The 72,089-nt window shown below is 39.5% G+C and overlaps 2 protein-coding genes across 3 annotated transcripts; both read left to right on the top strand.

The window, feature by feature from the left end:
- Positions 1-16,011: 16,011 nt before the first annotated feature.
- LOC130467815 (uncharacterized) lies at positions 16,012-35,754 on the top strand. 2 transcript variants are annotated; one of them, XM_056836683.1, is made up of 5 exons: positions 16,012-22,505; positions 22,592-22,903; positions 22,988-23,134; positions 23,240-23,351; positions 35,141-35,754. In XM_056836683.1, exons 1-5 carry the CDS (start codon positions 22,479-22,481, stop codon positions 35,176-35,178), a joined length of 636 nt encoding a protein of 211 aa, XP_056692661.1. In that variant the 5' UTR covers positions 16,012-22,478; the 3' UTR covers positions 35,179-35,754. The 2 variants fall into 2 exon arrangements, with proteins under 2 accessions (XP_056692661.1, XP_056692662.1); XM_056836684.1 differs by lacking the exon at positions 35,141-35,754 and adding an exon at positions 23,427-23,806 and having other exon boundaries at positions 16,015-22,505.
- An 11,901-nt stretch (positions 35,755-47,655) lies between these two features.
- Positions 47,656-48,975, top strand: LOC110796765 (glycine-rich cell wall structural protein-like). Its single transcript, XM_022001850.2, has 2 exons — positions 47,656-47,848; positions 48,342-48,975. The coding sequence occupies exons 1-2, from the start codon at positions 47,728-47,730 to the stop codon at positions 48,794-48,796; spliced, it is 576 nt and encodes a 191-aa protein (XP_021857542.1). The 5' UTR covers positions 47,656-47,727; the 3' UTR covers positions 48,797-48,975.
- Positions 48,976-72,089: the final 23,114 nt, after the last annotated feature.

The following is a 72,089-nucleotide window of genomic DNA, read 5'->3' on the forward strand; positions in this document are numbered from 1 at the left end:
ATATAAATTTATAATTGAATCCTTTTAATTTATTTTCAGTTGAATTAAATGAATGAATTTAAATTAATTCAAGATTTTAATTTTAGTAAAATAATTAGAATAAATTAGAATTTATAATAATTAGATTATTCAAAATTAAATTCCGAGAAAACAATTTAAATTACGAATTTTAAAATTAATTAAAATCGTTTCCGAACTGAAAATTCAAAATTAAATTCAAAACGCATCAATCGTAACACGACAAGTCACTTGGGCTTGCGCCCAAGCCCCATCGAGTCATGAGGCATGCGCGCCCCATCGACTGATCGCTAGGCACGTATGGGCAGGCCACACGCATCGCAGCCATGCGAGGCCACGCTGCGCGCAGCCCGCATTGCACAACGCCACTGCCTTGCTCGCTGGGCGAAGCAGCGCGCCCTGTGGCGCAGCACGCTCGTTGCCCACACGCGACTGCTCGCGTGGCACCCGCATTGCCCTTCGCCCCATCGCCCATCGAGCCACACACGCCCAGCTCCCTTGCTTCGCGTGCGCGCCCCTTAAGGGTAACACGTAGCGTCCTTTGCTTTGTGCGTGCAACAATCATGAGCGAATTTCATAAAAATTATAACTTTTAAATTCAAAATTAATGACAGATTAATAAATCATATTAATTTCATAATTTTAGAGCGAAAAATCAAAAATTTATTAATCAATTAATTTCCGATTATCATGGATTTAAATCTAGGTCATAAAAATTTAAAATTTATCATAAATTAACAATTTTTATGGTGGTTTTTAAGCATGGATACCTAATTAAATCGTTAATTAATTATGAAAATCAAATCAATTCTAAATTATTCGAGTTTCAACAAATTAATTACAATTACAAATTAGGTTGTATAATTAACAAGCTTAGGCATTCAAATTTGTTAAACATATACAGTAGGTCAATCAAAAATTCAAGATTTAACAACAAGAATTGCAAATATTTAAATTTAACATCTTAAAATTACAAACTTTGCATTCGAAAAACAAAAACCGCCGAAAAGTCATAGTTAGGCTTCGAATTTGGGAATTCTGGGTTCGGCCGAAAAATACGCATTTTTGCCAAAATTTTAGAATGTCTTTTATATGCGGAATTGACACAAAAATCACTCGATTTCGTTGAGTAACGAAGAAACTGCCGAAAAACTGCGTACATATAATTAAATAAACGCAAATTTGCAATTAATTACAATTACGAAAATTAATCACCCCTTTCAATTCCTTGCAAATTTATAAAATTTAACCATGTTAAGAAATTATTATTGAATTAATTAGAGGCTCGTGATACCACTGTTAGGTTATGATACATATAACTGAATATAAATCATGCGGAAAAACCATTAAAGCCAGGAATCCAAATTAATTGCCACATAACAATTAGCATAATTAGGATGCATACTCTTTGTAGCGTGCCCTCCCTTGCTGCGCCCGAACCGAACAATAACAAGTCTTTAGGACTCCAAGTGTCGTCCCTCCGTAGAAAGTCCACAGCACGTCTGGATCCGCCTTAAGTTTGACTAACTAGAATCGCCCTTAAGGTACTATAAATTTCGACTGATTTAAGGCCAATAGGTTATTGAATTTTTGCTTAAAAATTCTCTCTTTTTTGAATACTTAAAACTCGTTATAAACTGTGAGCATTAACCACATATTTATAGGCTATGGAAAACGTGTTGGAATCCTACTAGGAAGAATTAATTAACTAGAATCTAATTAAAACTCTATTAATTAATTTATCCATTAGGAATAGGAATTTAATCATTATACGAATCCTACACGATTTAGGTTTCGTACGGAAGCACAAACACTCATACGAGCATGACCCGCATGCGCAGGCCATGCCCGCGCAAAACCCACGGAGCCACGAAGCCCACGCGAGCGCGCTGTAGCCTAGGCGCGCGCTGGGCCTGCCTTGCGGTGGGCCTGGCGCAGCCTTGGGCTGTTTGTGTGGCGTGCCTTGCTTGCTGGACGTGGGCCTGGCTTCGTGCTGGGCCTTCGTCTAGCAAGCTCGTCCGATGCTAATTCGTACGACGCGCTTCTGATTAATTTCCCGATTCCGAAATTCATTTCCGATACGAACAATATTTAACATTTTCGATTCCGGAATTAATTTCCGTTTCGAACGAATATTTAATATTTCCGTTTCCGGAATTATTTTCCGATTCCGATAATATTTCCGATTCCGACAATATTTCCGTTTCTTGCAATATTGATTCCGGCAATATTTTCATTTCCAATAATATTTTCCGATTCGCACCATGTTTCCGTTTCCGGCAACATCTACGACTTGGATAATATTTATATTTCCGATACGATCCATATTTCCGTTTCCGGCAATATCATCAGTTCCGGAGTATTCATTTATTTGCCTTTGACGATCTCAGCTCCCACTGAAACCAAGATCCGTCGATTCCGAATATTCAAAGATGGAGTATTTAATGCTATTAAATACTTGATCCGTTTACGTACTATTTGTGTGACCCTACGGGTTTAGTCAAGAGTAAGCTGTGGATTAATATCATTAATCCACTTGAACTGAAGCGGCCTCTAGCTTGGCATAGAGTTCACTTGATCTCACTGAATCATTAACTTGTATAATTAATACTGAACCGCATTTATTAGACTTATCATTAAATGCATACTTGGACCAAGGTCATTATTTCCTTCACATAATACATGATTAAATAAATAAACCAATAATACGAGATGCAAATATAAGCTGTTCCACAACTACGTTAACCGTTATAATTTTCCTAGATTCTCTCTACTTTTGTTTTTATTCAGTTATTGTTATCTATCTTTTAAATTTTTAATTTTTCTTTTCTCGAATTTTTATTTTCTTCTCGAATTTTTTTTTTCTTGATTACTCGCTTATTATTATTTATCAATCCCCTTACATAAACCTCTCCAAATCATTCTTTAATCCTCAAACTCTTCTTGTTCCCAACAACTATGAAACTAATAGAAACAATCCCAATGGATCTCAACTACTCAAACACCACACCCACAAATACACGTTTATCCCCACCTCCTTGTACCTCTCTCATAATCTATTCCCCGCCTCTCCATACTCCTTCACCAACAATGGTGAGAACAAGTATCAACACAAATCTGACAAAGAAAAGAAAAAGAAACTCTACCTCACCAATCCCCATGGAAACTCACCACTCCAAACCCCTGAAAAAACCCAAATCCACTCACCACCAAAAACCCACCTGTTCGGAACCATACCCGACCTAATACCGACGAGGAGTCGATTCTCACCGGCATTACACTGGCCGACCTCCTCGCCGACATCAACCTAACAACAACCGACAATGGCTGCTGCTGGGCCTCGACCAAAAAGGCCACAATTAGCAAGCAAAAACAACCCGACCCGCGATCGAACAACCGGATTCGGAGGAGGGCCAGGCGGTTACGGTTCAAAGGGGGCCAGCGAAGAAGGTGTAAACCATAGATCTACTCGCCCCAACCAACAGCCGCGGCCACCGACGCCGATGAGATCGAAGGAGGCGCTGCGGGTTCCGATTCGAAGGGGAGGAGGGTTCTGGTTCGCAGGGTTCGGGTGCCGGCGCTACACCGGTTTGTGGACATCAAACCAACTGCCTACAGCAACGACGTCGAGGGGGCGACGCTGCTGCGATCCACGGGGTCGGGCGGCATCGAATCTTTATGGGTTAGGTGCTTGAGGAAGAAGAAGGGGACAGGGAAAGTGGATAGACGCAGGGGGAAGGGGACGACGGCGAGTCGCCGGAGGTGGTGTCCGGTGGCCGGAGCATGAGGGAAAAGGTGATTTCAGTCAAGGATGCAAATTTAGTTGAGGGTTTTGCAATTAATAAGGTATGGTGTGAATCCAAGTAATTTAATGATTTAATTGATTTAATAGAACACCAAGATTGGGTAAATTTATTCTGTGTAATTGCAAAAAACCCCATTATTCCTATGGCAATGATTGAATTAAGGGATAATTTTGAGTTTGAGGATGGAGTGTGCAAAAGTGTTGTGAATGGGATTATAGGGATGTCAATGAGCCGATACGCTCGTGAACAACTCGTGAACAAGCTCGGTCAAAGCTCGGTCAAAGCTCGTTCAATAAGTAAATAAACGAGCTTGAACAAAAAATTTAAGCTCGTTTAATAAATGATACTAGCTCGAACAGCCTAGTGTTCGGCTCGTTTAGGCTCGCGAACAACTCTTTCATGTTCGTTTCTAAGCTCGTTCGTGTTCATTTATAAGCTCGTTTAAAATCTTGTTCAAGCTCGTTTATATTAAATTTCTAAAAATAAATATGACAAATTTTTATTTATAAGTAAATATAAGTTGCAATTATTTTGTTAGATTTTGATTTTTAGGAGATTATAATTTATAAAATAGTATTAGTTAGTATACTGTGCTAACTTTTTATTTGGGCATGGTTATGTTTTTATAATTTTTTAAAATAATATTTCATTTATTAATATGATCATTTAAATTCGATCTTGCTTGTTTATTAAGGCTTGTTTGTTAAAAGCTCGTTTATTAAGGCTCGTTTGTTAATAGCTCGGCTCGGCTCGAGCTTGAACTTAAACAAGCTACTCGTGAGCTAAGCTCGAACAACGAAAAACTTAAATGAGCCAAGCTCGAACAGGGAAAATGAAAGCTCGGTTAAGCTCGGCTCGAGCTCGAGCTCGAGCTCGGAAATTTCTTATCAAGCCTAGCTCGAACATCCAAATACTCGGCTCGGCTTGGCTCGTTGACATCCCTATGGGACTACCATAAATTTTAATGCCGACTATCTAGAAAAATTATTTGTTGTTCCTAATGAGGGATATGATAAGTATGTTAAAGGGAAATCGTTAAAATTCAAATTGGGGCAGTTACAAATGATGTACTTGTTGAAATGATTGGTGGTGATTATATAATTAGTTCTATTACATATCAAAGCTTGTTTATTTCCCCAACTCAAAAAATTCTGTTTAACATTGTTAGAAGAGGAATTCTACCTCGGACACACAAAAGAACCCTAGCCAACTTATATGATGCCTCCCTAATGTACTGCCTAGCTCACAAAATTCCTATCAACTTCCCTGTCCTTATGATTAAACACATGACCCATTGTATTGAAACTGACTGCAAACTTGGTTATGCATCTTTGATGACTGAGGTTATTAAAAGCTTTTTGTTGACCTCAGAGAGTATGTTGAAATAAAAGTAAAGTCAGAACAAATTTTACAGTATGATTTGTTGCTTTATTTGAAATTGGAGGTTGTGGATGGAAAATTAAACTGGAGGTCATCGCATAGTGATGAGGAAGAGGAGAAGTCTAGAGTGATTACAAAGGTGAAAAAGGTAGTGAAGCATGCAAAAGAAAAGAAGGTGGTAAAGGGTGCTTCTAAACCTCCTCCAGGAGCGAGAAAGAGTATGAGAATTGCTACTAATGAACCAAAACTAATTCATTCTCCTACATATGTTGAAATTTCTTGTGATGATGAGGATGAAGAGGGGGAACAAGGTGAGGAGGATATTGAAATAAAGGATAAGGAACAAGCATCCAAAGTCCCTCAACCCAAGGATGTTGTTCCTAATCCTAGATTAGTACATGTACCTCCCCCTACAGTTGTTCCTATTGGTTCTTCTGGTTTTGGTGGATTTAGTTCTTTTGTTAGCTCCTCTAGTTCCTTCGGATCACAGAAGGATCCCTCCATGGCGGAACTAAAGGAGAAGGTTGGTCAGCTTAAAGAGAGGATGGCTAGGATGTTAGAAATACAGGAAGGTACGGACGCTAGACTTGGTGAGTTGCTGGCACAGGTGGGTGCCTTGGTGTCAGTGATTCAGGAGATGGGATCCGGTCTGCAGCAACTCAACACTCAAGTGACTACAAGATCCTCAACCATCCTTCAGAATCTTGAGCACTAATCCTTTCACCCATAAGCCCGAAACTCTACTTTGATGGTTTCCTTGGCTTTTTTATTTGTTTGGAACTTTTTCTTATTTTTTTTTGGTATGTAACCCTCAGTTGGGTAACATCATTTTTTATTTTTCATTTCTTAGAACCTGGTTGGTTTTTTAATTATATGTTATGCTTACAATTAATTATACATGTTGAAACTTGACTTTGAGGCTAACTTAGTTTGCCAAACGTTGATCGTGGGGCGCTATGAATATTATATTATTGCCTTGTATTTTTTCTTTTTGTTAATCCCAACAGGGGGAAAAGAATACAAACTTTTCTTAAAATGATCTTACTTGTCTCCACGTCCCTCATTAAATCACTTCTAACTGTAAGTTCTATTTATCTTTTTCACGTTCATTATTTTTTTTCTAAATTTAATTTTCTCCTTTCCAACTTCAAAATTTTTCAATTAAATATCTTTCTTTCTTGCATGCTTGTTTAGGACTGCAAATAAGTTTGATTTCTTTTGGTAAAAGTTTGCTTATGTTGTCATCACCAAAATGGGGGAATATTGTTGATTCTCAGTTTTGATGATGACAACGCAAACTTCCTAATTATTGTTTAAGTGTGTTATTGTAATGCTAAGTTAGGGAGTGCCTGAGTTAGACAAACTAAGCATGTGTAACAAACACAAGCAGTATAAGGAGCTCCTAAATAATCGACCAGTTTGCAAATAATATCAACGGTTGATCCTCAAGATGGTTGATCCTCAAGATGGTTGATCCTCAAAGTGGTTGATCCTCAAAGTGGTTTATCCTCGAAGTGGTTGATCCTCCAGATGGTTGATCATCAACGGTTGATCCTCAACGGCTGGTCCTAAACATGTTATTAAGCGTGCTCCTCATATATTATGAGGATCATCAAAGTTCCGCAGAAGGAACAATGCATGAAGCGTTCAAGCAAAGCTTCAAAAGGTGCCAACATGAAAGCTACAACATATGAGTTTATGTTTAGATTTTGTGATATAAGTATTTTAATATCGTTTATGCATAATATGGAACAAACGGAACACGTGTGTTTTAATATATTTTGAGAAAATAGTATTTTGTAAATAAAATAAAGTTTTATAAAGGAAAAATCTTTGGAAAATAAATAAAACGATTTTAATAAAATCAACATTGGATTCTGATTCAGAATTCCTTGTTTTCCAAGAAAAGGTTTTTACTTGTTCCTAAAACTTCTCCCACTATTTTCTCTAAATTGAACTTGTTAAAAGTGATTTGAAGGAGTCTCCCTGTTTCTCTCAATTAACGTGCACGTTACTGCTCCCAGTAACTGTTAGTGACAATTGAGGGGAACATGGGAAACTGACCAAGGAAGTTCCTCTATAAAATGAAAATAATTTTCATTTCTCTAATCACAACTGACAACGTGCAATATTTCTAAAGAGCTTAAGAGTTTTTATCAAAAGTCAGTTTACAAAAGAGCGTGTTCCTAAAGTTCCTTTATTATTCATTAGCTTTATTAATTACTAGAAGTTTCTATACATCGAGTTGTAATTTGGGGTACAAGGGTTGAGTGATCCTTAAAGTGACTTAGAGTCAAGTCAGTAAGAGAGTGTGAAAGGATCAAGCACTGTAATCAACGGGGATTACTGTGGGAAACTCGTGTTCAAGTGGAACTCGATTTATTGAGTGTGTTGTATTCGAGCAATTAAAATATATAAAAGAGTTTGAGGTTTTCCTTCTTGATTAGGATCAAGAAGTTTCCTCAGTTTTCACATTCTTCGCATTACTTTGATAGTTGTTCCTTGATATTCTAAATTCCGCAAAGGAACACCCTAAGTTCAACAAGACAATTCACCCCCCCCCCCCTCTTGTCAGTGTTCCTACTGAAATATCACTTACCATCTTTGCTTCTGGTAGCTCAGGTTGAACTTCACGAGCAGAGGCATTCTACCTATAGTAATATTCTTTAAGACACTCATCCTTCTCTTGGTGCAAGGCCGGTGCATGCTTGACAGAAGTGCTATTGTAGCTAGAACCCTTGGGTGTGAGACAGGCAGGACCATCTAACATCTCCTCGAACCAAGGTGCCCCGAATAGGAGGTCGAAGTTGGCCGGTATATCGATGACCAGGAATTCAGCATTGTTGTAGTAAGTCTCAAAAGAGAAAATCAGATCGAGGACCCCCAGGATCTTGTATGTGATGCCATGGAATTTGACGGTCCGCTCTGTAGTTAGCATCAGGTCGTACTCAGAGAAGCCCAAAGCTTTCAGGGTTGCTAGGGGATATATGTTTTCTTGGGTGTCAGTGGTTACCATGGGTTCGGGGATCACCCAATCTTGAGTCTGCGGAATGAGATGGTAGAAGCTTGGAATCATCAGCTCGAAGCTTGGCTTGTACATTATGGAGATTAAGTTGCATGGGAAGTCCTCCTCTTCATCCTCATAATCATAGGAGATAGCTCGCACTGAAGGAGATTGTTTGGCTCCTAGAGGTAAGGGTCAAGTCTTGTTGTCGACCATATTCTGGATTAGATGCTTGAGCTTAAAGCAGTTTTCGATGTCATGCCCGTTCTCCTGGTGGAACTTGCAATAGGCCTTGGGGTCCCAGCTATTGGAGCTCTTGTCAGCTGGAGGATCCTCGGTGGGACCAATGGGAGTGATGACTTGCTTCTCGGCCAATCGGTCAAAGGCATGACATCGAGGCCTGCTCTGTAAATTAAGCTGATTATTATTGTTCTTGAAGTTGCTTGGCTTCGGACCATGAGGAGCTTCTAAGGCGTTGACCTTATGGACCTTATGTGTTGCTTTATCCTTCTTACCCTTCCAATTCTCAACTTGTGGAGTTGGTGCCACAAGTGCTTTCATGAGGTCATCTTCTATGTCAACCCCGATATCACATGTTCTCTTGAAGCTTTCCAGGCCAGATATTTCATATGGGTGTTGTACTTTGGAAGGAGCCCAACAATAAAAATCTTGACCAGTTCTCTCTCGGAGGGCCGAGTAACCATTTGAGATGCCATTTCCCTCCACCGGTTGAGGTAGTTGGTGAAACCTTCCTGGGGTCCTTGCCTGAGAACCTCCAATTCTCGAAAGAGTGGTTTGAAGTTGAATGTTGGCCGGGTTGGTATTATTCTATGAACGCTTGAGCTACCTCATCCAAAGTGCTAGTTTGATGGTCCTTGAGGGAGTAGTACCACTTCTGACAGACTGGTTCTAAGGACATTGGGAGCACCACGGGGTACAACTCGGGATCAACCCCCTTAATGGCCATAGTGGCTCTGAAATTCTACTTGGGATTGTCGGTTGACTTGAATTTTGGAATATCATTGGCAGAGAATTTGTCCGGCAAATTAGCCCTCCTCTTGAGACTATCCTCCATTAAAGTGTCGAAATAGTTTTCTTGATTGGTTAACTTGTTAACCATGCTCTCGATCTTCTTGATCAGATTGACCGGGGGTGCAGCCTTCTTTACTACACCCAAGCCGTTTCTCACATTCTCCAGATTGGTATTTGAGACTGGCTACGTCGGCCATGAGCTGGGCAATTTGATCGGTGGTGGCCATTTGAACTAGTTCTTGAAAGGGACTGGAAGTTTGACTTGTTGATTGTTCGATGCCGGCTATAAGGGAGGCTAGGGCTAACGGAGCTCTCTTCAACCTTTCTCCTCTTCGGCGAACTCACATGATCTTTTGACTCCTATTTTGGGCACATGACATGACTTTAGAACTTGGACTTCCCGACACATGGTATAATATGCATGCAATGAATGAGACCTAGACTTGACTCTAAGTGCCACTCCGAAGATTCGGGATTTTGGATTTTGTGTTTGTGTCCGGTTTTTGCAACCCGTTGGAAATATTATCGAGGAATTACAACCTTTTAGGATTTTCACAAGCATTTGTACTTGTATCGGGACTTATAACCCATTGGAAGTATTTTTGGAAGGAGTTTCATCCTTTTGTGGAGGCTTCCTCCTTGTATCATTTCTAGAGGTTTTCGACCTAGAATTAGAACTCGGAATATCGAAAGGGAATTTTGACCCATTGGATTTTGTATATTTGTTCCGGGATTTGCAACCCATTGGAACTATTTAGGGGGGAATTTCAACCTAAAGTCGAGTTTGGAATATTTTAGGGGAATTTCAACCCAATAGAGTGTGGAGATTGGATTTGTATTATTTCAAGGGATTTCGACCCGTCAATAGAGTTTCGAGTATTTTAGGGGAGTTTCAACCCATTGGAATAACGTTTAAGTATTTTAGGGGAGTTTCAACCCATTGGATTTTCTATTAGGAAATCGAATTTGTATTATTTCAGGGGAGTTTCAACCCGTTGGAATTGAATTTGTGTAATTTTCTAGGGATTTTTAACCCGATAGAAATTTGTATGGGGTTTGCATTATTTCAAGGGATTTTCAACCCGTTGGAAATCTTTTTGGAGGTCGAATTTGTATTATTTCTAGGGATTTTCAATCCGTTGGAATTGCGTTTGAATTTTGTATTTGGAATAATGGAAAGCAAGAATTTTTGTAATTTGAAAGTGAATTGGAAATTTGAATTTGATTTGGAGTTTGAATTTGGAATTTGAAAAGAAGAGTCTTGTATAGAAGATGAGGCTTTGAATTTGGAATTTTGAAGGACTTAGAATTTTTGGACTTGAGAATTCGGCATTACGCCGCCATAGGTTTTAGGCATTTGAAATTGGACTTGGAATTTTGATTTTTGAAAGGGTTTTGAATAGAAATTAGAGACTTGAAAATCCGGCATTACGCCGCCATGGATTTGAAGATTTGAGGCCTTGAATGTAGAATTTTGAAATTCAAAAGATTGAATTGAAAGTCTGGCATTAAGCCATTGGATTTGAAACTTGAGGTTTTGAACATAGAACTTGAAATTTGAATTGAAGAATCCGGCATTACGCCATCGTGGATTTGAAAGCATAGAACTTGGAATTTGAAAGATTGAATTAAGGAACATGGATTTGGAAATTCGAACTTGAAGTTTGAAAGGTTGAATTGAAAATTTGGCATTACACCATCATGAGTTTGGAAACTTGGACTTGAGGTTTTGATCATGGAATTGGGGATTTGAACTTGAGGTTTGGAAGATTGAATTGAAAAGTCGGCATTACGCCATCATGAGTTTGGACATTTGAACTTGAGGTATTGAGGATTGAATGGACAATTATGGATTTAGGAATTTGAACTTGAGTTTTTGAACATGGAATTGGAGGTTTGAAGATACAGTCCCATTTCCAACTCGGAATTTCTAAGGGTTGGACCTTTCCTTGAGGTCTCCTATGCTTAATCTTAACCTTTTGACAAGTCAAGCATCTTGCGACGAATTCAGCCACTTCATTCTTCATTCTTGGCCACCAATAGACCTTCTCCAGATCCTTATACAACTTGTCACCACCCGGGTGAGCAGAATATAGCGTATTGTGACCTTCTCTCATCACTTTTTCCTTTTGTTCACCCCACCTTTGAGGCACGCACCACCGTCCTTTGTACCTCAAACTTCCATCATCGTAAATCTTAAAATCCTTCTCTTTTCCTTGCGAAATCTTTTCCTTTATTCTCTCTAGCTTAACATCTCCATCCTGGTTCTCCTTGATCTCATCAAACACTGACGGTTGGATAGTTAAGGAATTCTTCATTCCTTCTAGACATTCTCCTTTCACTATCTCTAGATTCAATCGATGCATGTCCTTGCACACCTCGTTAGCAACTACTAACGCATTCATACTATGACTTGATTTCCTGCTCAAGGCATCTTCAACTACATTGGCTTTTCCCTCATGGTATTGAATGTACAAATCATAATCCTTGATCAATTCTAACCACCTTCTTTGACGCATATTCAAATCCTTCTATGTGAAAATGTACTTTAAACTCTTATGATCCGTGAATATCTTACATTTCACACAATACAGATAGTGTCTCCATATCTTTAATGCAAACACTATGGCAGCTAGTTCTATGTCATGGATATGGTAATTGGATTCATACGGTTTCAATTGCCTTGATGCATACACAATCACTTTCCCATTCTGCATCCAAACACACCCTAAGTCATTCTTAGATGTATCACTGTACACATCATAGGTACCACTCTCATCAAGAAAAGCCAACACCGGCTCGGTTGTCAATCGTCTTCAAAGCATGGAATGACTCTTCACACTGCTCATTCAACTCAAACTTTTCTTCCTTCTTCATCAAAGTTGTAATTGGTTTGGCGATTCTAGAAAAGTCTTGCACAAAGCGTCTATAGTAACCCGCTAAACCAAGAAAACTCCAAATATCGGTGACACTCTTAGGTGTAGGCCACTCACTAATAGCTTTTATCTTTGCAGGGTCCACTACAACTCCTTCCTTAGACACAAAATGTCCCAAAAATGAAACCTTCTCCAGCCAGAATTCACACTTCGAGAATTTGGCGTACAACTGGTTATCTCTCAAGGTACTCAACACTGACCTTAAGTGTTCGACATGATTTTCCTCACTTTTGGAATATACCAGAATATCATCTATGAAAACCACTACAAAAACTTGTCCAAGAATGCATGGAATACTCGGTTCATTAAGTCCATAAAAATTGCAGGTGCATTGGTTAACCCAAAAGGCATAACAGTGAACTCATAATGACCGTATCTAGTCCTGAACGCAGTCTTTGGTATATCGTGCTCAGCAATTCTCAACTGATGATAACATGATCTCAAGTCAATCGTTGAAAAGATTCCTGCTCCTTTCAGTTGGTCAAATAGATCATCTATCCTAGGCAAAGGATACTTATTCTTGATTGTGACCTTGTTGACCTCCCTGTAATCTATACAGAATCTCATACTTATGTCCTTCTTCTTCACAAACAAGTCTGGCGCTCCCCAAAGCGATGCACTTGGTCTAATATAACCTTTCTCCAGTAAATCCTCCAGTTGACCTTTCAATTCACTCATCTCTTCCGGAGCCATCCGGTATGGGGATTTTGAAAAAGGTGAAGTTCCGGGTATTAGGTCTACGGTAAAGTCAATAGGTCAGTTGGGCGGCATTCCCGGGATCTCTTCCGGAAACACGTCCATGAATTCATTTACCACTGCAATGTCCTCTGGATGCTCCTTCATCAGAGATTTGAGAGTGGGCTATGGTCAAAGGCACGTCTCTATGGATCTTGGTACACTTCACTATCTCACCGGTTGGTATCACTATGGGTACTTCAATTCTTTCAGGTTCTTTCAACCCTAACTTCTCTAAGATACCCTTTGATATAAACAAATAAGTCGCACCAGAATCAAATAGTAATTTAACTAAAATGGAGTTAATAGAAAAAGTACCGGCTATGACGTCGGACGAGGTTTCAGCTTCTTGCATATTGATTACATTCAGCTTTCCTTGAGAAACTCCCTTGCTATAGCCACCTCCATTGGCATTTCCATTGGTATTTCGGTTCCCATTTTGCTGATAGTTTCCCCCCCAGACTTCCCATTACTTTGGCCATTGTTGCTGTTGTTACCGTTTTGATAACCCTTTTGGTTTCCACCATTAGTTCCATTGTTTCCTCCATTTCGGTTTTGGTTATTCCGGTTGTTGTTCTGGCGGTTGACCTGGTTGGGTTTCCCATTCTTGGCCCAACACTCAAATTCTCTATGGCCTAGTTTCTCACAGAACCTACTAACAACTGGGTTCCCATTACAGTCCTATCCTGGGTTATTACCATGGCAACGTCTACACTCATAGACTCTCGTTCCATTCCCTGCAGACTGGTTTCTATTCCCATTACTGGTGTGCAAGTTGTTTCTATTTCCACTATGGTTTCCCTTAAACTGGAAGTGATTGTTTCCTTTATTTTTCTTAAAATTTCCCTGATTCTGTTGGCCACCTCCCTGATTTTGGTTACCAACATCCTTTCTCTTTTCACCAACTCTATTCCTCCTTTGCTGCAGGCCATATAGATGGGAAGCTTTTCCGTACAGGGTGTCGAGAGAGGTAAAGGTCTCTACAGCAAGTCTCATTTGCAAATCCACTCTCAAATCTCTGAGCTCTGAGCTCCTTCGATGCCACCACTTCAGGTGCAAACGTAGACATCTCTATGAACTTGGAATAGTATATATTTACAGACATCCCTTCCAACCTTAGCTCGATGAACTCTTGGGCTTTCTGCTTTTTCAGGTATGGCGGATAGAACTTGTTTCTTAAGGCAACCTTAAACGATTCCCATCCAAATCCAGGTGTAGCTCTCAAAGAATTCTCACACCTTTTCCACCATAGGCCAGTTTCTCACCTAAGGTAATACACAACACTATTAACCCTAAGGTCTTCCTGATAATTCATAGCTATTTTGAGCTTATCGAACTCTCTTAACCAGTTCTCGAGTGCATTTGGGTCAATTTCCCCTTGGTACAAAGGAGGCTTACCTTCTTAAACATTTCACCAGCTGGATTAAGTCCTTGGTTATTTCTATTCTGTGCTAAGTTCTGCACTACTTGAGCTAATTGCCTAACCACATCCGCAATCCCTTGGGTAGTCATGTCCCTTCTCCTGAATATAACAAAAGTCTAACTTTAACAACTGGGTTGGACACGAACTTACTAAACTATTGCACTAACAAAACAAGTCAGATAATAGTAAAATCGAGCACCAAAATTTCGGACTGTAGGGGAAAATGGCGCCTACTTTTGGCCCAATTCCTTATTTCGTTTGAATCATGAAATTTAAGTGGTGAAGAATTGAACCACCTTACAAGTACAATTTCATTGAAGACATACATGAAATTCCTTTGCGATAACCACTAAACTTAAACTTAAAACTTAGAATTAAGGGTAACGAAAATAATCTAAAGCCTTTATTACTTCAATGAGAGAATACTACATCCTTTGGATAGTACCTTTATTTGCGAAACCACCAAAACGAATTACTAAAACCATAAATAGTAGCTTGCTACTTTATTATTCAACTAAAATAAGCACTAGATATTACATTTGAATAAGCACTAGATATTACATTTGAAAGTTTGTAACTAGTCTACTAGCCAACCTCCCCTGCAGATTTGAGGAGAACGGTCTTGGTCTTCAAAATCATCTATGTCTTCTTCAGGATCAGAATCATATTCCATGTCTCTAGTATTTTGTTGTAGCGCACTGTTCACTTCATCATCGGCTTCAGGATCATCCTCAAAATCGCTAGAGATCTCAATAATGGGTTCGGGAATGATAGGGTTAGGATTCTCGATCTCAACCACATCATCATCACTATCCTCATTCATAGGAGTTTCCACATCACTATGACTCTCCATGTGGTTGACACTTTCCACCATCTTACCATCCTCAAAACATTGCTCTGCAAGCTCTAGAATAGTGGTCATGATCTCCATGTCATACCTCCATCTACCATCTGGAGTACCATATTTAAAGTAGTTAGGAATGCCACTGTCAGAATGCATATCATGGAATCAGTTCTTAAGCTCTATGTATGGGTTCTTATGGGGCAAGCAATGAATAACCATCTCGGCCATGACATCCTTTTTCCTTAGTTGAGGCAAATTCTGAACCGTAGCAAAATAGTTGCAAGCGAACTCAATCTTCTGCACGTAAATGTGCGGGGTCTCACAGTCTAACTTCTCTAGGTGTCCTAAGTTAGAGAACTTTGAAATCAACATCTTAAGTCCTGAAAGCAAACAACTAAAAAGTCTCACTAATGCGTTCCAAAACAAAGTAAGTTCGTGGAGCCATACAATTTCAATGCACAAATACATGCTTAATCATGAATCGTGATGCAATTAATCACATAAAGCAACACAGAACATGATCAAACTTAAATACATAAGCATACAATCAATACTTAACACAGAGCACTTAATTGAATGCATATTGTATCTTAAATGTATACTTAACCTAAATATGCCCTTCTTAATCTACCCTTTCTCACATAGGAATAAATAATAATTTTCGAAATTAATTTAATAAATAACTTCAAATTTAAACAAAATTATTAAAAATTAAAATGGAAAATTAAAATAGTTAATCGAATAATTTAATTAATTACTTCGATTATTTTCCGAAAATAAATAATTAAATAATTAAATAAATAAATAATTCGATTTTTTTTTCCGAATATATATTTTTTTCTTTATTTTTTTTAAAAAAATTCGAAAATATTTTGAAAATCAAAATGCGGACCAATTTATATTAAATAGGTAAAGTTCGAAAATATTCTCAAGTGGTTTTAAAATAATTGGTACTTTTCAAAATATTGAGTACTCAAAAATAACGGTTTGACTTTAGGAAAAAAAATTCGAAAATCCTAAAGTTCCGCAAATCCTACTCAAATAGTATGAATTACTATCAAGTAATTTTTAAAATCGTAGTTAAAGGATTTACTAGTTTGCACTATTAATTAATGCAAAGCAGCTCTCAAACTAGAGCTCTGCAAATACCACTTTGTAACACCCTGATAATTCCTTATATTTATAATTCCTTTTTCCAACTAATATAAAATAATTACCAAGATATTACCGCCACCGTGATAACGGCTAAGGCTATTTACCAGAATTACGCAGCGGAAATAACTAACTTTCAAAACATAATAAATAGTTAATGCTCAATCAACAACTTGGAACCATTAAGCCCAAAAACTAAAGCATTAAATAGTTTAAACCCCATTAACTAAAGTTTACATAAATATAGTAGTCATGACTAAAAATAAAAGTAGAGTTTATAAATACGGAAGAATAAATAATCTCTCAACACTTCCCATGATAACTTCTCCCGCAAGTTATCTCTACCAACCTGCTTATTGAAAACTACTCCCCGACAACGCAAATGCAATGATGGATCATCATAGATTAAGGCGAAGGCCATGACCGAGAGACATGCATCGCGAAGTCAGCAAAAGCTGAGTACGAACACCTAGAATGAAATCCTCGTCTAACATGCTTCACTCAACAATATAATAATACACATGAAAAAGCTATTTAATAAACAATTAATCATGGAGACAGACTCGATACTCGACACGACTCTTGACGCACAGATTAAAAAGAATTAGCTTCGAACGGGTAAAATATAATCACCACATAGGGAACGATAAGGGTGTTGGGAGCCAACCAAGCACCAAATAATAAGGGTCGGACTTTCTACCGACAGTCGGGCCATACCGACGGAATTCCAGCACATGAAAGCGATAAAACAAAAGAATGAAACAACGTCTCGTATCATTCAAGGAGTACGAGTTTCCAACAAGACTCCCCCCATTGTGCATACTCAAGGATATATACGTTCCAAGAGTTTTGAAGCTCATTCGGGTTATACTTTACGTTAAATAATATGTTATGTTCAAGATGACTCAAGACTCAACATAAAACATAACATGCAAGCAATTAAACAATGACGCTTTATTTTAATCCTTTAGGACTTGTGATCAAACATAGGACTCAAGTGAAATTACTCCTATTGTTCCTTCTCAAACATTGTTGAGATAACCCGACATTGCCAGTTAACGAGAGTGGTGTTCCCATAGCACGAATAGTCCTTAGTTCAATTCACATAAACTTCCCAAACATATTCTACTCGGCGGTAGAATAAATAATGCACTGAGGCATATCTACTAGGATCAAAGTATGCTAGACATCCCGTACAATAGCATAATCATAAAACTTACATGCGAAACACTCATACATGCATATAACTTGATCAACATGCTTGACATAATTCAATGATTATAAAAGTCCATAACATGATTGTCCACATAGAATTCATAGATTCAATAATAATTCACAACATGCTTGTTCACACATCAAACATGAATTCTCAACACTTTAAGTTCACATTTTCAAAACCAATACACATCACATAATCCTCATGAAATAGGTGGTCACCCTAGTCATGTACGTACCTGAAATACCTAAGTACGGGGGCCACTGTGCGAATCACGACTCAAAGCTAGAAATCACCTCATATAAATGCAATAGAGAAACTTAATTATTATCCATGTTTACTAAATTTCCAGCAACTATTTTAGATTCTAAAACCTTTTTTTTATTAGAAATTAATCGTTCTGTACCAAATTAATAGTCTCAATTGGTCAATAAAAGTTCTAGTACAAAAACATTGACTTTTGGTCTTTAAAATCAATAAAAATCAACACTTTACGGCCTTATATTAAATCAGAAAATTAAGTTTGATTCCCATAATTTAAATCATCATTAAATTTTGTAAATCAATTGAGAAAAAGTTAGGATTAAAACCCTATCAATAAAGCATCATAAAAATCATGTTTTGATCATAAAAATTGACACTTTAATCATTTATTAAATCTGAAAATCATAGTTCGTATAATTAAAATCAATCTCATGAATTCAAATATGAAAACATTATAATACGGTATTCATAACCGTTACAAGCAGTTTAAATAATCCGATACAATAATAATAATTTAATAATTTAAAATGGAATTAGAAAAGGGCCAAAAAGTATACGGAGTATTTGGAAAAACAACAACAACAACAACAACACACACCCTTGGGTGTTGCGTGCGGGCAGCGAACACAAGCCGCAGCCGAAGGCGGGACGCGGGCAAGGCTCGCAAGGAGCAGCGACCACGCAGCAGCAGCACGCGCGGGAGAAGCAGGCAGGGCAGCGCGCACGGCACGGGTGAGGAGCGAGGACGTTGGGCTTCTTCGATCACACTACACGGTACACAGCAGCAGCTCGTCGCTGTGCGTTTGCGAGGGTAAGCGAGAGCGCGAACGAAAGAGAGGGACGGTGCGCGTGAGGCGCGAGAGGAAGAGGGAGACGAGGGCGAGGGTGCACGAGGGCACGACACTCGACAAAAGGCAGCGACGTACGAGGAGTGTGCGGGCTGGGAAAGCAACGAGCAAGGCACGAGTTCGTGCTTGCTTGCGGCCGAAGGAACCGGGCTATGGGAGAGAGATAGAGCCGAAAAAAAAAGAGAAGATGAGAGAATTTTCATAATTTTGTGGGGGATCAATTGAAGGGTTGGGTTGTATTTATAGGTTTTCCTCCCCTAGAGGGCTAGGTTTTAGGGTTTTGAGTTGGGCTTGATATGGGGTTTAATTATAATTAATTTCTTGCAACCCTTGTTGGGTTTACCAACAGAATTGGATTGGTCTTGGATTATAATTAAAATAGCTTTTCAAATACGACCCAATAATTCCCGGATAAATAAATTCATTTAATTTATTTAATAAAAATCCAGTTTTCGTAAGTAATTAATAATTAAATTATTTAAAAATAAAATACATTTAAATCACATTAAATGTAATTAAATTCATAAAAATATTTATAAATACAATAAAATATATTTATATATTACGAAAAATACGAGGTATTACAGTTACCCTCTTTTTTTACTAGTTTGTAGGAGTCGCCATTCAGTTTAAGAAAACTGACAAAACCCGGTTATCGTGATATGCCTGGAATGCAAACATATTTGACTCACAACGGCCATAGGTTCCCTTGTGATCCATGGTGTGGAGATCCCTCAACGTACATCCAGCGGAGTAGAGATTGAGAGTTGGGGGATATTTACTAATACGGGGAGTGCCCAACATTAGCCTACGCGACGGTCCTTACTAGTTCAATGCTACGACGAACGGGGCATGCGTTATGCTACATTACTAATCAGAGTTGGTTTTAATGCACAGATATTCAAGATACCTAGCAATAAACCGGGTTGTCCAGAAATTATTTGATTTAGGCGTGAGTAATATAGCAGATTATATGAACAGATTTATAGAGGTGATGAAAGTTGTAAAAATGTAAAGTCCAGGTTACAATATATCGTAGGCTATACTGCGGTTCTCAGGAACACCTACCACTTGATTTTGCTAGCTTTCCTTTTAACTTTTGAACTCTCCGGTAATAGACTCACTACGGGGTGGGATTCTTCCAGTGTTTTTGTGTGTTTAGGCTAGATATTGGGTCAGAACTTCGGCAACATCTGGACTGAACTGGGAGATCGTGCGGGCTGAGTCCGCTGAATAGTGTGTTAATACGGCAGACGGATGAGAATGCGGGACAGAGAAAAGCTTCGGTCAATACTCAAGTTTAGGTTTTAAGGTTGGGATTCTGTGTTATTTTCCGTATTTCAGAGGCTTGATTTATATTGTAACAGGTCAGAATAAGATAAGTTCAAGAAAATGAGAGTTTTCTGAAAAGAAAGTTGTAGCGCTAGAATATTCCAGCGCTCTGATCAGGAGCGCTATTATTTCTAGCGCACAACAAGTCAGCCCAGATTTGTTATTGACGGTTGGATTAAAAATTTATCTTTGCGTGATTGTTAGTCAGTCATAGATTGTTCGTTGCATACTTAGGAAAGCTTACTCAAGCAGTGTTTGGCTTAATCATCGAACACATCGTATTGGGCCTAGGGACAAATGTAGGCATCTACAGTTATCCCCCACTTTGATTGAGTCTGGGCAAGACGATAATCAAAGTATTGGTAGACGGAGTGCGTCTAGAACTTAGTCCAGTTATGAAAAAATTCAAACGAGGGTCTCGCGATCCCCCTAGTGATAATATTTGACTGAAGGGTCATCACTTGGAATGCCAACAGTTCCCTCACGAGTCATCGGGAATCTACTGACTTAAACTGACTTCTCACAGGGTCATTGAAGCCGTTCAAACGGTGGATGGAGATTTTTGAAAACAGATACTTAACATGATTTTTTTTTAAACGGAATACAGGATATGGAATGACAATGGAATACATAATACATAGTACTCCCGCAGTCCCTTAATACTCGCACCGCTTTCATTTTCGTGTCATCACTTAATACTTGCATCGCTTCTATAAATGGAAATTATTTACTAATATTATATTATTTCTGACACTTGCCTATTAACCCACCTATGCCCCTACTCCCTACAAACAATATTCTAAAATTCAAACCCTCACTCACCACTCTCCACCATTACACGTTTCCCACTAACTATATTAAAAAATACCCCACTATCAACTAACACCCATTAAATTAATAAGTCAATTCAAGTGTCCTAAACTCCGCACCGGTCAAACCGGTGAGAGTAGTAAGGGACGGATGAAGTATAGAATACGAAATGACAACAAAATACGGGATACGAGATATGGAATGACAACGGAATACAGAATACAGAATACGGAATATGGAATACTGGATATAGAATGACAACGGAATACGGATTACAAAATACAAAATACAGAATACGGAATAAGGAATACGAAATAATGACATTTTTATTAACGAGGAATGAATAAACCTCTAAACAGAATATAGAGAATAATGACATTTTTATTAACGAGGGATGAATAAACCTCGAAGCGGAATACGAAATACGGAATCATGACATTTTTATTAACGAGGAATGAATAAACCTCGAAACGGAATACGGAATGGTGACGTTATTTTACTGCCGAGGAATGAATGAACTCAAAACTGCAAACTTTTAGATTTTATTTTTTGGAAAAAATCAGTAATTACTTATAAGAAATGATTTTTAAAGAACCGCTACCTGAATGGGTTGTGATTTCTCGTCATGTCGCTTCCTGTTGGTGGGCTAACGGAATAACTTACTATTCTTTTTTTGAAAATAATAATATATATATATATATATTTGAAATACTGTTATTTTCCCGCGGGGAGGAAAATGGAAATAGTTAAGCGTTTATTTGGCGAGAAATGGGGCAAAGTGGCCCGTCATTTTATTTGAAAAGAATATTGGTGCGCTGGAAAATTCCAGCGCGTACATGGTTGCGCTGAAAATGCTTGCTTTCGAGTCATCTCCCCCCTTGTTCCCGATCGTGTACGTTTTCAGGGAGGTGGTGAGCTCTAATGCATCTAGGCGACTCTTGCGTTTGATTTTGGAGAAGTGGTGGGATACCACCAACACTTTTCACTTCCCTGGGGGGAGATGACGATTACTCCCGAAAATACATTGCCCTTACGAATTTGTCCTTCACGGGCACTTCGATTTTCAGTATTAGGGACTGAGAGATGCCATTAGATAAGATGGTCAGATAGTGTATCGTGAGGAGTTGGCTGTGGAGGTTGCCAAGTATTGACGAAAGGGGATGCCTTACTCCTTGCTGGTGTCTGTTTTGCGGAGGGTCGCCCTTCTCGTACTTCTGCGAGGCTATATGCTCGCATATTCTACTTGATGTTCTTGAGTTCGACGATCTTGTCGAGCCGTTCTGAGAGGGTGCATCCTTAGCTGATTCCGTTGGTGCGGAATCTATCTGAACTGGATTCGTTCTGCTAGGGTAAGCTTATGAGAACCTGATTAGCCACATGAGTGTGGTTGTATGGGTTCTGGATGGCCCGGATAAGCCTGTGAGGGCTATTCCTCTGTGGGTCGTACCGCGACTCATTGAGTTACGTGCCTTATTATTATCATTTAGAAATGCTAAATGAGTTAGGTATTTATTCTAACTGATTTTTATTGTTATTGTTTTCTGCAACTGTGGGCTTTCGAGTGCTTACCTTTCTTTACCCCGCGGTCCGGTAAAGTAGACAAGGGCTACCTCGTGGCCAACTGTTTGGGTGGTGCCGGAAAGCTGAAGAGGCGGTCCACTATGGCGCAGTTCAGGGAATGATCTTGACTACGCACCCTGGCGTGGTAAGTATACTTAGTTTTTCTTTTCATCTTGTCTCGTTTTATGCGAGTTACTTGACCTGTCTGTTTTTTGTTGGTTTTGCAAACAGGAGGGTTGGTCTTGTTGGGCCAAACTAGGTGAGACAGAGGAGTTGACGGAGGCTCGGCGCCAGTCTCGGTGCCGAATTCTGTATCAAGGTCCTAGGGGTCCTTCTTGGTTCTTAGGAGAGCGAGTCCTTCGGCAGACGTTGGAGCTCTTAGTGCCTCGGTCGTCACCTACTAGCATGCTGCACCCCACGGGTATTCTTCCTAGTTGTCGGGCAGTGTTGCGACAAGGTGTGTTTGCGGGACAACTGGTCAGGGATGAGGACAACCACCCTGATTTTATGTGCGCCCGAATCTTGCTTCCCCCGTTTGTCGAGGTACGTGTAATCATGGGTTTTGTGGATATGCACATGTTTGCTTTTTCTTGTTGTGTTTGAATTAATCGTTTGTCTGTGTTTCAGCCTGAGCCTACTGATCACGACGGTTGGGTTCCGCCTGACTGCGTGATTCGTTATACCACGGCGAGTGGTTCTAGGATTACGGAGGAGGTTCCCGTCATCCCTGGCGAGGAGGGACTTCACTCGTTAGTCCCTGCGAATGCTCGCGCGGTATGATATTTTGTTTGTCTGGCAACCAAAACCATTAGGAATTCCACCAATTTTCCGTTACATATTTATTATATGCATGATTGCTGACATTTTTGTTCCTATCAGGTACCTGTTAGGATGGTCATCCAGGTAGTCAGGGTGGTCAATCGGTTGATGAGTGCGTTGTCTCAGGCTTGGGCGGCTCTTTCTTGCACCAACCCGAGTTCGACGTACTCAGGTAGTGTATCTGGTCATTTTATTTTGGTTTTTTAGTAGATTGTACGTATGCCGACTTGCTATCTGTGTTTTGCAGACTGGGGCTCTGCAGGCTCTTGCACATAAATCATGCGGAAACAACCATTAACCCAGGAATACATATTATTTACACATAATCATATAGCATAATTTAGATGCATACTCTTTGTTGTGTGCCCTCCCTAGCTGCGCCCGAACCGAGCAAGAACAAGTCTTTAGGACTCCAAGTGTCGTCCCTCCGTAGATAGTCCACAGCACGTCCGGATCCGCCTTAAGATTGACCAACTAGAATCGCCCTTAAGGTACTAGAATTTTCGGCACTTTTGAGCAAGATGTGTGACTGAATTTTTCTCTCAAAAACTCACTTTGAATACTTGAAAACTCGTTGTAAATTGTGAACCCAGGCCACATATTTATAGGGGTATGGAAAGAGAATTGGAATCCTATTAGGATACGAATTAATTAAACTTAGAATCCTACAAGAACTCTAATTAATTAATTTATCAAATAGAATTAGGAATTTAATCATTAACCGAACTCTGCACGTTTTAGGAATCGTGCATGAGCACAAACTCACACACACACACACGGCAGCCACGATGGGCCGCCCATGCGCGTGCGTGCGAGCAGCAGCCCACGCAGCGAGGCCCACGCAGCCGCGGCCTTGGCGCGCGCTGGGCCTGCCTTGCGGTAGGCCTGGGCGCTGCCTTGGATGGGCTTGTGGCGCGCGTTTGGCTTGCTGGGCGATGGCCTGGCTTCGAGCTGGGCCCTCGTCCGGCAAGCCCCGTCCGATGCTTATTCGTACGATACGCTCCCGATTAAATTTCCGATTCCGGAATTCATTTCCGATACGAACAATATTTAACATTTCCGATTCCGGAATTAATTTCCGTTTCGAACAAATATTTAATATTTCCGTTTCCGGAATTATTTTCCGATTCCGATAATATTTCCGATTCTGACAATATTTTCGTTTCCGCCAATATTTCCTATTCTGGCAATATTTCCATTTCCGATAATATTTTCCGATACGTACCATGTTTCCGTTTCCGGCAATATCTACGACTTGGATAATATTTATATTTCCGATACGATCCATATTTCCGTTTCCGGCAATATCATCGTTTCCGGAGTATTCATTTCTTGCCTGTGACGATCTCAGCTCCCACTGAAACCAAGATCCGTCGATTCCGAATATTCATAGATGGAGTATTTAATGCCATTAAATACTTGATCCGTTTACGAACTATTTGTGTGACCCTACGGGTTCAGTCAAGAGTAAGCTGTGGATTAATATCATTAATTCCACTTGAACTGAAGCGGCCTCTAGCTAGGCATTCAGCTCACTTGATCTCACTGAATTATTAACTTGTTAATTAATACTGAACCGCATTTATTAGACTTATCATAGAATGCATACTTGGACCAAGGGCATTATTTCCTTCAGTCTCCAACTTGTCCTTAGGGACAAGTGTGCATTTCCTAATTCCTTTGTCGCTCGATGCTTGCTCTTGAACATAAGGTAAGAGTTGTCATGCTTATTATGTCCAGAGGTGTTCCTCGGTTTCAGAGTTCAACTGATCAAATAAACAGATTATCATAGCCTATGATTCATCCGAGCACGGCCATGCAATTCACAGTTTCTAGCTCTCCGAGTGGCCTTGTACAACTTTTAAGCATCTCATCCCGATTTATGGGAGGACAATCCCAATCTTGCGATCTTGAGATTAGACTTCGTTTGATAGGTGATTACCTGAGCGTTGCCTTTATAGCCTCCTTTTACGGTGCGACGGTTGGTCAACGTCAAAGCAACCAGTTCTCAAACAAGTAATCTCAAATCACTCAGGTATTGAGGATTTAGTGTCTAATAATTTAATAAAATTTACTTATGACAGATTTTCATCTCTTACAGTAAAGTTTCATAGGTCTTGTCCGATACTAATCTTCCCAAAGTAAGTATCTATGCAAATGATTATGACATTGCCATGTCCACATAGTTCAAGAAACAGAACTACTAGTCATCTTGCATTCTAATCGTCTAACGTTTTCTATGCGTCCAATTTTATAGAAAACTCCGATTAGGGACCATTTTCAACCTTTGACATTCAAGTTCACTTGATAGACATTTCTTAGTCACAGGACTGGTCCTGACAGTCTATCTTGAATATATCGTCAAATTGAAGGGACTCATCATTTAATAAACCACAAATTAAATGGAAAAATGAATTCTTTTCATTTATTGTGAATGATTAACCAATAATGTTTTACAAAGATTTAAACTCTAAAACTTTAAAACATTAAATAGAGACATCAAAGCCATTCTCCAATATGCTTGATTCCCATAGCTGCAGTGTGCGAGTTGTGCTTCGCTTGCGGCAGAGGTTTAGTTAATGGATCTGAAATGTTGTCATCAGTTCCAATCTTGCTTATCTCGACTTCTTTTCTTTCAACGAACTCTCGTAGAAGGTGAAATCTACGAAGTACATGCTTGACTCTCTGGTGGTGTCTAGGCTCTTTTGCCTGTGCAATAGCTCCGTTATTGTCACAATACAGGGCTATTGGTCCTTTAATGGAGGGGACTACACCAAGTTCACCTATGAACTTCCTTAGCCATATAGCTTCCTTTGCTGCTTCATGTGCAGCAATGTACTCCGCTTCAGTTGTAGAATCCGCAATGGTGCTTTGCTTAGCACTTTTCCAGCTTACTGCTCCTCCGTTGAGGCAGAAGACAAACCCAGACTGTGATCTGAAATCATCTTTGTCGGTTTGGAAACTTGCGTCCGTATAGCCTTTAACAATTAATTCATCATCTCCACCATAGACCAGGAAGTCATCTTTGTGCCTTTTTTAGGTACTTCAGAATGTTCTTGGCAGCAGTCCAATGCGCCTCTCCTGGGTCTGACTGGTATCTGCTCGTAGCACTGAGTGCGTACGCAACATCCGGGCGTGTACATATCATAGCATACATTATTGAACCAATCAATGATGCATATGGAATCCCATTCATTCGTCTACGCTCATCAAGTGTTTTTGGGCACTGAGTCTTGCTTAGAGTCATTCCATGAGACATGGGTAGGTAGCCTCGCTTGGAGTCCGCCATCTTGAACCTATCAAGCACCTTATTGATATAAGTGCTTTGACTAAGTCCAATCATCTTTTTAGATCTATCTCTGTAAATCTTGATGCCCAATATGTACTGTGCTTCTCCTAGATCCTTCATCGAAAAACATTTCCCAAGCCAAATCTTGACAGAGTTCAACATAGGAATGTCATTTCCGATAAGTAATATGTCGTCGACATATAATACTAGGAAAGCAATTTTGCTCCCACTGACCTTCTTGTATACACAAGATTCGTCTGCGTTCTTGATGAAACCAAAGTCACTGACTGCTTCATCAAAACGTATATTCCAGCTCCTGGATGCCTACTTCAATCCGTAGATTGACTTCTTTAGCTTGCATACCTTTTTAGCATTCTTTGGATCCTCAAAACCTTCAGGCTGTGTCATAAACACAGTTTCTGTTAAAACGCCGTTTAAGAAAGTAGTTTTGACATCCATCTGCCATATTTCGTAATCGTAATATGCAGCGATTGCTAACATTATCCGAAGACTTCAGCATTGCAACTGGTGAAAAGGTTTCATCGTAGTCCACACCGTGGACTTGCCTGTAGCCTTTTGCAACCAATCTAGCTTTGAAAACTTCAAGTTTCCCATCCTTGTCCTTTTTCAGTTTGAAAACCCATTTGCTTCCAATGGCTTGGTAGCCATCTGGCAAATCGACCAAATCCCATACTTGGTTTTCAGACATGGAGTCCAATTCAGATTGCATGGCTTCTTGCCATTGCTTGGAGCTAGGGCTCGTCATAGCTTGTTTGTAAGTCGCAGGTTCATCACTTTCAAGTAATAGAACGTCATAGCTCTCGTTCGTCAAAATACCTAAGTACCTTTCCGGTTGAGATCTATATCTTTGCGATCTACGCGGGGTAACATTTCTAGATTGACCATGATTCTCACCAGATTCTTCTAAAGATCTCTGAGTTTCATCCTGAATGTCATCTTGAGCATTCTCTAGAGTTTGTTGTTCGACTCGAATTTCTTCGAGGTCTACTTTTCTCCCACTTGTCATTTTGGAAATGTGATCTTTCTCCAAAAAGACACCATCTCGAGCAACAAACACCTTGTTCTCAGATGTATTGTAGAAGTAATACCCCTTTGTTTCCTTTGGATAGCCCACAAGGATACATTTGTCAGATTTTGGATGAAGTTTGTCTGAAATTAATCGTTTGACGTATACTTCACATCCCCAAATCTTAAGAAAAGACACATTTGGAGGCTTTCCAAACCATAATTCGTATGGAGTCTTTTCGACAGCTTTAGACGGAGCTCTATTTATAGTGAGTGCAGCTGTATTTAGTGCATGTCCCCAAAATTCTAATGGAAGTTCGGCCTGACCCATCATTGACCTGACCATGTCTAGCAAGGTTCTGTTCCTCCGTTCCGACACACCATTCCATTGTGGTGTTCCAGGAGGAGTCAATTCTGATATAATTCCACATTCTTTCAGATGGTCATCAAATTCATAGCTCAGATATTCACCGCCTCTATCAGACCGCAGTGCCTTAATCTTCTTGCCTAATTGATTCTCTACTTCACTCTGAAATTCCTTGAATTTGTCAAAGGATTCAGACTTATGCTTCATTAGGTAGACATAACCATACCTACTGAAGTCATCAGTGAAAGTGATAAAGTAGCTGAAACCACCTCTAGCATTTGTACTCATTGGTCCACATACATCTGTATGGATTAAACCCAATAGTTCATTTGCTCTTTCTCCAACTTTAGAGAAAGGTTGCTTTGTCATTTTGCCAAGTAAACATGATTCGCATTTACCATAATCCTCTAAGTCAAATGGTTCTAGAATTCCTTCCTTTTGAAGTCTTTCTAAGCGTTTCAAGTTTATATGGCCTAATCGACAATGCCACAGATAGGTGAGATCTGAATCATCCTTTTTGGCCTTTTTGGTATTTATGTTATATACTTGTTTGTCGTGATCTAATAAATAAAGTCCATTGACTAATCTAGCAGATCCATAAAACATCTCTTTAAAATAAAACGAACAACTATTGTCTTTTATTAAAAAGGATAATCCCTTAGCATCTAAGCAAGAAACTGAAATGATGTTTTTAGTAAGACTTGGAACATGGAAACATTCTTCCAGTTCCAAAACTAGCCCGGAGGGCAACGACAAATAGTAAGTTCCTACAGCTAATGCAGCAATCCGTGCTCCATTTCCCACTCGTAGGTCGACTTCACCCTTGCTTAACTTTCTACTTCTTCTTAGTCCCTGTGGATTGGAACATAAGTGTGAGCCACAACCTGTATCTAATACCCAAGAAGTTGAATTAGCAAGTATACAGTCTATAACGAAAATACCTGAAGATGGAACGACTGTTCCGTTCTTCTGATCTTCCTTTAGCTTTGGACATTCTCTTTTGTAATGGCCTATTCCATCACAATAAAGACAGCTTGATGTGGACTTGTCCTGCTTTGATTTAGCATTGCCCTTGGACTTTCCACCTTTCTTGAACGGTCTCTTTCTAGCCTTGAGTAAATCTTTGGCTTCACAGTCCAGTATTATTTCAGCCTTTCTGACAAGGTGAACAAATTCTGCAACTGTTTCTTCTCTTGGTTCACTTAGGTATAGTTGCTTGAAGCGACCAAACCCACTGTGTAGTGAATTGAGCAAGACAGAGACTGCCATCCTTTCGCTTATTGGTGTTCCTAGTATACTTAGGCGATCAAAGTATGAACACATAAGATCCACATGGAACCTCAGTGGGACGCCTACCCTCTGTTTAGTGCGAAGGAGCTGAACATGTGTTTCTTGGACCTCCATCCTATAACACCTGTTGGGAGAACCAACCTTTAGACCAGACGTTGATTCAATCAACTCATGGACGTTCAGGTCCCTGTCCTCCGCACTTCCACGACAGATATCCCTCAGATTCTTGATGAGCGTAAAAGGTTCATAGGCTACAAACCTTTTAGCCCAATCATCAGGGATATTGTTCAGCATGAGACTCATAACCTTTTTGAGATCCGCATCCCAGGCGTAAAATCTCTCAGGGGTCATGTCTCTGGCATAGTAGCTTGGCATGGGATGTGACAGTACATACTCAAGTCCATTGAGTTTGACTATTTCAACTAGCTTAGCTTCCCATTCAAGAAAATTTGTCAGGTTCAGCTTGACCATAAGCTCAGAACCCATGATGATGTTTTGATTGTTGTTTGCCATATTAAAACTACAATTGAAAAGAATAAACAAATAAATAACCATTCACAGTTTCTCTTAATAAACTTAAATTCTAGCATACATGCATAATTCAAGGTTTATTAAGCATTTTATTCAAGTTATGTGTTCCGGCAGGTGTGAATAAAATGATTCCAAGATCCTAAAATCATTGAAGAACTAAGCACAGTTTGTCGACTTAATCCTAGAACATCTTAGGTAAGCAAAAGCCTTTTGCTAATAGTCTAGAAACTATTCTTGGTTGATAGGTACGTCTAAGAACTTATTAGGTAAACCTATCGATTTTGCCACGACATAAAAGGACTCCTTACTTATATCGTTGAGTTTCACCAAAACTAACATGTACTCACAATTGTTTGTGTACCTTGCCCCTTTAGGACCAATAAGTAACACCTCGCTGAGCGAAAACTATTACTAGATTGATGTAAAGGATATCCAAGCAAGTGTATATTTTGGCATGGCACCTTTTAACTCAATTTTTAAGTTTGGAACTTAAGGCTCTTATATGTTGGTTAGATTTTAAGTGAACTAAAATCCTTAATCATGCAACATAATCAAGCTTTTGATCTCATGCATTTTAAGACATATTTAAAAGCAATAAATAACTTAAAACATGCATAAGATAAATGTGATCTAGTATGGCCCGACTTCATCTTGAAGCTTTGACTTCAAAGTCCGTCTTGAAAATCTCCGTGGGAGGCACCATTTTCTTCAAATAGGATAAGCTATAACTAATTACAACTATTTGATGGTTCGCAGACCATATTTGAATTGAAAAATAACTTTGGTACTTTAGACCAATTACATTCAAATTAATGGTACGCAGACCATATTTTCTATCCTATTTGGGCCATACTAGTCACTTCATAACCTGCAAAACAGTACATATACAATATATATACCATTCACCCATTCATTATCATGAATGGCCCACATAGCTGGTTAGTAAAACACATTATGCATCACGTAAACATTTGCAGCAATTAATCAAGGGCACCAATAATCTACCAATTATTCAGTCCTTATTAATTCTAATCAAGTTGTTTTAACCTTAAGGATTTGTAGACCTAATCAAGAGTTTATGGCTAAAAAGCGCTCCCACTTAAACCAATAAATTCATATGCTTTACTAATTTTAAACATAAAAATGTATTTCTAGTCTAACCGGAAACATACAAATTTAATTAAAATTTAAAGCTCATAAAAATTTATAATTGAATCCAAAAAGTTTAATTTAATTTCAGTCGTTATTTAAATTAATTCATGATTTTAATTTTAGTAAAATAATTAGAATAAATAAAATTTATTATAATTACAATATTCAAAATTAAAATCCAAGAAAATAATTTAAATTATTAATTTTAAAATTAATTAAAATTACGTGAACTGAAATTTTCAAATTAAACATTCAAAAACGATCTAATCGTAACGCAAACACCCTACGCATTGCACGCCCATGGGCCGCACGCACACAGCCATTGTTGGCCATGTGCGCGCAGCCCATGCGCTCGTCGCATAGCTGCTGCATCTCCCATCGCAAGCCATCGCACGCTGTGGTGCTCGCTGCGCGCGCGCCAGCGCTCGTCGCATGCGAGCCATCGCTCGCAGTGCGCGCTCGCCAGCGCTCGCTGCGCGCGCTCCATAGCTCGCTGTGCGCGCGAGCCATTGCTCGCTGTGCGCGCGAGCCATCGCTCGCTGTGCGCGCGACATCGCTCGCTGGGCGCGCGACATCGCTCGCTGTGCGCGCGAGCAACGCTGGGCGCAGCGCTCGTGGCACGCGAGCTTGCGCTCGCTGCGCGCGAGGCTGCGCGCTCTTGCGCGAGGCAGTGCGCGTTGTGGCGCAGCTCGCTTGCTGCCCACACGCGACTGCCTTGGCTTGCCTTTCGCCCATGCCCATTTGTTCATAGCTCGTGGCCCACGACACAAGGCAGGGCTGCTGCCTTGTGCTCGTGCACCATGCCTTGCTCATTGCATTGGTGCCGCACGGGCGACGAGCTCCCTTGCTCGTCGTCGCATGCCCGCACTATACAACACCCCTTAAGGGTAACACGAAGCGTCCATTGCTTTGTGCGTGCAAGTTATATGAACGAATCGCATAAAAATTTAAAATTTATATTTAAAATTAATGACAAATTAATAAAAAATATTAATTTCATAATTTTAGGGGGAAAAATCGAAAATTTATTATTCAATTGATTTCCGATTGTTATGGATTCAAGTCTAGGTCATAAAAATTTTAAATTTATGATAAATTTACAATTTTTATGGTGGTTTTTAATCATAGGTTTCTAATTAAATTATAATTAATTATGAAAATCAAATTAATTCTAAATTATTCTAATTTTCAACAAATTAATCATAATTACAAATTAGATTGCATAATTAACAAGGCTAGGCATTCAAACTTGTTAAACATATACAGTAGGTCAATCAAAAATTCAAGATTTATCAACAAGAATCGCAAATATTTAATTTCACATCTTAAATTTACGAAATTTTGCATTCGAAAAACTAAAACCTTCGAAAGGTCATAGTTAGGCTTCAAATTTGAGAATTCTGGGTTCGGCAGAAAAATACTATTTTTGTCAAAATTTTAGAATGCCTTTTACATGCGGAATTGACACAAAAATCACTCGATTTGGATGAGTAACGAAGAAACTGCCGAAAAACTGCGTACGTATAATTAAATAAACGCAATTTGCAATTAATTAACAATTACGAAAATTAATCACCCCTTTTAATTCTTGCAAATTTGTAATATTTAACCATGTTCATGCAATTTAGATTATGAAAATAATAAGGGGCTCGTGATACCACTGTTAGGTTATGATACATATGATATTACATAAATCATGCGGAAACAACCATTAACCCAGGAATACATATTATTTACACATAATCATATAGCATAATTTAGATGCATACTCTTTGTTGCGTGCCCTCCCTAGCTGCGCCCGAACCGAGCAAGAACAAGTCTTTAGGACTCCAAGTGTCGTCCCTCCGTAGATAGTCCACAGCACGTCCGGATCCGCCTTAAGATTGACCAACTAGAATCGCCCTTAAGGTACTAGAATTTTCGGCACTTTTGAGCAAGATGTGTGACTGAATTTTTCTCTCAAAAACTCACTTTGAATACTTGAAAACTCGTTGTAAATTGTGAACCCAGGCCACATATTTATAGGGGTATGGAAAGAGAATTGGAATCCTATTAGGATACGAATTAATTAAACTTAGAATCCTACAAGAACTCTAATTAATTAATTTATCAAATAGAATTAGGAATTTAATCATTAACAAAACTCTGCACGTTTTAGGAATCGTGCATGAGCACAAACTCACACACACACACACGGCAGCCACGATGGGCCGCCCATGCGCGTGCGTGCGAGCAGCAGCCCACGCAGCGAGGCCCACGCAGCCGCGGCCTTGGCGCGCGCTGGGCCTGCCTTGCGGTAGGCCTGGGCGCTGCCTTAGCTGGGCTTGTGGCGCGCGTTTGGCTTGCTGGGCGATGGCCTGGCTTCGAGCTGGGCCCTCGTCCGGCAGGCCTCGTCCGATGCTTATTCGTACGATACGCTCCCGATTAAATTTCCGATTCCGGAATTCATTTCCGATACGAACAATATTTAACATTTCCGATTCCGGAATTAATTTCCGTTTCGAACAAATATTTAAATTTCTGTTTCCGGAATTATTTTCCGATTCCGATAATATTTCCGATTCTGACAATATTTCCGTTTCCGGCAATATTTCCGATTCTGGCAATATTTCCATTTCCGATAATATTTTCCGATACGTACCATGTTTCCGTTTCCGGCAACATCTACGACTTGGATAATATTTATATTTCCGATACGATCCATATTTCCGTTTCCGGCAATATCATCGTTTCCGGAGTATTCATTTCTTGCCTGTGACGATCTCAGCTCCCACTGAAACCAAGATCCGTCGATTCCGAATATTCATAGATGTAGTATTTAATGCCATTAAATACTTGATCCGTTTACGTACTATTTGTGTGACCCTACGGGTTCAGTCAAGAGTAAGCTGTGGATTAATATCATTAATTCCACTTGAACTGAAGCGGCCACTAGCTAGGCATTCAGCTCACTTGATCTCACTGAATTATTAACTTGTTAATTAATACTGAACCGCATTTATTAGACTTATCATAGAATGCATACTTGGACCAAGGGCATTATTTCCTTCACTTCAACATGTGTCAATTTCTCAAATTGCCTTCTCATCTTTTTAATTATCCAATGTACTTTGATTAGGAAAATCATCTGTATTTGATAGTTTACAAAAAAAAAACAACTTACAAAATTGTACTAGCTACTACTACTCCTCATATAGGATACATATATGTGTCTCTGCCTCTTATTTCTCAATCTTAATTAGATTATCCAAGTTTCCATGTCAAAGTATAACTCCAATTTTAAGGTATGATAATGTTTTCTTCCTTGTTTCGTCTGCCATTAAGGCTAATACAAATTCTTACTTAGAAATTATGAAATTTAATTTAGATTCTTTAATTTGACTAGTTTTGCAATAATAAGAAGAATATGTATATATTTCTCAAGTTTTTCCAATTTGATTTAGTGAGCAAGTTACTTATTATTGTCATTATTTTTAGAGGTGTGTGTTACGGAGAATGGTCCAGTATATACGGGAGTTCAAGTAGATTTGTGGAGGTTGTATTAATAATTTATGGGAGATATCTATCAAGTTCAAGTATGACATTGTTTATCAAGGATTATTGAGATACTAGTATTCTTGGAGATGAGTTATCGCTCTTAAGATTTATTGGACTCGTTTGAGGTAACTTTTATGTTCAGCAAAATTACTTTGTGCCCGTGTGTGTTTGAAATTTATTCTTTATTTTATATGATCATATATCCATGGCCATGAATTGCATTTATATTGAATTGTTGTTTAATTTGATTGATATTGTGAAATTGTTTGTGAAATTGTTCGGAAAGAATTTGTCTATTGAAATAGATTTTGAAATGATATTGTAAATTAAAAATGTACTTTGTATTTGTTTTGTTGGCATTGGATTATGAACGGATATGGAAAACTGGGCAAGGTACAGGTGGAGGAAATATTCTAAAAATTAAGCTAAGACCGGAATGGTCGGATATAAGTGATAAGTTGAGTTTGAAATTAAAGCTAAGACCGGAATGGTCAAATATACGTAATAAGTTGTGTTCTATGATAATTAAATTACCTTTGTATCCAAAACCTGTCCTTGCCACTCATTTTTGAAGGGAATGATCAATGCCAGCTATACGTTTTTAAAGTTACCAAAGTCTATTTCCGAACAATTATTTAACTTATGTTTTGAAAACTCTTTGAACAAATGGTTTGAAATAAAAACGTTTTGACAGGCTGAAGTGAAGGTTCCGAGTTTTCCACTCATTTTGGAATTTTTGTTTGTTTGTATTCTTCTTTTTGTTAAACAGGTTTATGGAGGCTTAAGCTGAATCCAAATGGAGCTTGATTGTATTCAATGGATCTAACTTTATGTGTTATATATTAAGGTTGTATTCATTTAGTAATATGAATTGTTGTAAGTTTAATTGTGAGGTGAAAGGTTTATTATTTATTCAAGGATTATTCATTTGAGTTATTTAAGGTTATTTTGTGGGCCCATAACCCACAGGTTCAAGATCGTGATTAATTAAGATTAAGGTTAATTTTTCTGATGCATATTAAGAGTTAATTGTGATTATTAAGGGTTAAGTGTTCTTTATTAACAGCTCAAAAGAGCGGGCTGTTACAGGGTGCCTGCGCCGCAGACGCAGAGTTAGGACTCTTCTCAGCTTGATGCCTTGTTTGATGGGCTGCCCGGTTCACAGGGTGCAGGTACGAGCGGAGGTGCGCAGGATGATGAGGATGATCCCTTCCCTCCGGGGTTAACTGGGCCCCCTTAGTAGGCCATGTACATGTGTTTGTATGGACATGTAGTATTTTTTGTTTTTGACATTCGTGCTACGATTTTGTACATAACTTTCATTTTTACGTACTTAGCTTTCACTTTTGTTCGTGCATTAATATGCAATTTTTCATCTTCTAGTCTTAGCCGGAGGTATTGCTTTTCTTGAAGGTATACCGACTCACTTAAACAGAAAAAACACATAACAGGAAATGGCACTTTTCGAGTTTTAAGGTCAACAACGCTTTTAGAGTTTTAGTCAAAGGTAAACTTTATTTAGAAATCGAGTTTGAGCGTAATTACAAATCCTTGGAAAAGTAGTCGAATCCTAGCGGTCCTGGAATAGCTGAATTATAACAGAGTTTGTGCTAAATTAAGAATTTGCTTTGGATCGAAATCCGTGTAGCTGGGAGAGTTTATATGAAACTGATCGCAAGCGCCAGAAATTTCTGGCGCTGGGTTGTGAAGCGCTGAAAAATTCTAGTGCTTACATCTGAGCGCTGGAAATTTTCCAGCGCTGGTTCCCCTGTTCTGCAGAAATACAATTGTACCTTCGTTTCAAACTGACTCAAATTCTGCAAAGCGTGACAATAAATAGAGGACTGCGACGTTCATTAATCTTCACCCTTGCATGTGATATTTGATTTCTTAAGTATCCCTAATCTTGTTGTCTTTCCTTTTCCTTTTGTCATCATGTCGACTCCTGTTCCCCCTGTTTCTTTGAAATTTGTAGTTAGCAAGTGGCTTCGTTCACTTACACCGACTGATAAGATGTTGCAGGAAGAATATGCTTTAGATGTGTTGTTAGGATTACAACAAATAAAAATTGATTTCAACTTCATCCATGGTGCCCTGAATTTAATGGATTCTGATCATCATGTGTTTACTTTTAGTAATAGTGAGATTGCTCCCCTGCCTGAAGAATTTGCTGCTATCTTAGGTTATCCTGTTACCGCACTTTCTGTAACTCTTAGTACTAAGATGAAGGAAAAAAGATGATGGGGAAGTTCCTGTGTTTATCTAAGAGTGTGGTGAATGAGATGTTAGTCGGGGATACTTTGACCTTTCCATGCTCATTAGACGCTTTAAAATCTCTACTGCAAACATAACTAAACAAACGCGTAGCATTAGGGCCCTTTGCTTTTGTTTGTTGAACTGTTACTTATTTCATAACAATGACAACATGTTTTGAGATTTGAGACTGATGCCAGTTGTCAGTTCGATGGAGAGTCGGTACTCCATTATGCCCATGGTGATTGCCGAGACTATTCTTTGGGCGGACGTCTTAAAAAAAGATGCAAAGTGCAGAGCTTTTGGGGGTAGTCCTTTGTTGCTGCAGGTAATTGGTTGTGAGAAACGTCCTTCACTGCGTGAATATGTATAGGTATTTATGCAATTTTTGTTAAATATGCTGTAAAGTCGTGGCACACACAGCTGTACGCTGTAAATTATTTTTTCGTACAAGAAGATGGCAGCGGTGCAATATTCCAGCGCTTTCCTGTCCAGCGCTCGACAAGGAAGAGGTGTAAATTTATGGCGCTGCCCTCTTTTTGTTTACTCCTTATGTTCGCACTTGGATTTGGCGAAGCTTATGCGAGTATCGATCAACTTATTCCTGTCGTTTTTGTTTCGTTTTATGGAGCGTTTGAGATTTTTGGATGCTCCATCTGATCTTAGGTCTTATTGGCCTCGGGCTCTTGGCAGTATAAAGTACCTACACCAAGGAGAAATTGAAGCCGAATGGACTTCATATCTTACTCATGGACTTTGTTCCATCAATTGGGTGATCCCATGGTGGGGTTTACAGTCTATGACAGGTGGGACGGAACGCATTGTTTTTACGTTGCTTGGAGGGCTAGTGCAACCCACCTATCTGTTTCCGTACCGGGTTATGAGGCAGTACGATTTGCGACAAACCATTCCTTTTTCAGATACTACTCCACCAAGCACTCCTCTTTCTCGCGGAAACGCATCCTAGGGTGGGCAGAATATTACGAAGGCCTACCCCGCTGTGATGTTACTATAGATGGGGATATTGCATTATCCGAAAATTATAAGCTTTGGATGAACTCGGATGATGTTGCAGAGAGGGCTAAGGCTCGTAGTGGTGAACCTGCTGAGTTGTTACAGTCACGAAATAGGCCCAAGTATGAGCAAGAAGTGGTGTTGAAACCTCGAGATGCTGGCGCTAGAACCCAGAGGAGGCAGACAGACAAAAGGCGCAGGACGAACATCCTTATGCTGATAATCGGCCTAGACATAGGTCTATCGGGCGTGATACTGTTGTGCCCAAGAATGACATGGACCTGGCCCCAATGAAGGGTCGTCGTCGTGAGAGAAGTAAAAGGCAAGCGTGGACCAAGAAAACTTCTATTCCTACAAGTGTAGCAGCTGAAGCTCCCAGTACTAGTGTGCATGTTCCTTTAGTTTTTCCTGTTGATACCAAAGTTGATATAAGTGCTGATAAAGTGAGTGCCGCTCTGGCATCTATGGAAGTGAGTTCTCATGGGCCATATGTAATGTCTTTACTTTTTTGTGTCATTTCCCTTTGTTTGTTTTTAAAGCTCGGGATGCGAGCGTTTGCATTTTAAACTTCAATAAAGTGTGTTTGATTTGGCAAATCCATATTTTTTTGCAAATTATTTGGACCGAATCTATTTTTAGGATTTCCTACGTATCCGCCCTAAGTTAACTTAGTTTAGAATCAGGTCGCGCGTAGTTCTGGTTAAGGCTCAAGTGAAATAAATATGAGTGAGTCTTTATTTTGCGTTGAGAATTCCTCAGAAAAGTTTTCACGAGAAAAGTTGTACGGATTTATGCAGTGTGTATCCCCCAATTGTTGGGAATATTTTCTGTGAGAGTGCAGAATTTTTTTTCGAAACACTTAAGTTTGAGCGCCAAAAAATTTTGGCGCTTCACAGTTCAGCGCTAGAATATTCTAGCGCTGGATACTGTAGCGCTGGAATTTTCTGGCGCTCTGGGAGTAGTTGCTCGCATGATTCATGTCGTTTTCTGTGTACGTAATTTGCAAATTTTTGTCGTGCACTAAAGAATTTTAAACCATAATTAAGTATGCTTTGCAAAGTTTCTGGGCCTAGTACGTGAAATACTTGATGACTTAATATTTTATTCTTCATTCGTGACTTAAGACAGTTTTGTGAGTGGTTCTCACATGGGCAAGATGTGCATACTTAAGTGTAGATGCTCGACGAGTGCATGACCCCAATTTCTTTAAGATCATTGTTTATTTTTATTTTTTATTTTTCCGGTTGCCCATTTGTAACAAATGAATGTCTGGTTTATAATTTAAGTCACTTAGGGATTGACCGCGTGAGTTTCTGTGTATTGGGCCTAAAGTGGACCCTTGTTTATTATATTCACAAAGTTTCTTATGTTTTTTTTGGTTCCTTGATCAGTAATGTGGACTTTTAAAGGATGTTGCTCATTTTATTGAAAATTAAATTAAAAAACAAACCGGAATGAAGTAAAGAGTACGTCTAAGTAAATTTTCCCGGGAAATGGTGTCCGGGATTTATTGGAAACAACTTAAATAGGTTTAGGTGGCAGCTATTCTAGGCTTGAGAATCAGACTGGACCCTGGGGTTCTAGCTCGGTGGCAGGTTCACTTGCGAAGGATTCTTGCCCCTCTCTAATAGTCATCCCAAATTGGATTCCCTTCGTATTGGTTCACTTGACGAACCGGCATCAACCCTCTTTAGTTCCTGCAGCAGTGAAGGGTGATGGAGTAATTAACCCGATCGGATCGAAGCTTTTGTCTTGCAGTGCTAGGGTGATCAGATCGGGTTTCTCCTCAAATGGCTTCAATTCATCGAACAGTGATTGCAAAGCCTGCTCTTCTATGGACAACTCGTTCTCAGGTCCTTCAAGGGCAAGGTATAGTGCCTAGCTCAAGAGGTTGTAGTCGTGGAAAACCTCAAAGTGGGGTTTCCGGGTTCCATCACTAATGAATGGTTTCGAGAAGTCGTAATAGGCACCTTCCCGCACAAACATACCGTTCAAAGTCAAATGGTATGGTTGCAAGGTGGATCTTTCTTGTCCGCCACGTTTTTCAGATTGTATTCTTTCCATCCGCATTTTAATTTTGCGTTGGTAGATTTCTCCATTTTGTGGTTGATAGCCCAAACCAAATATTGGGGAAAATGCAGGTAAAGGGAGATAAGTGATGTCTCTTCCCCTTATGCCTAGTGGCATCCCTGGAAAGTATCCTTGGGATATAGCATCATTTTTGGTATAATCTGCGATGCTCGAGGATCCAAGAATGTTGGGTCGTATATGTCAATGGCTAGGACGGTTTCTTCCATCTGGAAACCGTACAAGTCTTCTCCTTTGCCCGTGACTTCACTCATAGAACAACTAACGTCGAGGGGTGGGGAATGGATGGCTATTGTTACTCCATTATGGTTTAGCTTAACCATTTAGCGTAGAGTTGAAGCTACACCTCCAAAGTCGTGAAGCCATGGGCGTCCAAGGAGGAGGTTGAACGTGGGTTTGATGTCCACCACTTGAAACTCTGTACTACTTCCTACAGGTCCGATCTGTATGGTAAGTTTGACTTTGCCATGAATCATTCATTTGGATTTGTCATAGGGTCTTAGTCCTTGGTTTGATGGATGGAAGTCAGTGTCCTTTAGGCCTAGGAATCGAGCTGTATGGAGCGCGCAAACATTTACGGCTGAACCGTTGTCTACCAGTCCGAGTGGGATGTTTTGACCTTTGCATCCAATTACTAAGTAAAGTGCTTTGTTATGGGAGCTTCCTTCTTTGGGTAATTCTTTCTCGGTAAATACTATTGCCCGGTCTACTAAGTCCCTGGTAACTTGATTTACTAGCGAATCTGGAGTGATGTCAGTGGGGACTGAAACGTGGTCGAGGGACCTGATCGCTTTGTCACGGTGCACTTTCGAGGTGCACATTAGATCCCAAATGCTTTTTTCTTCATCAATTTTCTTTAACTGTCTCCAGAAGGGATCTTCTATAACTTCGGCTATGGGGGTGGGTCGAATATGTTCGGGGTTTTTTCGAACCGGGATAACTCTCACAAGTGGTGGGTTGATATCTGGTTGATATATCCTTCCGGGCCAGGTTTAGTTATTGACCTCGGTTTCTGCCAAAGGAGGGTAGGTGAATGGCACCGCATGCCAGTCTTCTATGAAGTAGTTTGGCCCGTGGCCTCAGCTTGGAACAAATAGACATCGTCGGCATCGTCATCCCAAATGCCACAGATGTCGCCACTCTGGTGGATTGCTGGTGGTTGGGCTAGCGGTTCTCCTTGAGGGGTTATATAGCTCAAGGGTTTAAAAGTCGTGCACTCAAGGTGATCGAGCGTTATGCAGCAAGTTCCTAGAGGACTTTTGTCGTTGCTTGGGTTGTGCACGTTAGGAAGAGGAATGATGTTATCCTCTATCATATCTTGTATTGTGTTCTTGAAGAACCAACAATTTTCAACATCATGGCCCTTGCCTCTGTGGTATTTGTAGTAAGCAGAGTCGTCCCAGTGTTTTCCTTTCACTGCGGGCTCAGGTGTTGGTCCTAAAGGAGCCATTTTGCCTTGAGTGTAGAGTCGGTAGTAGGCCGCTTCAAAAGTGGACCCTAGTGGGGCGAACTTTCTGTCTCTGATCCAGCGCTTAGTCCTTGGTTGGTTTCCTTCAATAGCGTGGACTTCTTTCGCTTGGGAATGTTTTCCTTTCTTGTAAGTGTTGTTTCGAGGCGCGTATTGTGGCCTTGCCGCAGCGTTCGGGGTATTAATATTTGAAGAGATCATCTTCCATTTTAATGCCCACATCATAGACTCTCTTGAAGGAGTCTAGACTGAGGTACCGAACGTGTTGTTTGTAAGCAGGGTCCAAGTTATCAATGAACTTTTGGACTAGCTCGGGTTCGGGAGGCCTCTGTATTATCTGAGCGGCTTGCTCTCTCCATCGGGCGATTGTGAAGCCCTCGTTCTTTTTCTGCAAGAGAACTTCTAACTCACGCATGGTTACTTGAAAGTCCATGTTAGACGAGTACTGTCGGATGAAGATGTTAGTGAAGTCTTCCCAAGTAGGGAAGGTTTCGGGGTCCAGCTCATAGAACCACAGAAGTGCAATTGATTCTAAGGACAGGGGGAAAGCTGGTAAGTACATGGACTTGTCCACGCCTTTCAAGTTCATCGCGCCCACGAAGCTTAACATGTGATTTCTAGGGTTATCTTTCACCTTAAACTTGGGCTGATCAGATGAATTAAATTTTCCTGGTAATTTTCCAGTAAGAGTTTTAGGGCCGAGCGAGAAGAATTTTCTTCCCATGCTTTGCTGAAGGACCATTTTCTCGATTTTTCTTTCGTTTTCTTGCTCATTTTGAGCCAGAGTAGCCGTTAACTTTTGGTTTTCCATGCGAAGCTGTTCCATAGCAGTGGCCATTAGCTTGACCTATGCGGCCAAATCTTCGAGTGACATGTTGCTAGTTGGTGCAGGAGTGAACTGAGGTTGGAAGACGAGGGATCCTGGAAAAGGAGAATGACGGTTGGAGACTGCAGTTACTATTTGTGCAATCGGACTAGCAATTAGGGTAGAAGACGACGTCTTAATCTTTGATCTTCAGTTGGGCGCCAAGTAGAGCAACCAGCCCGATGTTATAAGAGAGCTATTTAGGATGACGAATAGGTTTATTTTTGGACAGAATTTTGGCATAGACTCAAAATGGTTCGATTTTTTTTTTTGTAAAAGTTATTTTCTAAAGACTTAGCTTGGGAGAACGTCGAGATATTATCTTGAATGGTGTTATGCCAGTCATAAGTGTTATTGGCGAGCCAATAATTACTTTACAGATCGTTTTTATTTTAAGCCTAGAGTACGTGAAAATTGTCGAGGAATGAATCAATGGGTGCCGGAAATTTCCAACTCTGGGATGTGCAGCGTTGGAAATTATAGCACAAGTCTGTTATACGCTGTTAATTTCTAGCGCTTGCGGGATCTTTTTATGATTCGTTTGTGCAGTTGGCCTTATAGTCAACGTTTTCCGTAGCTCATTTCACCAATTCGAGCCCTTCGTTTGAGCGTTCGTGCACTAAAACGTTCAGCATTTCGACGCGAAGATATGATTCACGCGTACTGGCCTTTGGGTTTGATTGGTAAAAGCTAATTCAGAATGGTTATTGATTATTGACATGATTAGGCTTAATTCCGTGAGAATACCTTCGGCGAAATTTTGAATATGCGTTTTGTGATGGTATTTTCAGCCAGACCTACGTAGTGCTCAAGGCAGATGCGTATTTTGGTCTTTTGAATTAGTTGCACAAAGGTTCGACTCTTAACTTTTAAACTCTAATTTACATGCTTAAATGCGGGGAATAAGCATGTGTGCGCTGGAATAAAAGCAGCACACCCTAACACAACGCCAGAATTTTCCAGCGCTTCCTCGTCGCAAGCGTTAGAAATTTCTGGCGCTTCTTAGACGTGCGCTAAAAATTTCTAGCGCTGCCTAGGGTAACGCTAGTTTATTCTGGCGCTTTGACTCTGGCTGCGGAATTTCATTCTAATTCGTAGCTTCATTTATTTATTTCGATGTTCTGAAGCATTTTCGAATTTTGAAAAGCGTTGTTGACCATAAACTAAGTGTCTGGTTGGTTAGTTTCATATAGCACATAAGATATCTATACGAAACTAACAACAAGCATGAATTCAAGTATAATGTGTATTTAGTTTATGCTAGTCTCTAAGGTATAATAGGCTTGGGTGTCAAAGTGTACCAAACCTATCGCCAATCCCCTAACAGACCCTTGTCAGAGTAGCCAGGTTCATGACGAATTTTATCAAGGCCTATCTGGTACGTGCTGGAGTGGCATATACCGTGAATGGACCTAGGAGATAAGCGGTTCGATTTTGGTGGATGTGCTACATTGCAAATGCGTTGGGTGGACAACATCCGAAGCACGTTCACCCCCCAGGTGATAGGTGTCCTTAGTCCGAGCTTCCGAGATGAAACATGCAAAAGAAGCCGGGATTAGGTATGTGGTTCTGTCCCGATCATTCGTTACATTGAATACTTCAGGTCCTCCCAACTTAATAAGGAAATAATTGTGGCGTAGCATTCGATTTCTGCTATACGGCTTCCTCACCGACACACTACTTGCACAAATTACTTCAATATTGTCCCCAGTGGAGTCGCCACTGTGAGGGGGTCGAAAAAATACGATGGGGCGCCTCTAAAAGAGTATACGGTCCGCACGACTTTCCCCTCTGGATGTGGAAAGAATATTAAGTAAATAGGAACTAACTATGGGCGTTAGCCTCTTTTTTACTAGTCTGTAGGAGTCGCCATTCAGTTTAAGAATACTGACAAAACTCGATTGTCGTGATATGCCTGGAAGGCAAACATATTTGACTCACAACGGCCATAGGTTCCCTTGTGATCTCTGGTGTGGAGATCCCTCGACGTACATCCAGTGGAGTAGAGATTGACAGTTCATGAGACGTTTACTAATACGGGGAGTGCCCAACATTAGCCCTTGCGGCGGTCCTTACTAGTTCAATGCGACGACGAACATGACATTAGTTATGCTACATTACTAATCTGAGTTGGTTGTAATGCACAGACATTTACTAAACAGTCGTCAAAATGATGATTTAGATGGATTCAAGGTACTTCAAAATAAACCGATTTGTCCAGAAATTATCTGATTTAGGTGTGAGAAATATAGCAGATTATATGAGCAGATTTATAGAGGTGATGAAAGCTGTAAAATTATAGATTTCAGGTTACAGTATAGCGTAGGCTATACTGCGATGGCATGCATATTTCCCACTCGGTGTTTGAATGGTTACTCTTACTAATGCACAAGATATTATAATTAATTTGAGCAAGTGATATCTATAATCGATTCCATGCTATTATTATGCAATGGAACCACCAATTGAGGTTGGCATGAGTGGTTAAGGGTCTCTTGCTCCTTAACCTTGGTATCGGGTTTAAGCCTTGGATATGGAAAAAATCTCAATTGGGAAGGATGCTGCCCCATCGAGATACCCATGCAAATTCCCGCGGGAGATTAGTCCACTCGCCGAAGGCGGTGAGAACTCCTCGTAGTAGGAAAAAATATGCAATGGAACCCATCGATTTTCTACTTCCATAAGATGTCCTACAATCGTACGTTGAAGTGCGTATCGTCTAGCTACTTTTCGTTCTTTAAGTATTTTTTGGGTTTAGGAGAATCCCCGACTCATTACATGGATAATTGTAACTTTTCTTTTTCTTTGAACTTGGATAAGTGTAAGAATGTCTTTTGCAAAAAAACATTAACCATCATTCTTTCATTAAAATAATTTTTCTTTATTTTATTTTCATTTGTTATTTTTCGTTTGCAAAAGATATGTAGGTTTTGTTCTCTTCAACTTATAGGACCTTATTTTTAGGTCCTCACTACTACAAAAACTACAATAAAGAACGCAGGATAAAGAATGGTCAAATTAGATAGGCGCTTTCTACAATTATATAGAACGCATAACTTAGATAACCATTATATAAAATGAATAAAACAAGACGCTTCTACGCCAAACCGTTTTATATTCCTATCCCATACTTTAATAAACTTTTTTTAATAAATATTGATGAGAATATAGAACGCCTGCTAAGCATAGGCGTAATAAATCTTTTAATGCCCTTCTTTCGCCCAATATTTTTAGTGAATCTGTTAACCTAAATAACTCTCATTTCATCTACCACTTTAACTCTACCTCTCCTGCACACCGCAATTTAGATTATACACCCGGGTGCACAGTGCTCATTGTGCACCCTGTTGAACATTTATTGAAAATCTAATGAACATTGAGAACGATTTCAATGTACATGTACTAGGGAAATATTTAAACTATATGTTCTATGGATTTGAACTATATGTTCATTGGCTATATGTTCTTTGGGTATGAAAAATATGTTCTTTGTATTTGAACTATATGTTCTTTGTAAAACAGGGTGCACAGTGAGCATTGTGCACCCGGGTGTATAAACCATATTTTGCCCGCAGACACTTCCGTGTTCGATTCAGTAAGTTGAATTTCATTCTGCTTCTCAGGTCTGATTTAGTCCTACACCTTCATATTTAAGGTTAATTTTAGTTCTAATTACATATTCTGAATCAAATCAACAGTGTATTATTACTTGTCTAATTTCAATCAAACCCCTAATTTCACTTCTCTTTTTTAGCGAATTTCAAGTCAATTTGATCGGATTGCGCTTTGCAATTCGATCTACTAGCTTAAACTCGTTTTGATCGCAATTGTACAATTCGATTCAAATAATATAATTTTTCTATTGCAACAATAGTATGCTGCCAATTTTACCCCACCTTTCAACCTTAATTACTGAATTTGCCATGATGTTGGATGACGCCACGTGTTCCCATCATCCATCTGCCTTACTTGATCCTCTTTGTTTCCCCTTTCTCTTTCCTCGACTCTGGGATCTTCTTCCCCTTCCATTTTCAACAAACCCTAGCTCTCATCTCTGCAATCTCCTCCTCCCCCTTCACCTCTGTAGTTCTCTCCTTCCATCATCCTAGATTTCTAGATCGACAATCTCCGTTCTTCTTCAAGAGGATGTTAGTTTATGGTGATCGAAGGCCCACGTTTGAGGATTTTGAGAAGGAGTCCAACTATGGAACCATTGATACATTTGAAGGTGAAAATCGATTGTTTTCGGTAGTTTTGTTCTTGATTTTGCTATTTTTGATCAGTTTAACTCACTTTCTCCTTCCATTTTCAACCTTAGCTATTCGTTCTCATATGACGAATCGGTTGCTTCATAATTCGCCTCTTCAATAATCGGCACCCAAGTTCACTCCTTCTGAATCTCCTCACTATCAGCTCGTCTCTTTCTCCCTGGTATGATTCACCTTTGTCTGGATTTTTTGAATTAGGGTTTTATTTCTTGCTTTTAATTGTTGATTTGCTTTTCATTGTTGATTTTTTTGAATTATGGCTGGTTTAATTGAATTGGAATATTGATTGGTGTTTTTGTTTTATTTGAAACACGACTAGGTTTATTGGCGCATACTTTAGATTAGGAATTGTAATTTAAATTCATCTGGCAGAATCTGGGATCATACTTGATTTCCCATTTTAATTTAGAGAATAAAATTACTCTTCTTCAATGTCTCCAATCACCACCAGAATTGTTTAGGTTTTTGGTCACGGGTTTTTGTGAAGGCGGAGATATATGAGTTTGTATGATTGTAATTGGAGTTGCGTTTATATGATTGTAAAATTGGAGTTGAGTTTATATGATTGGTATTGAGATATCATGAAGTCTGTTAAAAGATAAGGTAATACATGAAGATAATTGTTCCATACTTACCATAAGATAAATACTGATGCTTATGAACTAATGATTGGATGCCCAATTCGTGGATGGTGGACAATAGTCCATGTAGAGGTACGTGCACCACTTTCAAAACGCAAGGAATTGTATATAAAACGCATATTAAACATTAAAAATAATACGGGAAGTACATCCTTAGTATAACCTTCTATACCCCAAATTTAGGGGGAATAAAATCTCTGAAAATTAAAACTCCTTTGATTTCGCTAATTCAGCAATCATAGGTCTCTCCGTCTTCCCAAACAATCTCAATCTTCATCCCTAAAATCTCTCCAAACTACCAGAAAATGAATTTATCCCCAATTTCATCACAGTATAATTTGCATAGCTTTCTTATACACAACTAATTCGATAAAAGGGGTTCAATCTGAAGAAATCGAAATTCGGAATTGTACTCCATGGCACTAGAGAACAAACACGGCGAACACAGAAGAAGAACACATAATAAAAAATCTTATGTACTCCGTATATTAGTATAGATTTTTTTTTTTTATCATATGGCGTCTTTTCTTTAGCAATTAAATTTTTGTGTCATGGAAGTCAAAAGATTGAAGTCGGTTACTTTAAGCCATTTTACACCAATAGTCAACACTACTTCACCTACAATTGCCCCCCTATTTATTGCCCTTTCAATCATTGTGTTTCTATAAATAGAGATCACCTGCTAACACTTCTTATATCAAACCAACTTAATTAAACAGTCATTCTTACTAAATCTTCTCTTCAAGTAGTGAATATTTCATGAAAATGGCCTACTCTAAGGCTTTCCTTCTTCTTTCCTGTCTCTCTTTTGTTCTCTTGATTTCCTCAATTGTCTCAGCCCGTGAACTTACCGAGTCTACCTCTACTACTAAAAAGACTCGTAAGTGTATTCTGAAATGTTTAATAATCTAGCTTGTGATTTTCATTCTTTTAATATGCATAGATTATCTGTATGACTGTATGTTATTTATTTTTGTTCAACTTGACGTAAATATAACTTGAAATGTAGCCTTGAACAAAGGAATGGAATTTTTTTTGTTGGGGTAATTAAAGTACTAACTAAATTAAAGGTTCATAGTGAATATAAAGATATGACTTATCCTAATACGGGTGTTTGAGACTTACGGAGTATATATATATAATAATATTGTACACTAGTATAATTACGAGTATACCCTTATTATCCTCTATTAGAAATGAAGGGGACACTTGACAATTGTGTATTTATTTGTTTTATACGTAGTACTGGTATATGTTAGGTAAGATATAAGCTTTTCTTATGAATATAAAAACACATACGCAATACGTTAATATAATCAGCTTATTCAAATTATTTTAACATTGCGTTTTTGTTTTGCTTTTGAAAAATATAGAATCCAGTGAGGAGCCAAAAGAGTTAGATGGATATGGGCACGGAGGTTACGGACATGGTGGTTATGGACATGGTGGACATGGTGGCCACTACCCACCAGAAGAAGAGGAGACGGATGTAAAGGAGGATGTTGAGCTAGAAGGTTATGGTCGTGATGGATATGGCCAAGGGGGATACGGTGGTTCAAGGGGTGGGTACGGCGACCAAGGTGGGTATGGTGGTTCAAGGGGTGGATACGGCCAAGGTGGATATGGTGGTTCAAGGGGTGGATACGGCGACCAAGGTGGGTATGGTGGTTCAAGGGGTGGATACGGCCAAGGTGGGTATGGTGGTTCAAGGGGTGGGTACGGTGACCAAGGTGGATATGGTGGTTCAAGGGGTGGATACGGCCAAGGTGGCTATGGACATGGCGGATATGGCGGTCGCTACCCGCCAAATGAGGAGAATAACAACTAAATAGACGAATGAAGTTATACATTTAGCTAGTTTGCGTTGTTATTGGCATGCATGCAATGCAATGCAACCTTATGTAAAATGATATTCCTTTCGATTTTCAAAATGTATTGTTAATAAGCATGTTCTACGTTTAAGACTTTCGTATATGTTAAGTAAATATAAATTAAATCATTATACTACCTACTTGTGCATCCCATTTTATGGATCTTTTACTAAAATAACTACTTTTACAATTTTATTTACTAAAATGACTACTTTTGAATTCTATTTTCCAATCTAGCTACTATTTATTTACCAAAATGACTATTTTGACTTTGAGTAAAAAACATTAAACTAGTTTGGTTTGGTTTTCTTTACTGCGTAATATATAGTGAACCAACTTTTTTGTTTTTTCTTTAATATGTTTTTGTTATTTATTTTTTTTTACTAAAATGTAAGTAATTTGAAGTGGAATGTAACATCTGAAACAAAATAAATTCAATCAAAAGTTCCTTATATTGTACGGAGTACTTAGAGTTTCGATTTCTTATTAAATTGAAACCAAAATTACAGAATATTGAATATAATGAAATATAATTGAGTCTCAAATATGCATGAAAAATAAGTCAGTTGGGGAAATTGGAAAACGCCAGGCTCTAGTGATGTCAACTTAAATATTAGAAAGATAAAAAGAACCCAAAATTTATATATAAAAATACCCCCCCCCCCCCCCAAAAAAACAACATTAGTTCACTATTTTAAAAAATAATTCAAACCAAACCGGTTCACTAAAAAAAAGATAAACCGGTTCATTGTGTAGACACCTACTTTTGTCCCCATTCCCGAAAGGGAAGGTTCGATGATGAGAACATAAATCTCCACTTGACAACGCATTTCCTATAAAATAACGAATCTCAATCACCCTTTCATTTCACCCGAAACCTGCTATTTATAGAAACCTGCTATTTATGGAAACCTGCTAAAAATAGTAACTGCCGTAATGGGTAGTTATTAAAACTAGCAAGTCATAAAAGATAGAAACCTGTCAGAATTAGGTGTTGCACTCTAACATAAATCCTAAATGAGATAGAGATTATGAGAGAATCCTATTCCTAATATGATTCGAAAATAAGAGTCACGTATTAATTAAAATCCTAACGAGCCTAGAGTTCGTAACGGGCCCAGACGCATTCCGTCACAAGCTTAATACGCACTAAAAGACTCAATTAAATCTCAAACACTCCGGATTTTAGGAATCCGAATCTGACTAAGAAAACAGCCCAGATCCTATTTTCAACGCCTGGCTCTGGGCGCCGAAATCTTCGGCGCCCAGGCCTGGGCGCTGAAATTACATGGGACGTGATCTTTCCTAGTTCCTCGTGGATTAGAGCTCTACAATTCTATCTTTCCACGAACTCTTTTCTATAAATATAGCCCAAGTTCGACGTGAAAAAAAAGAACACACAATTATTATTCTGAGTATTGACTCTAAACCCCTAAGCCTAAGCCTCACGCTGCAAAAACTGATCACGCGTTCTGTCGCAATCGATCCATAAATCGAACAGAACGTATCCTGTCCCATAACTTGAGATTCGTTAAATAAAAGGAGAAATAGCAAAGTCAAAGTGGTTAGTTTTCTGAGAACCATGACGCACCTCTCAAGGGTGCGTCGTAATTTGTCCCTTTTCCATGATTTAATTGCTTTCCTCGCCCTTTTTGTGACCCTTTTTGTGAACTGTTAAACTAACTAAAATCTGATTGTTCTATCACGCCTAATAAATATGATATTTTTGGGAAATTGGATTATCATGCTAGGTCCCTTAATACAATCTAAATCAGATAATCGCGCTCGATCTAGTACTATATGTTGCATATTGTTAAAATCAACTCAGATTAATTAGTTTAATAGTTAACACATGTCCCTTCAATTATTTATGTTGAGCTAGTAAGGATATCCTGCCTCTGGAGTTATCGAAGAGCGAGTACTCCTCTCGGTAGTTACAGTCCCTCGAACCCTCAATCTCTACCTTGCGGGTGTATGTTGAGAGATCCCCACACCAGGGATCACAAGGGAACCTACGGCCGTCGTGGTCAAATATAATTGCACTCCCTTTATGTCACGATAACCGGGTTTTGTCAGTTTTTCTCAGTGTCGTTAAAAACTGAATGGCGACTCCTATATTACTAGTCAATTGGGTGTAAACTCACAGGAAATCCAATTACACTTGATTTGATAAAAAGAAACGTCACACCCACGAGGGACAAGGTCACGCATTAGCCTCGTGCTTTTTCGACCCCCTCACAGTGGCGACTCCACTGGGGATAGTGAAGGAAATACTCGTGCTCGTAGGTAATCAAAATAGCCGAAGGGTGAAACGATCCTACCCCGCGTTTATTTCCCCATCAAGTTGGGACGACCTGAAAATCAGCATATTAATGTGAACGGACAGAACCGCATAACGAATCTTGGCTCCCTTGGATGTTTCATCTCGGGAGTCGGGACTAAGGATACCCATCGCCAACCGGGGGGTGCATACGCTTCGAATGTTGTCCACTCGGCACTTTCACTAGTAGTACACCCGTCCCAAACCCAATCGCTCGCCCATTAGGTCCTTCTCATTGGTGCATGCCCCCTTGGCTTACATCGTGATTGGCCTCTTGGGCGAAATTCGTCTGTTGAAGGCACTACCTCGACCAGGGCATGTGTTGGATCTGGGATAGAAGCGGTACCAAGCCAGGCGCAAATACTACCCATAGAAGCCTATCATAAACTACATGACATATTATTATTGCCTTATTGCCTCATGATGTAATGTTAGTTATGTGTAACGAAATATGTGATTGTGTGCGACAAATAATGCTAGAAAACCAACGACCTTAAAAATTGCCCAAACATTCATAAACCAATTTGCCAAAGAGTTATACCGAAATACGTGTTCCGCAAACCCGAACGATCGCCACAAAAATAAGCGACGCTCGGGATGGCCTGTAACGAATCCCACAAACGCTGCACAACGCGTAAAGGACGTTATTAGGCAAGCACGCGAAATCGAAGTCGCATAAACAAAAGTAGACGCAAACAGAAAACGAGAACCAGCCAGGGACGCATTTCAACGCCCCTGGCTGGGCGCCAGAATTTCTCACGCCCTACGCTGGGCGCTGATGTTGCTGCTTGGCCTTCTGGTCAGGCGCAGCAGCCTCGGTGCCCGCGCAAAAGGAAAATACGTAGCACAAAAAACCGTTCGTAAAAAAAAAATTCCTACGAGGGCGTATCAAAAGGCACTCGATTCTAAAAGCGACTTATGAAAAATAAAATAACTCTTTGTGTCGTTGTTAGGCCTCCTATGACGACAATGTTCGGCTCCAAAACCGAGCACGCTAATTGAAATAACCTTGAATGTCACATGGGCCAAGTATTCAAAAAATAATGTTCAAATGGAGTCTTCAAGGAAAAATAATGTTCGAATAAAAAATAAATCCGAGTCTAGACTAGGCTATGCCAAAGTACAATCTAAATCCTAAGTCTTAGTTATCTTATCCATAGAATCGGTCCAAATGCTTGGTGTCGTTCTGCAAGTTAAAAGGTTAAACCATATTGAGTCTCCCTTCCTAACATTTAAATCAATAAGCACCCATATGTAATTGTCATCCCTTGCTAAGAATATACGACCTCAATACTCTCTCTCACCAATAAAAAGAATATATTATAGTATTTGCAAAATGGAAACAGTCACATTCTGAAAATCATTCCCCCATAGTCGCACAACCCCCAAAGTGAACCTAAGGTGTCAATACCATTGGCAAGAAAAATTAATAGCCTCAAGGCTTATGATCACATTGGGTCACGACCATCATAGTCCTCTCGAGCCACTCGCTCCTTGAAATACTACTAAGTACGGACTAAAAGATTTTCCATGAATGCAACATGACAAACCATGAAAATACCCAAATCGGCATGCCATAAGGATACCATTGGGGTAAAGCAATACACACTAAGAGAGAAGCCGCACTAATGATTCTAGTCTTGTAAAAGTGGAAATTCGATCCCCCCAACTAACTACCTTGCCAACATTAAGCAAAATGGCGCATGACAAATGAACACCCAAGGGTTAAAATCTAAAGTGTCAACCAACGAAAGTTATGGTCCAATTAGCCTAAGTCTGAGAGTTGCTTGGTCAAGTATTATAGGCTTACGCCACGTTATCATTTTGAGTCTAGGCCACCTCCTTGTATTCATACACGGGTTATAATCAAAAAAATTAATGAAAGTTCAAGTCTAAATCACAACTTCCAGTTTAATCCCGGAAACTGGAATCTGAAAAGAAGCAAAAACTTTATTTTCGATGTAATTCTTTCGTTTTGAATCTACGCTATTTGCACATTTTAAGAAACGACTAAATACGCTTCCAAAGTGAGACAATTTAAAGGTCCACCCTAGGCCTATTAAAATTAAAGGTCCACCCTAGGCCTACTAAAATTAAAGGTCTACTATAGGCCTACCAAACGAGGCTCACGCAGTCTCGCCTGGTGACTCAAAGACCACAACCATCCACCTTTTAGTCCAAATAAAAAGGGGAGAAATCCCAAGCAAAAAAGAGAAAAAGAAAAGGGAGAACGAAAAGAGCGAGCCATGAAATACTTAGCCCGTACCTCCCAAAAGTGCAAAGAAAGAAAAAAGAGAAAGAGAAAAGGGAGAGCGAAAAGAGCGAGCCATGGAATACTTATCCCGTACCTCCCAAAGTGCAACATTTACCCAAGTAAACAAAGGAAAAGAATTGAGTCAACGAATCTAAATCATAAGATTATGCGATGTATACCCTTTCCAATCCTTATGCTCTTAGACGCCTTCGCTCTGGGGTCCTTGTTCAGCTAATTTAACCCATCCATGTTCTCATTGCCATAACCCAAGAAACCATTACCTCGACTCTTGTTCTTGAACTTATTGTCAACTGCAAACCACGTACGACCATTGACACGTGCGTCAAACCTGCTCTTGCATCACCATTAGCATAATGACCATATAACTTGTGTGGATACATCCTATTGATATACCCTTGAGCCGTCCCCATGCTACTCATTGGCCTTGATTAATGTAAACTCGTGACACTAGCTTGAGGCTGCAAATTGTGAGTCCTAGCAGATATAATCCTCATGCTTGACCAATACCTATACAAATTATCCTATCCCATTCAACCCATCTTTCAAACCGTCTTGAGTCACAAATAAAAAAGAGACAAATGAAAAGTACATTCTACGCTCAACGTAAAAATAAAAAAAAATAAAAAATGTAAAAAAGAAACTTTGCAAAGCGCCTCTAAAGTTAGTCTAAAAAGAAAAAGAAGCATTTAGCGCACCAAAAAAGATCCGCCCAGAAATAATTTTCAGCGCCCAGAGCTGGGCGCCGAAATCTTTAGCGCCCTAGCGTGGGCGCTGAATCTCTCTGCTTGCTAAAATTTGTCCAGAAGTTCTCGTCATTTCATCCGCACATACACGGAACAATAACGAACACTTGGAGGGGTACAGCACGTATTCAGATATACGTACCACCAAAAAAATACATGTACGCAAAAAAATATAAAACAAATTTTTGGCTTACGGCAAGGCAGCAGATTAAAATAATAATAAACTTCACTTATTCCACCGTTTCAAATATGTTTCCACCTCAGAACGTACTTGTTTAAAATCGGCATTCTAAGAAACCATTTTCTAGGCTAAGAACTACGCAAGACCTGATTCCAAATTAAATCTATTTAAGGCGGATACGTAGGCAATCCATGATTCGGTCCAACCAATTTGCAAAAATGTTAAAGCCTATAGAATAACAAGAATAAAAATAAAGTCCCTTATTGAAATTTAATTACTTGCAACCCAATTCGAAAGAAAAATTTAAGTCAAAGGAAAAACCCAAATCATCAAGATGCCAAAATTAATGAGTACACATCGAAAAATAATAAGGGCACGTACCCTTGCCAGAAGGAGCACTCACACTCCTAGGCACTTAGCCAAGACTCAAAAGATCGCTTTGCCTCAATTGAATGGGGGCTAGCACAAGCGTCCATGACCTCTAAAGTACTCGACTTGACCCTCCCTAAAGCGAACTAACTCACTTAAAGACCTTCTTTTACCACTAGACATAGTCGTTCGCTTAAAGACCTTCTTTCACCACTAGACACAGTCATAGTCGCCAACAAGTAGTAAAGGCAGTAAGCTTGCAATGAAGAGGATTATTCTACGGCATCACCCCATCGTTCCTTCGAACTCAGGGCACCCGTTCATGGTAATTCGAATGCTTGCTAATCCCCTTTGGAAAAAAATCAGACATTGTCAATAGGACTTGGCACTAAACCAAGGCTCACCCTACTCAGACATATGACACGGGCATCTAAAATCGAAATCTAAAAGCATCATTAATGGGAAGACATAATAGCAACTGGGGGCTAAAAAATTAAAATGAAAGGGCTAGGGAAAGAACTAAGTATACCTTGACCTTTTGTACAGACATACACCAAGTAAATCTAAGTCAGTTTGAGAGCGGTTTATATTCCCGCAATTCTGGAAAAGATGGCCCTGAAAGCCTAAAAACATATGCCAAATGGGCACAAGTAATATTTTGACACCTGCACCCTGGCTTCCAGCAAATCCTTAGACAGCATTCCAAAAATCGTAACAGTATTTTGATTCACTCATATAATCCTGTACGAACCCTTCTATAAGTCAACTTACTTAGGACACCTCGGATTGTACACAGTAGGACTCGGATTTCAAATAATTTTCAAAGACTTCTTCGAACATAATAAAGTGTCATTGGTTTAAGTTAAGTATGCGTTTATCTGGATGTTGCAAGTGAGTCAAAAAGATTTCTAAATATGATTATGGGTAAAGAAAGGCACCTAGCTTTTGGTCAAGGCACACTTCAACATGTGATTACCTTGACCATAGGCAATGTCGCACAATACGACATTTACAAGAGAAGTAGCAAATCACTACTCGAACGTACCTCGCGCTAAACGAGTCTGGTTCAAACTATTCATGATCCATGTCACCGTGAATGCATAAAAACGTATGCCAAGCATTATAGCACCAAGCCAATCCCGTAGCTACAATTGGGGGCTTGAGAAGAACACTCTAAAAATGCTCGAAATGACGATTTCATCGCAAATTCTCGACGCTAATGCTATACATATGTCATAGGGGCACAATCCTAAGCTTTAATCGTGTAAAACGAACCCTAGAATGGCTACAACCCCTCTCAAATTCTAAGCACTACTTAGAATATATAAAGTCACCCCACTAACAAGGGTAACTGAAAATCGCGAGTCACCAAAACTCCGATCAAACTACTGCACCTAACGCTCGCCCTATAAGCGCCCATTACACAGTCTACGTCGTTCCAAAGCAAAAGAGAAAGAAAAATCAAGGATAAGAACTGTCAAAATATACCCAGAAATCATTTTCAACGCCCAGAGCTGGACGCCAATATCTTTAACGCCCCAGCCTGGGCGCTGATTCTTTCTGCTAGCCAAGTTTTGCCCAGATATAAAAAAAAGAAGAAACACCTATGAATCCTCGCATCGAACGAAGTAATAAGCCGTGCATACCCACACGGAAGGTGCTACACTTGCTGGAACACCTAAACGAGGCGTAGTGAAGTACTCCAATGAAAAAAATAATGACGATATCCCAACACCTGGAGGAATGTTCTAAGACACGCTGTTAGGCCACACAAGCCTACGTCACACCATAAGTTCAAACATCCCACGGTACAAGTCTAAAAAAAAAGAGTAAGGCATATTGCACTAATGCAGGCACGACCAAGAGCACGTGTAAAAGAGGCAAAGACTACTTATCGCCCAAATTCAAAATGCAAGCCACACGACTCCTACATTAAGGATTAAAGGTAGCAAAATATTACCTACCACGGAAAGGATAGCTCGCACCTACACGAGCGGAACCCCAAGGCATCTTTCATGAAAGAACCTACAAAAATCGTACGCCAAAAGGAAGCATCCCAACATGCATACTTGGGGCTCCAAGCTACGAAACGACCATAAAAAAATAAAAGATCTCGAAGCAAATGTTTGAACGATCGAAAGGGCACGATGCTTGAGCCGACTTCATGAACGGGCCTGAACCCTATCAAGCCTCTAAGCAAATTATTCAAAATCAGTCGTTGCTCAAAAAATGATTCAAGCAAACTGATTAATGGACCGCACACAACGGCCATTCTATAAAATTCTACGTTCCAAAAAAATAAAGAAAAAAAACAAAAAAGAAGAGAATACGTATAATTTCCAAGTGAAGTAGACGAACGAACGAACAAGAGGCCAACTGTGTCATCAAAAGACCAGCCCAAACAACATTTTCAACGCCCCACCTGGGCGTGAATCATATATGATGCACAGGCCTGGGCGCCGAAAATGAACCCAGGCTCAAAAAAGGCCCTAACTTCTATAGGGCCCTGCCGTATCCATTCGACTCGAAAATTGCCGAGTTCTTTACTGACGTTCGCACCTCACGACTTTGTTAAGAGTAGCACACCACTATAAAGGTCGCTCGCACTTACGAGCACAATCCCAAACACGATCAAGGACATTATAGAATGCGTATCCCCAAGGAACCTCTTTGACAAGAAATGACCGTCAAGCACGAATGCTTGGGGGCTCGAAAGAAAATAAATATTTCAAAAGAGAGTATGAAAAGTTAAAACAATATTCCCAGACTACGCTGTACGAAGTCCCGTGTTTGGATGTCTCAAAAAATAAAACCAGTTTACGACCTCAAGACAAAGGTCGTCGTTGATACTTATACATAGTCCCATAATCAAGGACCCAGGTAGTGGCAAAATTGAGCCGAAAAGACTTGCTCAAAACCATGAAAAGGTGATGACCACGAGACTATGGTCCATCTAAACACATTGTCAACCCACATTCAGGTTGCAACTAAATCCGAGCATCCTTTGGAAGAATTCGCTCTTATAAGAATGAATAAAAAGAAATTCTCAAAAGAAATCACAAAAAAAAAATTGAAATAGGGACTTGCCCACCTCAATCGGGCAAGATCGCGGCACGCAAATCCCAAATCGAAAAGACGAATTCAGGTTCGCTCACCTCCAGCGAGCGGGGCGTCCACCCTTAGCGGACAGGGCTCGCCCACCTTCAGCGGGTGGGGTCTGCGTCACTAGCCGCGCAGGTCCTCAGTTTTCGAAAATGAAAAGAAAATAAAAATCTTCAAAATAAAAAATAGGCTCGCCATCTTCAGCCGGCGGGGTCTAAATCACAAACCACGTAGGTCCTTATTTTCAAAAAGCACAAACAAATTTCAAAACAGTTTCATCCACTTCTATCGGATGGGGTGTCCACCCTTAGCGGACAGGTTCGCCATCTTCAGCCGGCGGGGTCTACGTCACAAACCGCATAGGTCCTTATTTTCAAAATTTCAAAAACAGATTCGTCCACTTCTATCGGACGGGGTGTCCACCCTTAGCGGACAGGCTCGCCATCTTTAGCCGGCGGGGTCTGCGTCACTAACCGCGCAGGTCCTTAGTCGCTGCAGCGATAACTTTTTCTGGTTTTCCGTTTTTTCCAAAAAAGAACGATGTGAGTAGCTTTCCCTTTTTCCAAAGATTGGTTTTCCGTTTTTTCCAAAAAAGAACGATGTGAGTAGCTTTCCCTTTTTTGAAAGATTGGTTTTCCGTTTTTTCCAAAAAAGAACGATGTGAGTAGCTTTCCCTTTTTCCAAAATTTAAAAGAATGGTTTTCCGTTTTTTCCAAAAAAAGAACGATGTGCTGGATTTTCCTTCGTTTTACGTCCCATAAAAACAAGGGAGTTTTCTCATTTAGCTAACCCTGAAAATGAGAATCTTTAAAAACATTTTTTACCTCGTGATTGGGCTTGGCCAGGCCCAATTACACTTTATAGCTTTGATTTTGAAAACATCTGTAGCTACTCCCAATGACAAAGTGAGGGAGTTCCTACGCCTCTTTAGATACTTCCAATGACAAAGTGAGGGAGTATTTTATACTATCCGTTGACAAATCCTAATGACACGTGAGGGATATGTTGACACTTCAAGTGATGACCCTTAAGTCAAATGTTATCACTCGGGGGCTCGTGAGACCCTCGCAAAAGCAGGTCACCGTGACTTGTGTGACGCGCTCCGTCTAATACTTTGACCATCGTCTTACTCCAAGACTCAGTCAAAGTGGGGGCTAACTGTAGACACCTACTTTTGTCCCCATTCCCGAAAGGGAAGGTTCGATGATGAGAACATAAATCTCCACTTGACAACGCATTTCCTATAAAATAACGAATCTCAATCACCCTCTTCATTTCACCCGAAACCTGCTATTTATAGAAACCTGCTATTTATGGAGACCTGCTAAAAATAGTAACTGCCGTAATGGGTAGTTATTAAAAGTAGCAAGTCATAAAAGATAGAAACCTGTCAGAATTAGGTGTTGCACTCCAACATAAATCCTAAATGAGATAGAGAATATGAGAGAATCATATTCCTAATATGATTCGAAAATAAGAGTCACGTATTAATTAAAATCCGAACGAGCCTAGAGTCCGTAACGGGCCCAGACGCATTCCGTCACAAGGTTAATACGCACTAAAAGACTCAATTAAATCTCAAACACTCCGGATTTTAGGATTCCGAATCTGACTAAGAAAACAGCCCAGATCCTATTTTCAACGCCTGGCTCTGGGCGCCGAAATTACCTGGGACGTGTTCTTTCCTAATTCCTCGTGGATTAGAGCTCTACAATTCTATCTTTCCACGAACTCTTTTCTATAAATATAGCCCAAGTTCGACGTGAAAAAAAGAACACACAATTATTATTCTGAGTATTGACTCTAAACCCCTAAGCCTAAGCCTCACGCTGCAAAAACTGATCACGCGTTCTGTCGCAATCGATCCATAAATTGAACAGAACGTATCCTGTCCCATAACTTGAGACTCGTTAAATAAAAGGAGAAATAGCAAAGTCAAAGTGGTTAGTTTTCTGAGAACCGTGACGCACCTCTCAAGGGTGCGTCGTAATGAGTCCCTTTTCCATGATTTAATTGCTTTCCTCGCCCTTTTTGTGAACTGTTAAACTAACTAAAATCTGATTGTTCTATCACGCCTAATAAATATGATATTTTTGGGAAATTGGATTATCATGCTAGGTCCCTTAATACAATCTAAATCAGATAATCGCGCTCGATCTAGTACTATATGTTGCATATTGTTAAAATCAACTCAGATTAGTTTAATAGTTAACACATGTCCCTTAAATTGTTTATGCTGAGCTAGTAAGGATATCCTGCCTCTGGAGTTATCGAAGAGCGAGTACTCCTCTCGGTAGTTACAGTCCCCCGAACCCTCAATCTCTACCTTGCGGGTGTATGTTGAGAGATCCCCACACCAGGGATCACAAGGGAACCTAAGGCCGTCGTGGTCAAACATAATTGCACTCCCTTTATGTCACGATAACCGGGTTTTGTCAGTTTTTCTCATTGTCGTTAAAAACTGAATGGCGACTCCTATATTACTAGTCAATTGGGTGTAAACTCACAGGAAATCCAATTACACTTGATTTGACAAAAAGAAACGTCACACCCATGAGGGACAAGGTCACGCATTAGCCTCGTGCTTTTTCGACCCCCTCACACATTGGTTTTTATTTCAAAGTCAAAATAGTAGCTAGTTTGGGAAATAGAATTAAAAATAGCCATTTTGGTAAATAAAATTGTAAAAGTAGCTAGTTTGGTAAAAGATCCCCACTTTATCGTTTAAATTTACTCCCTTTTTTTTGTTGTTGTTTATAACATCAAAATATAAATTGACCGAAAATTCTTAATATTTGAAGACACAAACACTAAAATACTTGGACACCATAAACAAAGAAGTTTTAAGTAACACCGGCTAAATACTGTTACGTTTAAAGTAGCTAGGTAACAAAAATTAAGTAAGATATATTAAGTATTAAACGTATATATATTTTGTTGAACAACATACTTATTCTCTATTTCCATAGAATAATACTTCATGAAAAATTTAAAGCACTAAAAAAATGTAATGAAAACAATAAAAGAAGTTTGAGAACCGAATATAAGTTCATAGTGGGTTTCGTAAACAAGGAACGATAGATTTATCAAATATTACAAATAATAAATAAAAAAACAAGAAATGCTAGGCCAAGGATTCGAACACGCAACTAGCATTTTGGCAACAAACACCAAAAACCAACTCAGCCAAGGGAGGAAAAGTTATTCTCAAGTGCAATTTTTACTATATATTTCTAGAATCTTAGGGGGGGCCATGGCCTACCTAGGCCCCCAGATAGCTTCACCACGGAGTTTCCACGGTATGTAGCACAATTCAGATTGAGTGATAGAGCTAATATCGTGTATGTGGTGCAATACAAATTACCATTATACTCCCTCTGTCCCGGAATACTTGCACCGCTTTCGTTATAATGCCGTCCCGGATTACTTGCATCATTTCTACAAATGGTAATTTTTTATTAATATTATATCAACTACCCCCTCACATGTCATTTTGTGGTCCCATGCACCCTAACCCCTACCCCTTACTCCCTTTAAAAAGTTGACACATATCCCTATCTTTATTTAAAAATATTCCACTATCAACTACTCCCTCCGTCTCTTTTTGTTCTTTACGTTTTCCTTTTTTGGTGTTTCAAAATGTTCTTTACATTTCCTTTTATATTATCACATAAATGCCTTAATATTCTATCAAAATCCGTGTCCAATAATTATTTCAACCAATTAAATTCATTGAGTCATTTAATCTCTCTCACTTATTCATTGGGATATTAATTCTTTCTCATATTCCCAATATCAGAATTTTGATAAAAGTGAAAACATTATAAATTAACGTAATTTTTCTTGTTTAAATAAAAAAAATAGAGGAATCTCAACACACATTAATTAATCGTTAATCGTTATAAAGTTTTGTTTTTCTCTCTCTAGGAATTGAGAGCTCTCCTTTCTCACGTCACATGAGTGGTCAACCCAAGTTGTTCTTGGTGTTACTGTAGCATGCAGATGCTTCAACTTCCATTTTCTTTCATCCTTAACAGTTATAGCCAAAACAATTATTCGCTTGTTTTTAATTCCCTAATAAATTTTCATGCAAAAAGCGGATTAAGTTTTCATATCCTTCTCAGATTTGTTTCTCAGAAATCTGATTTAGGAAATCTTTCATATTCTCTTCACCCAATAGCATTTGAGCAGTGTTTACACTCAAGTTATCTTGAGCTCCGGTTTTTGGTTGATTCCCAAGGTGTTTTCAAAACCTTCTGTTCTTCTCCTCAACCACGTGGTGTTCATGCATAGTGTTTCACTTGAATTTCTAGCGTTTTTCCCCTATAAATTTGCGAATTTATTTCTCTGAGTTTTTCATTCACAATTTCTACTTCTTCTTCATCTACTTTCATCAATTCCCGTTTATTTTCTCTCTCTTCATTATGGGGAACAATAATTCTCAAAATAACAATCATCATCTTCATTCAAATAGTGGTACTTCCCAGAATGGGTTTGCACTACCAGATCCGACATATAGAATGGGCGCTCTGGTGATCCCACCTCCAAATTTCAGTACGCAAGCAGGAATCAACTTTAATGCATGTGCAATTGGGGTGTTTGTAGGGATGAATCCTCCCTCAAAAGTTTTTGTGCAATACATAGTGCGCTCAAGGTGGATTCGAAGAGATGAGATAAGAGTCCACATGTCAGGGCCATATTTTCATTTTGAGTGTCGGAATCATCAAGATTGGGAAGGGCTAGTCAGGCAACAGACAGCGATCTGCGATGGCCGTTTTATACACTTTAGAAGGTATCACTCTACTTTCATTCCTCAACAAATTCTTTTTAACACTATGCGTCTGTGGGTTAGAGTTTTTGGTCTTCCATTGCCTTATTTAACTGCTAGTTGGGCAAGACAAATATTTCCACACGTGGGTATTGTTTTGGGCAAATTTTACTTAGAGACGAACTTGCCTTGATGATGGTGCTAACAATCGATTGAGCAAGATAATTTAGAGTAACAAGAGCAAGTTGTAAGAGCATGGAATAAGAGTATTGTTATTGCTTAATCTTTCGTGTATACAAACTAACATAGCTAAGCCATTTTATAGGCTTTTCGTAATAACAGTGTAACGTTCACACTTAATTGCGCATAATTAGACATTAAATGGGTAATGATGGCTCGCTAATTAACGGTTTATAACCGCTGCACTTCTCTTAGCCGTTGAGAGCGAGTTCGAAGGATGCTACAACACGTCTTGCTGGCAGCCACGTAGGCTCCATTTGTCACATCTGCCCACGTCACCAAGAGGGTATTTTCCCCCCAACAATTGTCCCCAAAACCCATTTTGAATTTATTCCGGGAAGTTCAAAAGGAGAAATGGGTTTTACGAGAAAAGGGGTGGAAAATACCCCTTGGCCCTCCCAACACTGACGGTGTTAACGTAATGATGATTTCTTGGAGAGACCAACGCCCACCTGCGCCCATAAATATGCTTGCTCGCTCAACCACTTCCACACACTTCCTCATTATCTCTCTTCTCTTTTCTGGAAAAAACAACCGGCGCCTCTCACTCTTCCTTTCTCAGGTAATTGCTTCCCCTTCCATCTTCTTCCCTTTTTTCTCTTTCCAATTTCTTCTATGTCGCAAAGAATGGGGACGAAATCCACCCGTGCAAAGAACAAGAAGGCAGTTGTGGAGTGCGATCTGGACGAAGGGTCGATTTTTGCCCTACCCACATCCTGGAGAAGAAGAATGCTCGGCCGACCACTTGGGGGAGGCAAGATATGGCGGCGCTCAGGGAAGAGTGCGGCTTCCCTCCGTCGGTGGTCATTCGGTTGCCGCAGCCCGACGAACGGGCCGATTGAACATCGGACGGCTGGGTGTGTTTTTACGAGTACCCCTTCAGAATTGGGTACACTTACCCTTTCACGCCGCTGGTAAGGGGGGTTCTGAAAACCCTGGCGATGCCGCCGGCGCAACTAATGACGCAAGTCTGGCGAGTGATGCATCTGGTTGACCATCTGGCCAGTCAATTGGACATGGAGTTCCGGGTTGAAGACCTAGTTTATACTTACAAGGTCCAGAATTATGGGGTTGGTAGGTATTTGCTGCATGTCAAGGATGACAGAGAGGCTCTTCTTGGTGCGGACAAGTTGAACAACCGCGAGTGGATAGGTCGGTTCTTTTTTGTGGAGTTGGCTATTTTAGGGCCCGACTCCGACTTCTTGACGGGGGAGTGGATGGCTAGAGGTATTTATTGTTGCCTTTTGTGTTTTTTTGGGCTTGTTGATTTGACTTTGTCTCACTTGTTTGTTTTTGTAAGTGCGTCATTCGACACTGTTGGAGTCGGTGTCAAGGCTGTAGAAAAGACTGTCGTACTCTTGGGGGTCCCTTTAAAGGACATGGCTTTCATCGGCATTAAGTTCGATCGTGAAGAACTTTCTCAAGAAGATGAAATTTCTGAGCCTGCAAACATGTCGACATCAAAATGTAAACATGGGTTAGGGTTAGTTTACAACTTGGGTTCGTCGCCCTTCAAAAAATAAATTACAACTTGTTGTGACGAGACTGTGTCGTCAAAATGTTTTGCACAGGAACTGGCATATCGACACGCTCAGGCAAGGCTCCTTCGCGGATGCGCTGCTGAGGAGAAGGTTAGAGGCACTGGGGAGTGTGTCTCAACCAAAATCCATCACTGTTGTATCACCTCCGAGGTCGCCAAAGGCTTCCATCGATGCTATGGTGACTAGGGAGACCGGGGCGTCCCTGCCTGCTGATTTCAAGTTGCCGCCTCCATCTCGGAAGAGGAAGCTTACAGTGGAATTCCCTGACGACTACGGGTTGGTGGATGCTCCACGATCCCAGCTTTAGCCAGAGGTTGACTGCCTTTGGATGCCGGCCAGCCGAGAGCGTCAAGAGACCCTGTCCCCAGTTGCTGCAACTGTCGAGAGCGTCTCGGATGCCCGGAAGGTATGACCTATTTTGTTATTCTAACTTTTATTGCATGCCTTCTTTGAGTCGTCATTCAGTGGCTTAGAACTTCTTTTCTTTTCCTCCTTTTTCCTGTTAACTTAGGCCCTGCAATCTGCTTTGGCTACACGCCATCATGTCATCATGTTAGAGGATCAAATAGTAAAAATGAAAAACGACATGAAGAAAGCTAAGCAGGAGGTTGGCCGACTTGGCGGCGCGGCCAAGGAGGCAGAGCTGAGATGCTGCAGGTGGAGCAAGAAAAGGGGGCTGCTGAGATTGCAACGCTGAATGCTGAGAAGGAGATGTTGGCTGCTAAGGTTGACGAGCTGAAGACGTCTCTTTCCAAAGTCAAGGCGAGGATTTTCGAGTGTGCGGGTTACTACACTTGGAAAATGAAGGCTGAGATGACGGAAGACTTCAAGGCGGGCAAACATGTGAATTGGACTTCGGTGGCCACTGCACTGCTTTCCCCATCTTCAAGAGGTGGTTCATCAGACCTACAGTGTCAACACCCAAAAAGAATATTCGTTAATCTTTAGGGGCAGTTCTGGACTGTTCTTCCAGTCGGAGTCGTCGTCTTCTTCCACCACTACTACATGTTGAGGTCGGGAATAAGGGGCAGGACGATCACTGCTTCTCTTGGGATAGGGTAGTCGCCTGTCCGTCTTGGTGTAGTAATTAGCTCCCTTTCTGGAATAGAGAGTCTCTTCCAACCTGACCTGAGCCATTTCTTTGGCTTGGGTATCCTCGAACGTATTGCATGGGTATTTGATCAGATCCCTCCATAAGTCGGTTTCACCATACAATCCTTGCCTGAACGCTTCGATTGCTGTTGGGACGTCACACTCGAGTACAGTTACCTTCTCTTTGATGAACCGAGCTATGTAATCCTTCAGAGGTTCGTCTTGTTGTTAAACCACACGGTACAAGTCGCTTGTTTGCTTCTCCAAACACCTGCTGCTGGCGAATTGCTGATTAAACATGTTGTCGAGGTGAGCAAAAGAGGTGATGAATCCGTTTGGCAGGCTGGTTAGCCACTTCAAGGCGGGTCTAATCAGTGTCGAACCAAACCCGTTGCAAAGACTAGCCTCCCTCATGTGTTTGGGGACTGGGATTGTCATCATCCGCTGCTTGTAGGTCAAGATATGCTCCCTTGGGTCGGTCGTTCCGTCGTACATGGGCATATTTGAAGGAAATAGTGCCCTTGGTCTAAGTATGCATATAATATTAAGTCTAATAAATGCGGTTCAGTATTAATTGACAAGTTAATAATTCAGTGAGATCAAGTGAGCTGAATGCCTAGCTAGAGGCCGCTTCAGTTCAAGTGGAATTAATGATGTTAATCCACAGCTTACTCATGACTGAACCCGTAGGGTCACACAAATAGTACGTAAACGGATCAAGTATTTAATGGCATGAAATACTCCATCTATGGATATTCGGAATCGACGGATCTTGGTTTCAGTGGGAGCTGAGATCGTCATAAGCAAGAAATGAATACTCCGCAAACGATGATATTGCCGGAAACGGAAATATGGATCGTATCGGAAATATGAATATTATCCAAGTCGTAGATGTTGCCGGAAACGGAAACATGGTACGTATCGGAAAATATTAATGGAAATGGAAATATTGTCGGAATCGGAAATATTGCCGGAAACGGAAATATTGTCAGAATCGGAAATATTATCGGAATCGGAAAATAATTCCGAAAACGGAAATATTAAATATTTGTTCGAAACGGAAATTAATTCCGGAATCGGAAATATTAAATATTGGTCGTATCGGAAATGAATTCCGGAACCGGGAATTTAATCGGAAGCGCATCGTACGAATTAAGCATCGGACGAGGCTTGCCAGACGAAGGCCCAGCACGAAGCCAGGCCCGCGCCCAGCAAGCTAAGCGCCCAACACGAAGGCCACAGCCTCTCCAGGCCCAGCGCAAGGCCAGGCCCAGCAACGCCGTAGGCGCGCGCGCTGGAGCGTGTGCTCGTGGGCTGCGAGGCAGCGCCCACTCGTGTGGGCCGCAAGGCCTGCGCGGGTGCGTGCGTCCCTCGTGGTCGTGCGACACTCGTGTTCGTAACGAATCCTAATCCTATCGGAATTCGTGCAATGATTAAATCCTAATCCTAATAGATTAAATTTATTATTTAGAGTTCAAATAGGATTCTAATTAATAAATCCATATCCTAGTAGGATTATAATTCCTTTCCATAAACTCTATAAATATAGGCCTAGGGTCACATATTTAACAGACGATTATTGAAGTATTCAAGGTAAGATTTTTAAGAAAAAAATCAGCCAAACACTTGCACCCAAATAGCCGAAAATCTAAGAACCTTAAGGGCGATTCTAGTTGGTCAAGCTTAAGGCGGATCCGGACGTGCTGTGGACTATCTACAGAGGGACGACACTTGGAGCCCTAAAGACTTGTTCTTGTTCGGTTCGGGCGCAGCTAGGGAGGGCACGCTACAAAGTGTATGCATCTGAATTATGCTAAATGATTATGTGTAAATAATATGTTTCCTGGCTTTATGGTTTTTCCGCATGATTTATGTTTATTCATATGTATCATAGTTCATAGTTCAAACATTCTTTACTTAGATTTATTCATATGGGTGGAATATCTCCAACGGAGTCTTTCGTGTTTGATTTAGTAAATGCCATTACTTAATCCAGAACAACATTATAAGATCTTTGTAAATAGATCTTAATACCCAATATGCACTAAGTTTCGCCTTGGTCCGTTATTGATGAATAATTTTCAAATCTAAGTCATTAGCATTTGAATGTCATTTCACAGTAGAGAGATATGTGTGTGATACAAATAGGACCAATTAAGTTTTACGTACTCCCACTAAACTTCTTATATATCTATAAGAATCATTTTTATGAAACTAAAATACTTATTAGCTTCACTAAAATACAATTCCAATTCCCAATTGCTTGCTTAAATCTGTACTTAGATTTCATAAGCTAGCATTCATTTTCAATCATTTATTTGGATCCACAAATCCTATGACATACCATGTACATAGTTTACTCAAACATTTGATTGAGGAATTGTTTTGTCATCCAGTTGCCATATGTACCAATATGCAATTATTGCTTGATTTATAGACTTGAGCATTACGATTATGCATGAGGTTTCAACACAATCCACGCCGTGAATTTTCTTGTAACTTTTAGCAACTAATCTATCTTTGTGTATGAACACAATTCCATGTTTGATTATTTTTATCCTTTAAAACAAACTTGCAACCAATAGGTGTGAAACTATTCTTGCAAATCAACAACATTTCAATTTTGTCATCAAAACATTGAGTATGTTTTATGGCCTCTAACCATTTAAAACATTTGAGTCTATATATGGGCTCTAACCATTTTAGGGAATCTATATTTCATCATAGCTTTCTTACAAGTCATAAACTCATTCATCTACATGATAACAGTTTGACTGCAAGTTGTAGGTTTCTTCACTATCTAATAGAAGAATTGCATAGCTTCAGTGACCTGAACTCCATGCCTACTAGGGTATAGAACATCAAACAATAGAATATCAATAGCCACTTGTTAGTCTTTTGAATATTCTGTTCTCCTTGAAGCACTTGTAAAGTCTTCTAAGAGATGTCTATTCTTTAAGGCCACTTCTAAAGTCCTTAAAGAATACGTGTTCGGATTTTCTAAAGAACTTCAAAAAGCCTCCGGAATCTCCGTTTTATGTTTGTTGTTCGCCTCGAAGACTTTCGAGGTCTATTTTCTCCCACTTGTCATTTTGGAAACGAATCTCCAAAAGGACAATATTTCGAGCAAACAAATATTATGTTCTCAAAAATTCGTGGTAGAAACAATACCCTTGTGTCTCATTTGAATAAATCACAATGAAACATATATCTATACTTGGGCCTTAGTTTATTGAATAAAAAACACGAAGCTCCCACTGAGTTTAGCAACTCTTTAGATATATAATTATGAAAAGATATTCTGAAATTACTTTTCAATATATAGCTTTGACGAATTTGGTTTAGTTTGGTGGTAGTTGAGCATTTTGTTTTAGAAATTATAGGAAAAGTCTTTATGATTCATCATTGATCGAATCAAGTACTAATTGACTTCGATCATTCCAATTAGGTATGCCATATCTCATGGAGCTAGATTGTGAAATTACAACACACAATCATTGATGATCATTTTTGGTCTCAAGCAATCATTAACATGATCTATCCTAGATCTTTATGATTTCTTACCAAGTGGGATTTATACTTCTGAATCTTTGAACTAGCCAAACAAATTCAAACTTATATCACATTGAGTAAATAAACCTATATTCACTCAAATCTGTGTGAAATAATAAAGTCATAAAACCTTTCTTTAGCTTTGAACTCTATTGTCTAGGCGTTCTAACAGTAGTTTATATCTTTTGTTACTTTCAACAAGTAAGACTAGTTGTCTTAAATTGATCTAGAAATCAATGAACTTTCAAAAGTCCATCAAAATAGAGCTTTTGAATGTTAACTTGTTTATATGGTCTAAGCAACAATGCCAAAGATTAGTGGAACTCAAATCAAGAGATTGATTTGAACCTAGTAAAGTTTTTATTGTTAAAGAGTTGTTTGTTTTAATCAAGCATATTGACTCAACCCGTAATTGACCATTTCATTCAAATAAACAAACAAACATTGTTTTTGTTCTTCTGAATGTGAGTCTTTCTGTGTTTGAAAACAGAAATTTAGGTATGCTGATTGTGGAACAAAATAGACATTAAGTTCCAGCCTTTGAAAGGACTTAAAACAAACTAGATGACCCTACAACTAATGTAGCATTGCCATGCTTCATTTCCCACTTGTAGGCCATTAGTGTAGCCTAGCATCCATTATTTGAGTTATTACCGAAGTAAGAACCTCAAGTGGTATATGATACCAAGGAAGTTCGATTGCTAGGTTACTTTTCTTTAAACATAAACTTATAGGTAGAAACGGAATTGTAGATTCCTTTCGTTTGTTCCTTGTTTTCCTATTTCTTGTACCCTTTCTTATAGTCTTAAGAATTGACTTCTAGTGTTGACTTTTATACTTTGTTAGACATGTCCAATGTCACTCCAACAAGGTTCTTACCATTTATGTTGAACATTTTTGTTTCAACTAGATGATCTTACCAGAAGCTTATAAAGTTCTCTAAGCATCGATCTATTCGAATGTCTAGGGTCTAGACTCATTCGAGAATTAAATGGAAAAAGATTTTAGGTTGTTAACCATTGGTAAAGCTGAGCGTTTTAAAGTCAATGATTTATGATCTCAAAACTACAGTGTATTTTGAATTCACAAGAACCAATTGGTTTGCCATTCGATTTTCATATTCGAAAACAACCATAAAGTCGATATAAGAAACGTACATTTTAAATTGCTCACTTTCTCTCATTTCCGTGAATCGTTTTTGGATTCACTACCAATCGAGGAAATTTATTGTTACCTTTCTAAAAGGGTTTACTGCAGTGCAAGATATTTAATTATAAATAATAATTAAAACATACATTGAAGCATGCAAAGTCTAAACATTTATCATGAGTAATAACTTGAGCAATCATGCAATTTGAACAAGTTATTGGCATTTTATTCGAATTTATTGTTCCGGCAGGTGTGAATAAAATGATTCCAAGACCCTAAAACGATTGAAGAATTAAGCACATTATGTATTTTGACTCAATTCTAAAACATTTTAGGTAAGCAAAATCCTTTTGCTAATAGTCTAGAAACTACTCTTGGTTGATAGGTACGTCTAAGAACTTATTAGGTAAACCTATCGATTTTTCCACGACATAAAAGGACTCCTTACTTATATTCGTTGAGTTTCACCAAAACTAACATGTACTCACAATTATTTGTGTACCTTACCCCTTTAGTATCGATAAGTAACTCCTCGCTATGGCGGAAAACTATTACAAAGATCGATGGAAAAAGGATATCCAAGTAAGTGTTATTTTGGCATGGCACCTTTTAACTCAATTTTTAAGTTTGGAACTTAAGGCTCTTACTATGTTGGTTAGATTTTAAGTGAACTAAAATCCTTAATCATACAACATAATCAAGCTTCGATCTCATGCATATTTAAGACATATTTAAAAGCAATAAATAACTTAAAACATGCATAAGATAAATGTGATCTAGTATGGCCCGACTTCATCTTGAAGCTTCAACTTCAAAGTCCGTCTTGAAAATCTCCGTGGGAGGCGCCATTTTCTTCAAATAGGATAAGCTATAATTAAACTAAGTACAACTATTTGATGGTACGCAGACCATATTTTAATTGAAAACCAAATTTGGTGCTTTAGACCAATTACATTCAAATTAATGGTACGCAGACCATATTTTCTATCCTATTTGGGCCATACTAGTCTCTTCATAACCTGCAAAACAGTACATATACAATATATACCATTCACCCATTCATTATCATGAATGGCCCACATAGCTGGTTAGTAAAACACATTATGCATCACATAAATATTTGCAACAATTAATCAAGGGCACCAATAATCTACCAATTATTCAGTCCTTATTAATTCTAATCAAGTTGTTTAACCTTAAAGGATTTGTAGACCTAATCAAGAGTTTATGACTAAAATTGCTCCTACTTAAACCTATAAATTCATATGCTTTACTAATTTTAAACATAAAAATGTATTTCAAGTCCAACTGGAAACATACAAATTTAATTAAAATTTAAAGCTCATATAAATTTATAATTGAATCCATTTTATTTAATTTATTTTTCAATTGAATTTAAATTAATTCAAGGTTTTTAATTTTAGTAAAATAATTAGAATAAATTAAAATTTATAATAATTAAAATATTCAAAATTAAAATCCAAGAAAACAATTTAAATTATTAATTTTAAAATTAATTAAAATTACTTGAACTGAAAAACTAAAATTAAAATTTAAAACGCGACAATCGTAACACGACGAGCACTTGGGCTTGCGCCCAAGCCCCGTCGAGTGCACGAGGCTTAGCGCCCCTCGACTGTTTGTGTAGCAATACGCAAGCAGGCCACACGCAACGCAGCAGTGCAGGCCACGCTGCGCGCGCCCGCTCGCTCGTCGCGCCTGCTTGCCTCACGTCTGCTTGCTTGCTGGGCGTGGCAGCGCGCGCTGTGGCGCAGCACGCTTGATGCCCACACGTGTTTGCCCGATGGCTTGCGCCTTGGCCCTTCGCCCTTGCCCACTCGCCCATATGCGCACAACACTCGACACAGGGCAGCGTGTTGCCTTGTGCTCGTGTGCCATGGCTCTTGCTCGTTGCATC

The sequence above is a fragment of the Spinacia oleracea genome, chromosome 2 (genome assembly GCF_020520425.1).
Source record: "Spinacia oleracea cultivar Varoflay chromosome 2, BTI_SOV_V1, whole genome shotgun sequence".
Taxonomy (NCBI): domain Eukaryota; kingdom Viridiplantae; phylum Streptophyta; class Magnoliopsida; order Caryophyllales; family Amaranthaceae; genus Spinacia; species Spinacia oleracea.

Bases quoted from the DNA above. Each gene is read 5' to 3' on its own strand.
- LOC110796765 (XM_022001850.2), top strand. From the start codon at position 47,728: ATGAAAATGGCCTACTCTAAGGCTTTCCTTCTTCTTTCCTGTCTCTCT. The intron at 47,849-48,341 runs GTAAGTGTATTC...TGAAAAATATAG, and splicing joins CTCTACTACTAAAAAGACTC to AATCCAGTGAGGAGCCAAAA.
- LOC130467815 (XM_056836683.1), top strand. From the start codon at position 22,479: ATGATCTTGACTACGCACCCTGGCGTG. The intron at 22,506-22,591 runs GTAAGTATACTT...TTTTGCAAACAG, and splicing joins TGACTACGCACCCTGGCGTG to GAGGGTTGGTCTTGTTGGGC. The intron at 23,135-23,239 runs GTATGATATTTT...TGTTCCTATCAG, and splicing joins TCCCTGCGAATGCTCGCGCG to GTACCTGTTAGGATGGTCAT.